The sequence below is a fragment of the Myotis lucifugus genome, unplaced genomic scaffold, assembly GCF_000147115.1.
Source record: "Myotis lucifugus unplaced genomic scaffold, Myoluc2.0 scaffold_143, whole genome shotgun sequence".
NCBI lineage: Eukaryota > Metazoa > Chordata > Mammalia > Chiroptera > Vespertilionidae > Myotis > Myotis lucifugus.
This window is the reverse complement of record NW_005871191.1, coordinates 1,738,711-1,810,799: the sequence shown is the minus strand read 5'-3', so window position 1 is coordinate 1,810,799 and position 72,089 is coordinate 1,738,711. Positions and strand designations below refer to the sequence as shown.

The 72,089-nt window shown below is 38.5% G+C and overlaps 2 protein-coding genes and 1 long non-coding RNA gene across 3 annotated transcripts in view; 2 read left to right on the top strand and 1 right to left on the bottom strand.

The window, feature by feature from the left end:
* The window catches only part of ANO5 (anoctamin 5), a 68,653-nt gene extending 63,527 nt beyond the window's left edge, over nt 1–5,126 (top strand). Inside the window, 2 exon segments of the mRNA XM_023758900.1 lie at nt 2,737–2,842; nt 4,771–5,126. Coding sequence (XP_023614668.1) covers nt 2,737–2,842; nt 4,771–4,992 — 328 coding nt within the window. The 3' untranslated portion in view covers nt 4,993–5,126.
* Nucleotides 5,127–26,867: 21,741 nt separating this feature from the next.
* On the bottom strand, nt 26,868–28,682 carry LOC111827215. The gene is made up of 3 exons (XR_002830711.1): nt 28,660–28,682; nt 27,889–27,952; nt 26,868–26,960 (listed from the first exon to the last, which is right to left on the bottom strand). It is a non-coding gene; the product is annotated as an uncharacterized LOC111827215 (long non-coding RNA).
* Nucleotides 27,416–57,593, top strand: SLC17A6 (solute carrier family 17 member 6). The gene is made up of 12 exons (XM_006094781.3): nt 27,416–27,659; nt 30,238–30,490; nt 32,051–32,169; nt 41,672–41,786; nt 43,192–43,279; nt 43,799–43,885; nt 46,966–47,108; nt 51,470–51,619; nt 54,963–55,095; nt 55,486–55,596; nt 56,074–56,201; nt 56,903–57,593. Exons 1-12 carry the CDS (start codon nt 27,574–27,576, stop codon nt 57,236–57,238), a joined length of 1,749 nt encoding a protein of 582 aa, XP_006094843.1. The 5' UTR covers nt 27,416–27,573; the 3' UTR covers nt 57,239–57,593.
* The last annotated feature ends 14,496 nt before the right edge of the window (nt 57,594–72,089 follow it).

Here is a 72,089-nt window from a genome sequence, read left to right as displayed (position 1 = left end):
TACTTAGGTATGTTGTGCTATTCAGACGTTGTTCTGCACGAATTAAAGGGCCCAAATCATGCCAGGAAAACATACCCCAAACCATAACACTGCCCCCACCAGCTTGAAGGGTTGTACACATGCATGTGGGGTGCATGCTTTCATGCTGTTTCCACCAAATTCTCACTCTGCCATCTGCGTGATGCAACTGGAAACGTGATTCATTGGACCACATGACTTTTTTCCAATGCTCGACTGTCCAATCCTTGTGTTTCTGTGCGAATTGGAGGAGTTTTATCTTGATAACTGCAGACAGCAAAGGTGTTCAAACAGTCCTTCAGCTTCCATATCCCATATGATGCAGTGTATGGCTAATTTACCTACGAACGTCAGGTGGTCATAATAATCTGGCCACTCATAATAATATATATCCCACATTCAAAGGCTGTTAAATTGCATTGTTTACCCATATATTGAGGGGAAAAAATCACTTCTGCCCTGACCGGTTTGGCTCAGTGGATAGAGCGTTGGCTTGCGGACTGAAAGGTTCCAGGTTCGATTCCAGTCAAGGGCATGCACCTTGGTTGCGGGCACATCCCCAGTAGGAGGTGTGCAGGAGGCAGCTGATCGATGTTTCTCTCTCATCGATGTTTCTATGTTTCTAACTATCTCTCTCCCTTCCTCTCTGTAAAAAATCAATAAAATATATATTTTTTTAAAAAGAAAAAAATCACTTCTACTGTCGTGGTAAGCAACCTGCTTCCCTATTTATAATGGTCTGGCCCTGTAGCAACTTCAGCATGAAATTATAGCTAATTTGCTGCAAACGTCAGGTGGTCATAATAATCTGGCCACTCAGTGTGTGTGTGTGTGTGTGTGTGTGTATGTATGTATATATATGTGTGTGTGTGTATATATATATAATTATGTTATAGGTGAATCTAATCTACTTGACCTTAATTATATGTCCTCAAAATAAGATAAACTAAAAAAGAAGTAGAAATATGATTGCTTCACCATCCATCCTATGTAAAGGGTTCTTTTTTATGCAGTGAATGAAATTGGATTTGTAAACCTACTCTTTCTACACTTATCCTGTGTAGTATCTTTTTACTCTAGAATTAAAAGATTTATATATAATATGTTTATAATATATTGTATTATATTAATATTATATTATACATTATACCGTACCATACCATACCATACCATACTAGGGGCCCAGTGCACAAATTCATGCACCTTGAAAGGAACTGTGGGCTGTGAGGCTGAGGTGGGCACAGGGGTGGGTCTCAGCCCATCCTCTGCACCCCCGCCCAGCCCTTCCCGCCACAGTCCTCAGTCCCCTGTCTGCTGGCAGCTCTGCTCCCGCCACCGCTGCTCCCATGTGCTGATGGTGCCAGCCCTGCTCACACCCGCTGATGGTGCAGAGCAATTGGGACTGGCACCAGCAGTGGGTGCAAGCGGGGCCAGCACCATCAGTGTGTGGGGCTGCTGCCCCAATCGCCCCTCAGGAGCAGGGGGAGGAGGAAAAGTCCTGATGGGCGATTGGGGCTGGCAGCCACAGCTCACACCCGCTGACAGTGCCGAGTGATTGGGGCTGGAGCTGGGCACCAGCAGCAGGCGCAAGCAGCTGGTGTGAGTGCCTGGCAGGACTGCAGCACATGGAGCAAAGAATTTTCAGTAACCACCAGAGGCTCGCCCCAATGACAGCAACCGCCACCCTGCCTTGGTCTGGCGCCCCCACTCACCTGCTCCACCATCCCACCACGGCCGATGCCCACCATGTTGCACACTCTTCTGCCTACTGCCAATGCCTGCCATGTTCCACACGCACCTCCTGGTGCACGTCATAGCAACCAGTTGTTTGATTGTTCGGTTGTTCCGCCGTTCAGTCTATTTGCATATTAGGGTTTTATATATATTATATTATACTATACTATACTATACTATACTATACTATACTATACTATACTATATTATATTATATTATACTATATTATACTATACTATAATATATTGATAGAATAAACATTAAGGCCCCTTAATTCTTAAGCCAATTACTTCATTTTGGTTTCCAGCAAAGAAACAGCAAAATATTGCATCACAGGTAGACAGAAGCATTGTTATGTTTCATATTTGCATCTAGAGGAATCATAGCATTGCCTTTAAAAGCATGGACACTTGTGTTGTATTTCATGATGTCATCACTGGACTAAAACCTTGAAGCACATCAATCTCTAGTAACTTTGTAGAAAACAATGAGCTCACAAAGTTGAGCACAAAGAACACTCCAGAAGGATAGTAAAGAATAAAACCCAAACAACACAATGCAGTGTCAGATAAGCCAAAAGAAAATAGAGTTCCAAGAAAATAGAAATCGTTAATAATGTCAAGTTTTATTCTTGAAAGATACAATAAGATGAGGATTAAAATGTTCCTTGAGTATATTGACAGGAGACAATTGGTTTCTCTGGGGTGATGGTTAGAACTACCTGTGTTAAGGGGTAGGAAGGGAGGTAATGGAGATGGCAATATCTGTCTTTGAAGGACAGGAGAGAAGTTTCACTTATATCTCCTGCTACATCTATACTATATGTGAGCAACATTTATGACTTTTATCTGTACAAGAAAGATAAATGTTTCAGGGTAGCAGTTATCTTACTGTGACTTGACTTTTGAGGTCAATTAAAAGAGTCTCTTAAGAAGTCTCTCTATTTGAATCTGTAGCTAATTTTTTGTATATATATTTTTCAGGTATAGAGATCACAGATATCCCCCTAATCACGCAGAGAAATACTCTCATAATATGCAATTCTGGCACGTCCTTGCTGCCAAAATGACCTTCATCATAGTCATGGAGGTAAGCCCTTCTTAGCATTCATTCCAGTTAGTCTTTCTGCTCCCTTTAGCCATATATGTCTAAAGATATCTGCTTAGAAAAGAATTAGCATTATCTAAATAAATTGTTTTGATATATTTGTTGTCATAGAAAGCAATGTAGGGATATTTTCAGTATAATGAGTGCCTGTCATTCACTTACTAACTATCAAGGTGGCAGAAAAGAAAAAATATGGCTACATCCCTTGAGGGACAGGAAAAAGGCAGAGGACCCACTGATTTTACTGAATACCTTTACATATTGGTTGCAGTGGCTATAATAATAACCTTGTAAGTTAGACTTTATTATTATTTGCCCTTGTAAAATGACTCTAAGACTTATCAAAATAAGATATTTGGTTGAAAGATAATCAGCTAATATTAAACCTGGGTTTTGATGCCAGATATCTCACTCCCAAGCCTCTGCTCTATCCACTATATTATGTTTCTCCCTTGTGGAATTTCCAGTATAATTTTAGATATAAGACATGCAGTAAAAAAGAACAAATACAGAGGTGGTATTTGACTAAGACACAAATTGAGAGCTACAAATCGTAAGACATGAAAGCCAATAAGGGAGAGACAAGTCAATGTAAGGCACTTTTTTTACTCTACAGTGAATCTCAATAATGGAAAAGTCTAATGCAAGCACACACAAAGTCAAATCAGTTTTTCTTTTTATATATGTAAGTAATTTTTAAAAATCAAATAATTTTGCACAATAAAGAAAAGAGAGCAGTCTTATGTAGCATTCCTCCACATGTTACCCCTCCCCCTTTCTCTCTTTCTCTATCTTTTCTTTATCACTCTTTCATTCCTACATTTTTCATCACCTTTCAGTCTGGTAAATTGCATTAGGAATCTTTTGATATTTTTGTTTTTGTTTATTCATTATTCTTACTAATTTTTGCAATTATCACAGGCTCTGACTCATTGTCTTTTTGGGATTTCTCTTTACCTTCTCTTGTATTAATTACTATATTTTCTGCAATCTATGTTTCTCCCTTTTTTGGATTGATAGCTTATTTTAATGAAGTACATCTTTCAGTAATTTGCTGAGGAAAATTATGGGCCATCAATTTTTGAAAACTTGCATATTAAAAATATATTTTCTTTCATTATCGATGATTAATTGGTATGAAATTCAAGATTGAAAGTCATTTTTCCCTAAAAAATGCTTAACTATCTTTATTTAGGTATCCTGAATTTTTCTTAAAGACATTGCTCTATTTTCTGTTAGTTTTTCCCTGGGTTGGAGCCAGTGTTGTTATGAAATGCAAATGCAAAACCATTCTGATTCCCTAGTCTTTATAAATTTTTTTGTTTTTTGTTTTTTTGTGTGTTTTTTTTTTGTTGTTGTTAATCCTCAAGTCGAGGATATTTTTCCATTGATTTTTTTTAGAGAGAGTGGAAGGGAGAGGGAGAGACAGAGAGAAACATTGATGTGAGAGAGACACATCGATTGGTTGCCTCCTGCCCACACCCCTATCAGGGCCAGGGAACCATTGCAAGTTTAAGTGCAAGCTTTCTCTACTCTGGAGTCTGTTATTACTATTCCCTCCCTTCTTTTTGTCTTTGTTGGTTATATCTTTTAAATTTTATTTTCAAGTATTTTAGGTTCTTAGGAGGGAGCATAGAAAAAAGAGTATATTCAATGACATGTTCAACCTCAATTTCTGTATTACATATTTTAGAATGTATTTATTTGTTTACTATTGGTCTTTGTAGGAAAGTTCCAGACAGGGGTCATATCTTCTTTATTTTCCTGGTACTTCCTACATTGAGCACAGTTTATTGAATGAATGAAATTATTTGTAAGAGCTTCCTGCTGAACATTTGACAATTCTAACAGTGTTGTTTTTTTGTTTGTTTGTTTGTTTGTTTTTGTTTTGTTTTTAATGTTTTCTCTAGCATGTTGTGTTTTTAGTTAAATTTTTGTTGGCTTGGATGATCCCTGATGTTCCAAAAGATGTTCTGGAGAAAATTAAGCGAGAAAGGCTAATGACAGTCAAGATTCTCCATGACTTTGAGCTTAAGAAATTAAAAGAGAACTTGACACTTGATTCTAGTGAATATGACAAGGAATTCATGATTCAGGAAAACAAAGTATAGCTGGCTAAATCAACAATCTAGTCAACAAAATGAGTAAGCAGCTGGTAGCCTGACTGGCTTCACATTTTCCCTAGATTAGGGCCAGAGGCCAGAAGCCATGTGTCAATTTTATCCCTTCTCCTTTTTTAACTCAAATTTTTGTACACTTTTATAGAGGCCAACTTTGTGAGGTCAGAAGAATACCTTCTCTGCTCCATTGGCTGGGCCCTCCCTAGATATTGTTTTCTGGGATTCTATAAATGATTGTTAAAAGTGCATGTGGAATCAGAATATGGAAAATCATGGAATGTTGCAGTTTATAATCCAACACTGGACTAGGGCTGTCCGGTCACCTTCCAGTGCATCTGCACATTTTCATGGTCTTCTACTGGGTTGTTTCATATCACTTTCCCATCAAGAAAAATGTTGGGACAAAGAGAAAAGAAGTGAAGGGGCTTAAAAAGCCATATTTAACCTGCCATTTTAGACTATGCAAATGAAAAACCAAACTCAGATGACATAAGAAGACCCACATATTAAGTATATTGGGTAAATATCATGACCAGAGTATGTTTCTGAAGTTGTCCTGAATAAGTGAAACTTTCATAAGAATCCCAGGTGGTCCTTCAGGTAAATGCAAAATTGCTTTTTCAAGAGACTGAACATTTGGGTTTCAACAAAAGACTAACAATTCAGTTGTTTAAAGATAACGTTTTGGTAAAAATAGTTTGAAGACTGGATTGTTTTATCTGGAAAAGAGTATGAAGAAGTTATTAGATTGTTTCAGGTCTTTGACTGAATGAAAGATATTTTAAAGCAGTAATGTCCTTTCTTTGTAGTTAAGAAATTCAAGACAATGTATATTGATTAATTTATTGACCTTAATATAAAAATGTTGAATTATTTTTAAAAAATTATTTGTCTTCTACAATGCCTTTTTTCATCATGAAGCTTGTTTGAGCATTAGCTATTTGTATGTTAGGCACAAGTTGTTTATGAAATTTGATTTTTTTGTTTAAAGTAATCTCAAATCTTTTAATGCATTTACAATCTTTTATATTGATTCATCCCTTTATACAGTGTTCAGTGCCTTGCCCCTATGCCTTTGACACACAGTGGTATTGTTGGCTATTGATTTGATGTGATTTGACATCAATCACAGAGTTTAACACCAAAAATGGATCAACAAAATAAGAATGAGGTGGTAATTTGATAGGTAAATTTTTTTAAAAAATTGAATTATTACTCTCATACTTAGGTCTGTGGCACATATACACTCATTCTTATTTCCCTTAAAAATAAATGCCATATATATATATATATATATATATATATATATATATATATGGCATATATATTTTTTAACCTTATAAGTTGAGAGATACCAGTCAACTTGAATCTCTAGTTTTAAATTACACTTAAGTTCCAAAGGAATAGTGTTTTTTAATTGCACACAAAAGAAGAAACGTTATTGCAAAAAATTTCTAAGTGGTGTTTCATTATTTGATGCTAATATATTTTGTGGAATTGTCAGTATTAAGTATATGTCAGGTAGTATTAACCAATGATCAATATTAAGTATTTAGATCTGAGGATTATGAATTTTATAAAACTATGAGACAGTTATCCCAATATTGGCAGTAATAATTTGTCACCCACTAGGTAGATTTTTATGAATATTTTTGTGTAATTTGAAATTATCTCATTGTTGAAGCATGATTTCACATGTGGAGGAGATATATTTCTTGTGTGAGAAATCCAGTCAGTGTTACTATGAAGTAAGCCACAGATGCAGTATGTTTGACCTGTTAAATAAAACTGCATTACTACGGTGTTGTACATTGTGCACAGCTCATATTGTTCCTTCCTAGGTGTTAATAAAAATTAAAATATGGAAACTGGTTTCTTATGTTTTAATTTTTGTAGCCTAACAATATTTATAGAGCTGGATTGTAAGAAAATAAAGACATATTTATCTCATAAGGTTGTCTGTACATTGCCATCCTAAACCAACTCAAGTGTTAGATTCCTAGGCTGTATGGAAGACAAGAGAAGAAATAGTAAATTTTAGCCTTTATGATTGGTTGGTATTTTTCTTTTAAAATATCTATAATAATAAAAGCTTAATATGCTAATTAGACCAGATGTCCCTCCGAACGACCTTCTGGAGGAAGCCAGGGCTGTGAGGGAAGCCCAGGTCCCAGGTGCCAGAGGGAAGCCGGTGCCGGCAGCCAAGGGAAGGAAGGCCTACTCTTGCACGAATTTTGTGCATCAGGCCTCTAGTTGATAAATACTTTGTTTCATGTTTCAGTCTTCTACAAAGAGTTTCTCCTAGTTTTACAGATTTTAAAATGAAATGTAAGTATATCCATCACTTTCATAAAAGTTCTCTAGTCCAAGTCCAAAGCCAAATCCATTCAGATAGATTTGTCTTATCTAATTAAACCTACTGGTTATTATGGGAGGGATGAATTAATAGCACATGGCTGTCAAATGTAAGTTGATTTTGATCAGCATGGCCAATGTGTTTATCATCCAATCAAACCCACAGTTACTTTTTTAGAAATGTTACAGGAAACATTTGAGATTTTATTTGAAATAATTTTAAATGCAAATGCTGAAAAATACATAACTCTTTTCAAATGTCATCTCTAATCCTTGCCTTCATCGGGTTTTCTTTGAACATAAGAAGCAGAATCCACTTCAAAACATTTATTTTAGAGTAATCCATCAAGAATGGAGTATCTTAATTAAATGGAATACTCTCTTATTTTTGCTGTATCTCATGACTCCTCCTGGATTTAATATTCTTCTTTTATCTAAGCCATTAAGCAAGTTATCAAGGAGAAGAAGGAAAGAAGATGATAAAGAGGAGAGGGACCTAGGAAGAAGAAGATAAAGGAGTTCTCTCCTTATGAAACTGCATGTTTCCATGGGGAGAGAGTTGTTTGTGTAAGGTATCATGGTCCAGCTGTTGGGGGGGGGGGGCGCTAAAAGGAAGGTCTCTTTCCTTAGCCATCTAATGAGGATGAGAGAAAAACCAAAGAAATTTCAAGTTGGAAACTATTATGTGTCAAAAGTAAAACTGATTTACTGTAATTATTCTGTTACTGTTTTCTAAACAACTTATTACTCTTTTCCTTTATGTGTAACAATTAAAGTATGCCATTTATTCCAGCATTATGTAAAAATTCATGATAATATATATATATATATATATATATATTTATTTAAAAAAAAGCCTCTTTCAATGGGTGGGAGAAACCTGCCTTTCTCACCCCAAAATATTTGACTAGGTATGTCTTTTCTGTGAGTGAATATATGCCATGCAGTTGACAAAAAAAAAAAAAATAGTTCTGTTTTTTTTTTCTTCCAATTTGTACGTGTGTGCATACCTGTGGGAAGAAGTGGGTATGCAGGTATGCAGGGAAAGTTGCTATTAAGTAACAAATCCTAAGAGATTCATATTCACTCAGTGAATAAAGTAATTCTTATTTTTAAACTACATTTTGACATGAACTCAATTTGTTCTTATAGAAAAACTAGAGGCCCGGTGCAGGAAATTCATGCAGGGGGGTGGGGGGAAGGGGGCCCCTCAGTCTGGCCTGCACCCTCTCCAATCTGGGACCCCTCGGGGAATGTCCGACTGCGGGTTTGTGCCCGCACTTTTAACAGATGACAGCTCCATTGTTGTTTCTTTCTTTTCATGCTTAAACCCATTGGAATTAGTAGGTATTCAAAGTGTGTATACATTTTGGGGGGAAACCCTGTATATCTCTAGTCAGTGGTGAAAGGAACCAATAGCAGATTTGGAACCCCCAGACAGGGAACCTCGCTCACTCCCCGCATGTATCCCCACTCCACTTTCCACCTTCGTGGGCAGCAGGAGAATCAATGTTTTCTCTCATTAACTCGGAAAAGCACGTCCTGTCACCCTCTGCCCGGCAAGAGTGCGCTAGGCCCCAAGCGAGCGAGGCTCAGGGCAGCCTTCGCTCATGGGTGCCGGCACCCAAAGTGCACCTTCCTCCTCTGCAGTCACCCCGACTATCCCACCATTTCACTGAGAGGACGGAACTTCTCGCCTCCTCTGGGTTCCTGATCTTGAACACTGACCGAAGGCACCTCAGCGAGGGCTGCCCGCGCCCACCAGGTGTGTCTGTCTGCACCTGCTCCTGCCTCAGCACCTGCATTAGCCCCACGGAGGTGATCTCTTCACTGCACTGGCCTCTGCAGGAACAGGGCATCACCACTTGGCCCTCATTGTCATCTCACAGGCGCCCACCCTTAGCACCCAGAACACCCAGACACTATCCAAAGGACGTGAGCATGCCGGAGGGGACGTGCTGGAGTTGATGGAAGTGCGGCGGAGGAGCAGGGGGAACTTGCACATGCCTTTGTCCAGGACTTTTGCAGACACGCAAGGGTGACAGCGCGCTGAGGGATGTTCTCATGCCAGGGGGCAAGAAGAGGATGTGCGCACCGGAGGCCTGTGGCTTCGCAGATCTGCAAACCCCCATGGCGTGGCCAGGAGGATGTCAATCTGGCTCACCACAGTGACTGTCCCTGTGATCATGCACCTTCTGGGCCAGGAGGTGGGACTGGCACAGCCACTTCTCGGCACTGATGGCCTGCAGGCGCTACTTCAGCTCAGCCAGCAGGCTCCGCTTGGCATGCTCACGGCTGCCACCGCCGCCATGTGGGGAGTACAGGCCGCCCTCTGCCGGCCTGCCTCCCCTGTCCAGAGGCTCTCTGCGTGTGCTGCCCACAGGCCTGGAGTGGCTTGGGCGGGGTGGGACGCCGGCATGTGCTGCTCACCTGCCCAAAGTGACCAGGGCAGGCTGGGCCATGTCTGCACACGCTGCCCACTGGCTCAGAGCAGCCAGGACAAGGTGGGACGCCTGCCACCAGCCACTTGGCGCCTGTGTACGTGTGCACTGACCACAGGCCCGCCATCTTTGTCTGGTTAATTTGCATACTAACTCCTAATTGGCTGGTGAGCATACCAGAGGGATGGTCAATTTGCATGTTTCTCTTTTATTATATAGGATATTGATATAATTTTTCTGAATTGGAATGTTTTAAGAGGGTTTTAAGTCATTAGAAACATTAAAATGCATTACATGCAACATGTTTAATTCACAGAATTATGTTTGTTACATTTAGAATTGCAAATTCTTGAAATAGAGGTTGGAAGGCACAAAAAAATGGAGATGGTAGTAGTTTTGTTTTGCCTCTTTATTTTTTCTGTTTTGTGGGGTGATATATAGGTGTATAGAAAGGTCCAAGGACATAAATAGCAAGTTAATATATTTTCTGAATTTTCTTCCATTCCTGTCTTTCCCCAGAAGAAATCCATAATAACCTTCAATGGACTTCTCTGGGCTACTTGTGAGAAATGCATATTCCTTGGTCCTACCCTAGGTCTTTAAAAGCAGAAGAAACCTCTGGGAGAGGAGCCTTAAAACAGTCTTCAGGGTTACAGAATATCTGAAGAATGTTATGCTGACATAGTGTTATAGTTTGCTAGTAACTTTTAAAAAACAAAGTTTTTATTGATTTTTTAGAGAGAGAAGTAAGAGTGAGAGAAAGATAGAAATATCAATGAGAGAAAAATCATTGATGGCCTGGCTCCTGCACGCCCCACACCAGGGATTGAGCCTGCAACCTGGCATGTGCCCTGGCTGGGAATTGAACTCTTGGTACACAGGCTGTTGCTCAACCACTGAGTCACACCAGCTGGGAAACTAGTATTTATTTATTTATTTATTTATTTATTTATTTATTTAAAATATATATTTTTTATTTCAGAGCAGAAGGGAGAGAGAGATAGAAACATCAGTGATGAGAAAGAATCATTGATCGATTGCCTCTTGCATGCCCCACAATGGGGATGGAGTCTGCAACCTGAGCCCGTGCCCTGACTGGGAATCGAACCATGACTTCCTGGTTCATAGGTCAAAACTCAACCATTGAGCCATGACAGGTGGGCTAGTATCTTTTTTAAAAATTGAATTTATTATGATGATATTGGTTCACAAAACCATATTCTTTAATACATAGGGTAAGTGTGTGAGCCATTTGTCATAAAAATATACCTTTAGAACCTTAAAAAAATGTGCAGGGTTACCTTTTGTGGGGTATAAGACTGATGAGAATTTCATAAAAATACCAAATTCTCTAGCCTCAAGCATTTTTTAATAACATCAAACATTCATTTACCACTCCAACCATTAGGGAAGTATGCCAAGTCATTTAGACTCAGGATTTTCAAATTTGTAGAAGTCCTCTAATCCTGTGCAGAAGTCATTGAAATATTACACCTTAAGAGCCCTGGACCTGTAGTCTCTACTTAATTTTTTTTAAAAAAGAGGGAGAATAAGATAAAATGTACTTGCTTTCAACAATATATTCAAGAAAAGAAAAAGTGAATACCAACCAGAAATTAAGGTGAATACATCACATTCTAAGTATCTGAAAGAACAAATAGATTCCTAGACAGGATTTAATCAGGACAGCAAAGCTACTATGAAAATTGTAGAATAAAGAATTTGTTATATAAAAGAGATCTTTTGACATTGTGGGCGGAACTGGGAAGTGATGGCAGGAAGGGAGACTTGGGGGGTCAGAGAAAAGACACCCCTCAGTTCCCCTGAAACTCTGCCATACGTGGACAAGTTGCAGCAGGCGTGGACACTCAAGTGCTGACGTGAGTCTGAGAAGGAAGCTATTGAAGAAGTCTATGGAAAGCTGCTGCTTCTATAGAGCTACTCCTGTGAGTTTGCAGCCACACTTCACTTCCTGGCTTGGAGCCACTGCGGGTCCAGAAGACCTGGACATGGACTGGAAAAGAGTGAGAATGAGCTAGAGTCCACTAGATGGTTCCTTTTCTGTGTGTCCTTCACCATATCTGGTCCCAAAGACCTTCAGAGAGAAATAGCTGCTGCTTCACTTCTGTCTTCCTCTTGCAAATCTAACCTGACACCATATTATAAAGACTACTGGTAAGTGCATCTCCAGTTAACCAGGTTGACACCATGCAAACTGCCATCTAGACAAGCCAACAAAGCTGTTGACTAGTGGTCATCTGAACAATGTGATTTAAAAATAGACTTAATTTGCCCGGCCAGCATGGCTCAGTGGTTGAGCATCAATCTATGAACCAGGAGGTCACAAGTTCAATTCCTAGTCAGCGGGCATGCCAGGGGCAGCCAAACAGCAATGTAAATAGAAAAAAAAAGAAAGGAAAATCAATTTTAGGAAGAGAAATTTATGGAAAGCATTAGAAAACATTATTTTTAATAGAACATGTTAGACTCATACCCTTTTTAATCAGAAACAAGAAATTAATCTTCCAGAAATAATACCTGAGCTTTATTCAGACCATTGAAACCCTAAAAACCACTAAAAGATTAGCTAAAATATTTTCTAAAAATTATTGAAAGTATCAGAAAATTATAAGGTACAAGGAGACTTGTGGCCAGATAGGGCCAATATCTAGGAAAGGAAAGAAAAACAGAGAGAGTATCCTGTTAAAACAGCCAATAAACATTTGAAAATGTATTCATAATCAGTAATCAGAGAAATATAAATTAAAAACACGAGATACCTTTGCCCACTCTCTAGAAACTTGTAGAAACTGTGCTTCTCATAAAGTAGCAATATGGTGATGACAATGCCACAAAATTGATGCTTCAAACACAAAGTCTGCTTTCTCTTTCACGTGTCTTACTTTAAGACGCTTGGTTCAGGAGAAAATTACATGACTGTATCCAATACACCTTTATGCATCTACATTTGTCAAATGAATGGAACATAATTATTTCTTGTGTGCTTACCATTAAACACATCTTCCGTATATTATCCTGTATTTGATGTATTATTATCCCATTGAACTAATGAGAAAATTTAGTCACAGAAGTATACTAACCTACCTAGGTATTGCTAATAAATGCCAGAAAGAGGATTGTTGCTTTTTATTTTTATGAAAATGCATTTTTCAACCCAAAAATCAAAATATTAGCAATGATAGTGACATATCATGCCACTTATCATGCCATTCACTCCAATATCTGCATTATTTTAGTATCTTTACTAAACAATGGATTCACCATGTTTTCATTGTTGACTTAACATATCATACAAATACTTGGAAATAAATCTACAGTTGACTCATGAACAACACAGGTTTGAACTGTGTAGTTCTGCTTATACATAGATTTTTTTTTCAATAAATGTGCAGTTGGTACTTAGTATTCCTGGATCAGAAAGAAGATTTAGTTTCAGGGCTAAGTAGACTGGTTCTTAATTACTATGCTATATTTTCCACTACATGCCCACCTTCATGTATTTGCACAGGAGGAATTTCTGGGGGAAAAATGTAGTAATAGTGGTCCAACATTATCTTCTGGTAGAGCAGGTCATTTTTGGATGACATCTCCTATCCCTGGAAGCTTTCTTTGTCCCCAGGCTGAGACCCTTTGAGTCTTTTATTGCTACTCTATTTGTCACAAAATTTTCTAAAAATACTTCCAACCCCACTCCTGTACTCTGGCAAAACCTGGCCTTTCTTAGAAACTTCAAAGTGCTAGGATATGGGGATCTGAGGGGAGAAATATACAATTGATTATGTGCTGGGCACTATGCTAAATCATGCATTTTACATATTATGTACTATTTCTTTTATTTGTCAAGACAATTTTATAAAATAGGGATTTCTATCTTTATATCATATGTAAAGAAACTGAGGCTCAGAGAGATAAAGTAATTTCTCAAGTCTGTAACAATGGGGCCAATGTTTTTTTATTTGTTCGTTTGTTTTTAAACCTACTCAAAAGTGAGATGAACTAGCTATCTGCCTTTAAAAAATAGTGTATGTAGTTGGAGATTTCATTTGCAACACAAAGGATTTGTGAAGGCTGCCCTGGAATATTTGTGATATAAGTTGACATACTGGGGCAGAAATAATTAATTGTTTATTCTCATAAACAAGAGGCAGGATGCCAGTAAAAGCCAGTAAATGAGAAGCAAGGATACTAACAGGGGCTGTGGTAAGGATGTCGTCAGTTTCCAGATACTAAGAGAGACAACTCCCGTGTGTCAGCAGCAAGTGGCTTTGGTGCATCTCTGATGGATCATGGATCCTGAGAGAGCAGGGCTGGAGGTGTGGGAATGAGATGCCTGCATCATCTATGTCCTTGCAGCAGGAAGATTCCAGGGAGAAGGGGAAAGTGGGCTGGAAGCACCATGCTTGCTCACAGTTTTGTATCTTGGCAAAGTGTTCTTCCTGGGATTACAGAGGTCGCCTTGCTTCTTATGGAATCACCAACCTATTGAAGGGGGAAAATTACAAGGGTTAGCTGAAAGAGTGTTTAGCCCTAACCGGTTTGGCTCAGTGGATAGAGCGTTGGCCTGCGGACTGAAGGGTCCCAGGTTCAATTCTGATTAAGGGCATGTACCTTGGTTGTGGGCACATCCCCAGTAGGAGGTGTGCGGGAGGCAGCTGATCGATGTTTCTCTCTCATCGATGTTTCTAACTCTCTATCTCTCTCCCTTCCCCTCTGTAAAAAAATCAATAAAATATTTTTTTAAAAAAAGAAAGAAAGAGTGTTTAAATAAGATGACAAATGGGGTTTCACATAAAAACAAGTCAGGCAATGTGTGTTCTTAATCACTTGGTTTTCATATTGGACCTTCAATTTCCATTAATCTTTTCTTTCTTATATCCTTCATTATTATTTTTTCCTCTTCTAATCATCTGATCAGAGCAACCCAATGAAATTTCTCACCATTGATAACTGTCTCATTCCTTGTTTGCAAGAGACATAAAATGTTCTAACGTATCTCTTCTAGGACAAATCTGCAGAGTCAGGACATAAAGTTTTGAAGGAATAAAAAAGATGTGACATAATTCCTTAGTGGTACAGAAATCTGTGCTGCAGCAGAAATTATCCACCAGCTTTTACATAGCAATTATTAACCATTTAAAACTATTTTATATCTATAGTTTATCAATACTATATTCAAATATGACAATGTCCTTACTCATATTTTATTAAAATTTTAAACAAATAGTATGATATAGAAGAACAAAAATCATATTAGAAAACAGTTCAAAACACAGATGAATAAGCCTAAATGGGATAAAAAGGACAGGACATCCAAGTCGAGTTAGGGTTTACCATCCTTAGACACTGTTAATCTACATTATTGGCAGAGAAATATGAAGTCGCATACGATTTAGTGAGAAAAAAGCAGGTTACATAAATAGCATGATTAACTTAAACCCATATCAGTTAAGATGGCTACTTAACCAAGGTATAATGGCCTAAAACTAGACACAAGATGTCTTAGAGATAGGCAGTTCCAGGAATTTCTCGTTGTTTTAATTATACCAGCAATAACACCAGCTCATTCTTTCCTTCCACTCTGCCATGCTTCACTGTTGGCTTTTACCCTCATGTTCATCATGTCATGTATGAGATGGCTTCTATATCTCTAATTGTCATGGTGGTATTTGAAGCAGGAAGAGGGTGTATCAGTCAGGAACCTTAGCTGAAGATAATAAATTCACTCATGCTAGTTTAAGCTTAAAAGTAACTTACAGTGGACTCAACAGCTTGTGAAGCTATTGGAAGGATGGGTGGAAAGACCCCCACCCAGTTTAGCCTCTAGGAGAAAATTTCAAAATCTGACTGCAAAACACACCAAAAACTTCTGCCAGTGCCACTGCTTAGCACGAAATTCCAGAAACTTGGTTTATTGAAACTTGAATTTCCTACAAAACCTGCATTGACAATGTGTCCCTAGCCCATTTGATGGCCCATAGTCCAGGTCTGCCTGGTTCTGAGCAGGTTCCTGAGGACATGAGACCTTTAGTGGCAAACTGTGAAAGCCCTGGGCAAGTCACCACTAGGAAACAGCCACCATTGCCACCATGATACCAAAAACCAGGTACCTCAACCATCAACCATCTATCACTAATAAAAGAGAAAGATGCAAATTGACCATACCTTTGCGACACCCACCAGCCAATCAGGAGTGAACATGCAAATTAACCCAACAAAGATGGTGGGTTAATTTGCATACACAGGCGTTGAGTGTCCGGGGGCAGGGCAGGATGCAGGTGTTCCGCACCGCCCCAGCCGCTCCGGGCCTCTGGGCAGCATGGGAAGGTAGAAAGGCGGCTCCAGCCAGAGTAAAGGCGGTGCCGGCAGCCAGGGGAAGGAAGGCCCATTCTTGCACGAATCTTCGTATATTGGGCCTCTAGTATATATATATATAAAGCCAGCAACTGGAACACTGCAATGACTGGAACAACTGGAACGACCAGTTGCTATGACAACACCCACTGTGGCACCAGGCCTCTAGTCTACAATAACAAATGGAAACTACACAGACCCTGTTTTCCATCAGTGCTCCCTCTCAGGTGGTCTCTATGAGGGTGGCAGGGAGTTTGGGCTCGAATTGCATGCCCAGTTACAAGATCCTTGCTCCTGCATTAGGCAATTCAAAAGATAATGAGCAGTCATGAACACAGTACTCAAATGTCTACTTCAAAGGGTGAGGGGCAGTGGCAGTTTGCCACCAATGTCAGTGGAGGAGTCCACTGGCCATATCTGCCACAAGGACTCACATATATCTATATCGTTTTCTATGTTGACACCAAGTTGTGTCTGCAGCAGTCATTGTCTTGCTGTTGTCTGGTGGTTTTTATGTGGATTTTTTTTCTGTTCAAGATAAGGTCTGCAGATCATCAGCACAGAACTGACTGAGATTTACACACACACACACACACACACACACACACACACACCACTGATATTTTACATTTAGAATCCCTGACTCACTCTGGAAATATAAGTCACAGTCCCTGGGAGTTGAGGCCTGAGGGGAATCTATCAGCACCTCCCTCCCCCAAAACCTGTGTGATTCATGACTCACTTTAAAAAGGAAGTGACATTTCCACCAGAGTTTTAGACTGGGTCAGTCTGATGGCAAATCTGTGCCACTGAATTGTCACTATGCTGTAAAGACCATGCAGAAATAAAGATCGCATGCTCTTCAATGGACCTAGTTGGTCCAGAACACCCTTTATTCTTAGGATGGTGAATAATTTTCAATTTCAAAGCTGCCTTTTTATGTTCATGCAACATAATTTTTTCCCTAGACTGTAGAGAAGCACTTAAGAAGCTGCAAGGTCCTGAGGAGTCTCCAGCCCTCCTCACACTGAGGTGCTGTTGCCCAAAGCCACGCTTCACCAATAGGAATCAGACTTGCATAACCTGCTCTCTTCACTGCCCTCCCAGAAGCCTTTCTCCATCTCCAAGAGGCCCCCTAAGGCTAGAAACAAATTGAATTCTCTGAACCTTCTATTTACAAAATTCTGGTCCTAAATGGGATTGTAAAGGTTGATTTTTTATCATAGAAATGTACACTTGAAACCTATATGATCTTATTAACTTTCTGGCCCTTTAAATACAGTTCCTCATGTTGTGACCCAACCATAAAATTATTTTCGTTGCTACTTTATAACTATAATGTTGCTATTGCTATGAATCGTAATGTAAATATCTGATGTGCAGGATGGTCTTAGGCGACCCCTGTGAAAGGGTCGTTCGACCGCCAAAGGGGTCACGACCCACAGGTTGAGAACCACTGCTATTAACCAATGGCACCTCAATAATTGTAATTAAAATGGTCATGGGGATGTAAAATATAGCATAGGGAATACAGTCAATAATATTGTAACTACTGGGAATGGTGGCAGGTGGGTAGTAGAATTATTGGGGTGAACACTTCGTTAGGTATATAAATATCTAATCACTATGTTGTACACCTGAAACTAATATAATAACATATGCTAACCCTAACTGAAAAGGAAAGAAAAATATTTTATAAAAAGGTTGTAATAGAGGAAATTATTTGGGGGCAGGGGTGTGAGGCAGTGCTTTGGTTGGGCTGTCTAGCTCCTTTGGTTAGAGAAAATCTCTGATGAGCACAAGGCCACTGGTACCTACTGAACTGCAACACTATTCTGGGGCCCAGATTGCATTCCTAGATTTGGCGGATAACCTGGTTCATTCATTCACTTACCAACTAGAAGCCAGAGACTGAAAAAATATATTATTACTAATTAACAATTGTTAAACACTTGAATATGCTGGGCAATGTGCGCTATGTGTTTTACATAAAGGATCTCATTTAATCCTCACAACATTTGCTTGAGATAATTAATGTTATTTTAGCCACCTCATATGAGAAAACTGAGACTTGAGCAGATTAAGACATTTACCCGAGAAGGATTCAATCCCAGGCAACCTGAATCCTTATCATACTAATGAGAATTCCTGTCCCTGTGGAGTGTGTAGCTCCAGGGGGAGCCAGATACTAAATGACAATTCCCTAAAATGCATTCACTTATTATTTGATGGCAATAATTAATCACTATACGATTGTGACAAGGGCTGAAACGAAGGATTGAGGACTTTTAGATTTTCCTGAGGATGTCAGAGAATGCCTCCCTGAGGAAGTGATACCTAAACTGAGATGCAAATGTTGAGGAGCTAGGTAAAAAGTGGGAGGATCCTGAGCTTTCCAGGCAGAGAGACCTGCCTATAAAAAGAAAAGAAGAAGCCAACATTGATTGATTGATTGATTGATTGATTAAAACAATTGGCTATACTAAGACCTTTATAAAGATTGTCTCTTTTAACCCACACAGAAGCCCTTTAAGGTAAATGTTATTATAATCCCCATATCACTTATGCAGAAACTGAAATTGGGTATAATTAATAATGTAACAAAAGCCAGACATTCAATAAGAGTGGGGCAGGGCCTGGACCTATGCAGTCTAGCTGTAAAATTTATATTCTTCATTAAATTTTTTTATAAGCAAGAAGGAGCCTTATACATACTTGTAGTGGGTTGAGTAGTGTCTCCCCCAAATTCCTGTGAACCTAGAATTTCAGAATGTGACCTTATATGGGTCATGAGGTGAAATTTGGGCCTTGAGATAAAATCATTTCAGATTTAGAGTAGACTCCAAATCCTGGAACTGCTGGTCTTACAAGAAGAGAGGACAGAGAGACACAGAGAAGAAAGCAATGTGAAGACAAAGGCAGAGATCTGAGTGACACATCTGTAAACTAAGGAGCTACAGGGATTGCCCCCAACCACTAGAACCTAGGAGAAAAGTATGGGGTGATGTCTCCCTCCCAGATGATACCAATCCTGCTGACTTCTTGAGCTTGGACACCTAGCTTCCTAAACTGTAAAAGAATAAATTTCCATTATTTTAATGTGGTAATTTGTTATGGCAGCCCTAGGAAATTAATACAATTCCCTTTGCCACAATGGGGGGGGGCTGGAAATAAAGATTAGAGGATTGATTTATTCATCCCTGTTCACGGTTTACAATGTTGTCAGATATTATGGCAAGAATTATGGAATATGCATGTAATGCACATATGGACTCCATTTGCAAAGACCAAACAGTAGGAAGTGACAAATGTTATATAAGAGGTTTAGATAAATAATAATAACCCCCACTATAATGGTTTCTCTCATCTATTATGTAATTATGTGCCAGATACTGTGAAAGGTGGATTGCATGCATTATTTAATTGATTCTGTTAAAGGTAGCTATACCTTATTCCAACTAACAGATAAGAAACTAAGGCAGCCCTGCTGTATGGCTCGGTGGTTGAGTGTTGACCTATGAACCAGAAGGTCATGGTTCCATTCCCAGTCAGGGCACACACCTGGGTTGCGGGCTCGGTCCCCAGTGTGGAGCATACAAGAGGCAGCCAATCCATCCATGATTCTCTCTCATCACTGATGTTTCTATCTCTCTCTCCCTCTCCCTTCCTCTCTGAAATCAATAAAAATATTTTTTAAGAAATAAACTAAGGCGCCATTAATTGCAATTACATTATCTGAGGTACATTTCTTCCAATAACAGGGCTGGATCTCAATTTCTAGTGAGTGAATAAAAGAAAGAACTTCCTTAAAGAGAATGCATGTGACCTGGGTCTTGATTAATGAGTAATGTGGACACTGATGAGTGGAGGGAAAGGGAAGTGGTATTATCAGAAGAGTGAAGGTGAGCATAGGGCAGAAGAGCAGGGGATGGAGCTTTGGTGAGTAACACCATGCTCTGATTCATCAGAGTGTATAGAACACTAAACAGAAAAAGTAGGCAATTGACTTGGAATGGTAGTTTTAGAACAGTTGTTCACCAATGAGGGTGTCAGGAGAATCTGGGAAAATTCTTTATAATATTAAGTATTATAAGAAAATATTTTGGAGGCTTGAGGCTCATGATTTCAATCTTTCAAATATAATGTTCTATGATTACTCTTATATGACCCTACCCTCTTTCAAGTGTTTCTAAATTTGTAGTCTAAAACTTGACTCTCTTTATCCATTTTCATTTCATTCGTTCATTTATCTATCCAAGTATATTTAAGGTGACATATCAACATTTCTTCAGTTGCAAGTAATTGAAAATTCCAGCTCAAATTGGCTTAAATATTAATTAAAAGGGATTCATTGACTCAAAAGTTTGGATAGTCCAGTTACTGAGCAGGTTTCAGGTGTGATTTGATAAATCTCTGACTTTGTTTCTTCACAATAAATCACTGAAGGGATTGGCACTGAATACCCAGTCTCAGTGAATGACCACAGCCTGTCCATTTTACACATTAAGAACTACCCACTATGGTTCTTACCACAGTGTAATAGTCCCACAAGCACAAAAAATTATGCAAGTTGTGGCACAAGTTTTAAACACAAATTTATCTGCCATTTTATTTGTTATGTTAGTAAAGAAGTTACACAGTTAATATGAAACATGCTTACCTGTTTAATTTTCAACAATTTAAATCAACCTACATGCTTACCTGTTTAATTTTCAACAATTTAAATCAACCTACTTTAGGTCAGCCTTTTCAAGGCAAAGAAACCTTTTCTTTTTATGACCACTAGAGAGCAGCAGTGAGTAAATATTTATAATCACTGTATTTCATTATATTTTTGTTGTTATTGTTTTTACTTCTTCAAAATTATTATTAAAGTATATGTATAGCAGAAAAATTTTGGGTACTTTAATTATCCTGTCCTATTACCCAACTATGTATTCAGATCTTTACTTTGGAAAATATCACTCTAAATATTCTAGAAGTGATATCCCCCCACCTTCTGTCTCTGACAGTTTAAATAACTTGGAAAATAGTGTGAAGAAGTTAAACAGAAAATCCCTCGGTGCTTGCAGCCAAGTGGGAGATTTCAATAATATTAGTTGCTTTTCTTCAAGGAAGACAGTATTCCACAACCTGGCATGACAAGCATACGGTACCCAAGGAAGGGAATCAGTAACCCAAGATGATGAAAGTAAACTAGGATTTTATAAAACCTAGGAAGAGAGAGACATTTTAATCAGACATGAGTTCATCAGAACTCCCCCCCCCAAATATTATATCTTATTTGTCATTTAATCTATTTCTTTATCTGTAAAATACCTTTAGCCATGGTGATCTCTTCCTTTGGTCTTCTTCATATTGAAGTATATAGTATTCCTTTTATTCTCTTCACAAGTTGCACCTCTTTTCTATTTGTAATTTCCCCCAACATTCTCTTATACAATCAAACCTTTTATTTTAGGAAAATATTTTTGAGACCTTAAAGACACTAATGCTTTCAAAGTCCTTCTCTGATTTTATTGTATTACTCTATGTATATAGTGTGAGATGCAAAAATAAAAACAAAAGACTTTTCTAACAATAAAAAAACAGTATTTGGTCTCCGTTCATTTAAAAGGTGGATTTTCCCAAGGCTCGATGGCGTGCTGTGAATAGGGTTTTTATTTCCTTGAATACAGAAATAAAGAACTGGAATTAAATGTATAAATCTTTCTAACGATAAATTATACAGCATAAGATACACACAGATACAACACATTACATATGTAATTATAAACATACATTTTTGGTAGTTAAATATATTTTTAAGATTACAATGTACATTTATTTAAAACTTTCTGCTTCCAGATTTTTAACCAGACAGATCACAGAGAAATCAGAAGTTATTTTATACTAGGTCACTAAATATAGCAGCGCAGAGTACTAGGCATTATGTGCACAGATGTGTGTAAGACAAACAATTATTGTTCTATCTCTGGCCCCGAAGGAATTTTATAATGATAATTTCTTGGAAATATCTCTGAGACTAACACTGAAAAGTAAAGTCAAATAAAGCTGATCTAAAAACTGTCTCCTTAAAAAATCCCTGATAAGAAAAAAATTAACAGATGAATCCTAGAGCTTATTTGTATAGCCTCAACATGAAAGACGTGTAGGATTGGCAGCATGCACATCTATTTAGAAATTCAAAGTTAAATAAAACCATATTGTAAAACTTTCAAAGCAGTTTTCTCTTTAGGAGTGTGCACTTTCTACATTTATTATAAAAAGCTATAAAACTCTGCTGAATTAATTGGTTTACTATAAAATACCACAAAGGACCAAACCTATAATAGGTGCAAATATCTCTTGAGTGAATATTTGTTGAAATAATAAATGGAAAATGTAACCTCAGAATTAGACACCTTAAAATATTTTTGAAATAAATTTTCCTTAAAAATACCTCAGCAATATTTATAAATAGCATTAAATATGATGCCTTATACTAGTATATGTATATGTGTATATACATACACACACCCAGTGAAAACTTATCAAACATATTACAATTTTGAAATAATCATATAATTATCACAATTTATTCTACTGTGATTAGAAACCTTAACCCATTTTCCACATTATTACTATGCCATTTGTAAATCTTCTTAATGGAGTGAAGTTTCATATAATAACTCTTTGGTTAACAGGGATTTTCATAAAAAAAGAAGTTATTTCTAAAAGACATTTAGTACTTGGTCAGGCAATAGCAAATATATTGCTCACAAAGATATTTTATATTTTAGATATATTGCATATTTTAATTATTCAAGTCTCATAAAGAAGGAGGAGGGGATTATAAAAAAATAAAAAAGGGGATGAGGGGGAGAAGGATGAGGAGAAGAAAGAAAATAGTAGTTTTAATTACATAATTAAGTACTACAATTGCGCCTATAATAATAATGTAGCCTTCCACCAGAGGGCAACATTTACAAGATATTTAAATCATCTCTCCAAAGTATTTCTTCACACAAGGACATAAATGAAAGCCCATCACAGTGCTATTAGGTAATATCTTATGTGAATTTTAAAGAATACTAGGAAGCAATTATTTAAACAATTGCATATAAAACTTTACATCTACTCATAGTACAACAAACAATAAATTTACTCTTCTTTAAATATATAAGAAGATTGAACTTTGAGAAAGGAGCACATTTCTCTATATTATTGGCAATTTTCTCTGTTCATTATTAACCATTTAGAAAATGGTTATAACCATATACAATAATAAAATCTTGGGGTAAAAGGAACAAAGAAAACATGGTATTACATCAATGAAGAAATTAATGAAAAAGTCATAGAATTTTACAAGTGGAAGCGATGCTAGAGATCACTTACTACCAGCATGAATTTGTACGAATTACGAAACTGAAGTTTATTAAAGTTCAGTGATTGATTCAAAGTCACGGGGATGATAATCAGCAAAGTCAGGACCCAAATCCAGGTCAGCTGGTTTCACATTTCATACTTTCCAGTGCTGATATTCAAAGTGCGATCCATGGGCAAGCGGCCCTGGAAACTTATTAGAATAGCTGAATCTTGGGCTCCACTGTGGATCTGATGAATCAGAATCTGTATTTTAACAAGACCTTAAATGGTGGGAAACTACTCTTAACACATGCTGCTTCTTCATCACTGGTTTCATGACTTCAGGCAATTCATTAAAATTCATATTCTTCCTCAATAAAATTAGAATAAAACTAGTTTATTTTGAAGAATAATTACAAGGAATAAATGAAATCACATAAGTGAAAGTCACTTGTAAATATTAATATGCTACACTTATTAGTTGTAGTCAGTGAAACTTCTCCTTTTATTTTTAAGAGTGCTTGGGAAAAGCCTTAGCTGGTTTGGCTCAGTGGATAGAGCGTCAGCCTGCAGACTGAAGGGTCATGGGTTTGATTCCGGTCAAGGGCACATATTTTGGTTTCAGGCTTGATCACCGGCCCTGGCCCAGGCACCTGCAGGAAGCAATCAATCAATGTGTCACTCTCATATTTCTGTTTCTCTCTGTCTCTCCCCCTCCCTTCCACTCTTTCTAAAATCAATGGAAAAATATCCTTGAGTGAGGATTAACAAAAACAAAAAAAGAGCGCTTGGGAAGAGGGGATAATTCTCCTATAGGAAGAGGTGTCTACTAATTCAAATGAAAGCACTGTTAACATTGAATGGAAGATATTAGGGATAAGGGAGAGTGTCCAGCAAAGGAAAGGCTTTTTCAATATCACTATATCAATACCATATGTATAACCACTAATATTTCCTTTCATAAAGATACATCTGATGAACTTAATATCACAAAAGTACATGTTCAGTGTTTGGATTTTGGAACCACAGTTGAAGAAAATTTGTTGAGTTGGTAAGCAATGTCTGAATATATGTCTCTTATATCGGGAGTAGCTATTAATTTCAGAATCGCCTAAATGGCATTCTTTGGTCTCAGGTGGCCTAGTAACAATTCTTGTAATTTTCCGCATACAGCATTTTCCATTTGTTTGTGACTTTGCTCAAAATGTCCCCTCTGGTGGGGATGCTTTCCAAATACCACCACCTATCCCCCACTCAGGTCCACAAGGCTGTCATCACCTTCCTAGGGCTAAGTTTCTCTTAAGACAGATAAGGAAACATCACCCCCTAAAATCTTTTCTGTGTGCTTTCACGCCACGGTTGGGTTTCTTGTCCAATTTTATCCATGCCTATTTGTAATTTGTCTCTTTCCCATCTAGCTTGTGAAATCTTTCAGGGGACATTCTCAGACTCTAGTGCAATGCTAGGCACTAAATGAATAGTTTCAGAATGAATACATCAATATCAGCAGTAATTCTTATTCAAGCACCCACCCAGTTATTGAGAGAATGGAGGAAAGATCCAGATGACATTTATTTCAATAAAGGTGCATGTAATTATTTTACTCTAGAAACAATGCTTTCATGCTGGATTTGTATTGTTTGGTGCCCTGTGAGCTATATATAGTGCAGACTTAGCAGTTGGGTGGTTTAGACCTCTAGACATTTTCAGTGCACTTAGGAGAATAATTTTTTATCACCATCTAAACTCCACATATATTTAACCTCTATTTTTTGCATAACTTTCCAGAATTTCAAAATCATGGGTGTCCCTAAATGATTTTAGGGATACATGTAATGAATTTGATCACTAATGATTTGGAAAACAGGCAATTTGAAAAGCACCTAGATGAGTCATGTCCTGACTAGCTTGAATCTTTTGTTTGGAAGGAGGTAGTTTAATGTTGGGTTAGGTTTTTTTCCCTCCTCATTCTTAATCACCTTTTGGGATAGATACTATTTTCAGGCTTTCCATAGCTTTAGAAATATGATTTCTTATTTTATAGAAGATATATATTTAATACATATTTATGTGATAACTATCAGATTTAATAATGGAAAATAGTTTTAGCTATTTTTTACATTGTTTTTCAGCTATCCATTCTGTGTATTAATATCCGTTGTATTATTTGGGCTGTTCAGGGAACATTCTTTCATGATTCTGTATTTAGATTCATACTTCTGAGATTTGGTCCCAGGATCCCTAAGAAAAATCTACTCCCCCTGTTGGTTTAAATAAAATCCAAATATTTCAACCTTGAGAATGTGGTTTAAGGACAAACTGTTTTGTAATCGTTTGCCTGAATTGCATCTAAGAGGATTGTGATTCATGTCAAATGCATTAATAATTAACATCAAGTTAGCATAGTTTTCTTGCTTTACTTAATGAAATAGATTCATTGATGTTCTACCTATATATGTGAAAACAAGTCTTATATGAATTTCTATAATTCTGCTTTAGGAGAAAATGAGACAAAAATCATATTTTAAAGGAATATGTGTAATTTAAAATAAATCTTGAAAATATCATTAGTAATTATTTATTGACAAGCACAATGTATGACCATAAATTTCATCAGTATATTGATATCTCAGTAGTGTGCTGTGAATTAAGTGAAGAATCATAAAATTCCAAGGAATATATATTAAACTACCTGTCTTTTATTTAACCAAGGTCATTGAGGTTGCAGGTATTCTTTTCTTTCTCTTTCTTTCTCTCCTTTACCTTTCTCTCTCCCTTCCACTTCTCCCCCTTCCTTCCTTCCTTCCTTCCTTCCTTCCTTCCTTCCTTCCTTCCTTCCTTCCTTCTTTCCTTCCTTCCTTCCTTCCTGCCTTCCTTCCTTCCTATCGGGGGTTAAAACAAAAAGAAGGAGCAATATAATTATGCATTTTCTGTACATATATGTTAAACCAAGGGACCCCAGGTGCCCCCAGAATACCACAAACTTAAGTAAAATATATTGTTATCTTCCTTCTTTACAACAAACAGATTTGGTGTCAGCGTGCTGAGCAAAATGTAGGAGATTAGAAAAGTCACTTGTCAATTTTTTATAAAGTCTTCCTCCCTTGCAGCGCCAAATGCACCATTCTTCCTGCAAACTAGGGCGATGATGACATCTTCCCACTTGGTCTCCATAGCATCCGTGTCTGAAGATCCCCAGAAGGCTTCTTGTTCAGGGCGACCCGCCCAGCTCCCCTAGAAAGTTGGCAATCTGGTCAGCCAAAAGAAGCGTCCCCATTTCCTGGAACTCTGTCCGTGGTGCTGAAACATTCTGCCCAGCCGCGCCCCCGAAGGCGCTGCAACGGCGGCGCTGTCAGCTGGGCTGAAAAAAATCTTCCCTGAAGCTGCCCAAATCAGAAGAACTGTGTGTCTCTTATTGACTCACGTCCTCAAAGAGCAGCGAGCTTTCTCCATCTTAATTCGCCTCTACCGCAGAGCAGATTGCGCCGGTGTGGTGGGAGGAGATCACAGGCAAGGAGACAAAACGAATAGCAGCATTGCTCACCTGAGACCTAAGATGCTCCCATGAGTTTTGCAAGTGCTCTGCTCCTCATAGCAAATACACATATTTTTACAAAGTGCTTTTATTTTGCCTTTGTCCTTACACAAGGGTTCTGGGGTAGTTCCACCCTTCCGTTTAAAAAGCCAGAAGATTGGACAGCAATAAGGCTTCAGCACCAGGAATTTAAATTCTTTTTCAGTGGACTGACTTCCAGGACAAGAACTCATCAGCGCCCGCCCAAATACCATGCGCCCTTTGCCACCGGAACCTCCCCTTCCAATGAGACTTTCTGATTGTGTCTACCAACTCTCCTATTAGGAAACCCGTGGGTTGCATGCAGCTATTCTGTTGTATTCTGTTCTCACTCTCCCTCTCCTTGCTCACTCGCACTCTTGCTGGAGGCACATCAATACCATTCCGCTGAGAAGAAAAAAACCCACAACTACCTTAAGGGGTTAAGACAATATGCGCAATTCTCGCCTTCTATAGCGATCACTATTTAAACCTGGCAAGAGCCCTGCACCAGTCTTTGCAAGAATGGAATCCGTAAAACAAAGGGTTTTGACCCCAGGAAAAGAGGGGCTAAAGAATCTTGCTGGAAAATCCCTCGGCCAGATCTACAGGTAAGAGAAAGCAAACTCATATTTGCCTGGGGCTCGGCATGCAAAAAATCTGCAGGGCTATTTCCGCAAACCCCGTTGCTTAGAGAGATTGTAATATGATCTTTTTTTCTTGCTCATTGCTGGAGCGGGGCTGCTCTGGAAACCTGCTTGTTTATTCAGGAATGTTGCACTAAATGAACCTGTCTGCTTTGTGTATGTGTGTGTGTGTGTGTGATTTTTGTTTCCGTACCTGCAGATTCTCATCCTTTCCTGCCCAGGATTTATCCTCTTTACAATTGAAAAATGACCAGTACCTGTTCAAAAAAAACCCAACCCTTTCTTTTGGTGCTTATAGTGACACCAAGTTAAAAAAATTTTATGCAGACAAATGAATAAAAAATACAACGCTTTAAAAATGAATCAAGAAATTCCAAAGAGTAATGGCAAAAAAGAAATTTAGATCGTAGCTTTAAAACCACTTGAGTAGCGAATTCCCCAGTGGAATCATCCTTCTTTAAAGAAGGAAGAAGAATCAAAACATATCAATAATTGATAGCGAAAGCAGTTCTTCTCTCTGAACCCAGAACAATGTACGTGTTTATTATTTGACCTCTCATAGAAGTCTATTTCTTGTATGGGAAAGGTCACATTACTTATAAGAAAAACCATAACAATAACCAGTTAAATGACTTTGAAAGTACTGGAAATTTTTTTAAAATAATTTCATCCTCCCTATAGTCATTGCACCAATTATGCTGTCAATTCCACCACTTTATACCCTTTCAAGATGTTGAATGACTACACCCTTTCTTAATATGAGCCAAATCAAGAAGAGAGGGCAGGAATGAAAGGATAAACGAGTTCAAGAGAGCGCTAATGTTCACATTTGGGAAACGGAAGCCTTTGGAAATGTATAGGAAATGTAAAGAAATTGACCAATGTGCCTCCCCACTTTGCAAATCTCTTTGGTTCTGGTGGGCTTCATGCAGGCTCGGTCATGCACCTATGCGGCAGTGCATACCGCAAGGGCCCTGCAGTCCCGCAGCGGCCTGGGAATGAGCTGTTCTTCTCCAGCCCAACTGCCATCAGGTGGGGAGTTCAGGTGCAGAGCTGGACTTTGCATTATGGGTATAGAAAGCCAATGTGAAAGAAATAAATAAAATCTCATTAGTTCCCCTTTTCTCTCCCAGTATATGTTGCCCTATGTTCTACAATTGGGATTGGACTTTAGGAATAAACAGAGCCAACAATATGTTTGTGATCTATTCCCAGGTGTTACTTACAAAATTTGGAAATATGACTTTTTTTCCCTACTAGCCTCAAATTGCTTGACAGCCATCTCCCAAGCCATGCATTCTTGAAATTGATATTAAAATTTCATTTGCTTTACCCGTGTGTATGACAACAATTGTGTCTGGATATATCATTTAAAGGGCACGCATAAAAGGCAATTATATGGTAGATTGGAAATACCTGCCCATTTTAAACGGGGAGGTTCTTTGTTTAAATATTGAGAGTATTCACCTCAAGGGTGCATGGCGATGTTACCGTTCACATGTTTTTTTTAAAAAACAGACATTTCACAGTTAAATGGTGGACTAGAACAACACTATCGGCTTTTAGCAAAAGCTTTCTGTCACTCAGCTTTTCCCTACCCCCTTCCCCCAAGGACAAAACCCTAAAAGGAATCAGACCGGTGGAATCTGGTGAGATGCTACGCTAATTTAAAAAAAAAAAAAGAAACACAAAACAAAAACTAAACGTGAGACCTTCTACCTGGGTATGGAACATCCTCCCAGAGCTGATTTGGGGGCGCGTTTGTATACCTGGGAGTCGCATTTCAAACCTTTGGAAATGGGGCCGGTGACATTTTTTTCGGTGTTTGTAACCGAGATAGTAATGACGCAAGATTGTGAAGAATTAATTATTCATGTTCTGGCAGTAGGAGGCTTAGGTGTCGGCCATATGTTGCGGAGGCCTTTGTTTCCAACTCCAGTAACAAGGAAAAAAAATGTGTAACCGGAGAGAAAACATTGGATTGGCACCTGGGGCTGGGGGAAGGGGCCCGAGAGTGCGCGGCTCATTCACAGACCACCGCCGCGTGGGCCCCGCACGGGAGAGGCCTTGGTCCCCGGAGGCCCCGGGCTCCTTTGTGGGCGGGAACGCGGGGTCCCCATCCGGGAAAGCTTTAACTCCTCTGGGAAGGAAGGGGTAGGACGGGTGCGGGGCCTCGGCTGGGCAGCTGGATAAAAAAAGTCCCGGGGAAAGCACTGGCCGCGGCTCGGAGGCGCCCACACAGTTGCTCAGAAGGCACTCAGAAGCCGCCTTTGGGGTAATCCTCGTAAACTGCAGACCCCGCAAAAAAGTTAGGCCCAAGCGGCCTGTGCCTGTGAATCCAGGTGCTGCGGGGGTGGCTCCGGGGGGGAGGGGACCGGCAGAGGCTGGAGAGGCCGAAGCACGCTCATCCCGGAGGGACGGGGAGTGGGTCAGCGCCGCTCCCCTCAGCCCTGCCGGGCCCTGGGAATTGGGGACAGGAGGGCGCCTGGGGTGCCTAACCCGAGGCGTCCTTGCCTCCCCGCCCCCCTGCTCTGCCGCACAGGGTGCTGGAGAAGAAGCAGGAGACCGGGGAGACCATTGAGCTGACGGAGGATGGGAAGCCCCTGGAGGTGCCTGAGAAGAAGGCGCCGCTGTGCGACTGCACGTGCTTCGGCCTGCCGCGCCGCTACATCATCGCCATCATGAGTGGCCTGGGCTTCTGCATCTCCTTCGGCATCCGCTGCAACCTGGGCGTGGCCATCGTGGACATGGTCAACAACAGCACCATCCACCGAGGGGGCAAGGTCATCAAGGAGGTGGGCGACAGCCGGCCGCGCGGCTGCGCTAAGCCACAGCCCCTGTTAGAGCCCGGTTACGCCTCTCCCCTCCCCCAACACACACACACACACACACACACACACACACACACACACGAATGGGGAAGGCCTGGGTGCCCCCTCGGCCCTTCTAAGGCCGCCCTTCCAGGATGGACCCTCTGGGATCATCATCACCTGCCATTTTTGCTCCCGAAGCAAGTGGCGTCTGCCCTCTGGGCCTTCCTTTTCTCACCCGCAAAATGGAAACCCGCGTGTAGCTCACTAGGCTTTTTTTTTAAAAAAAAAATTATATTTGTTTATTTATTTATGTTAGCTCACTAGCTTTTTGAGAAGCTTAACGTCATGCAAGAAGTTGGGGCTTAGTCATGTCCGCAGACTGTGAATCGAAGTATTTTTTTTTACTCGAAGGAATGGAGCAGCATATTAGTTATAATTTCTCGCTGAATTCCTCCAAACATTTTTAATAATGAAGATGAAACAAAACCGAAAAGCAAATCAAATCCGCGTGGCTGGCGGGGAGAGGAGAGGGGATGCCACCCAGGGCACCTTGGGGTCTCTGGAATCCAATCCTCTGCTCGTACAGTGTGTGTGAGTGACCCCTAGGAAGAGAAGGGTCAATGTCAAGGTCGCAGGAACCAGTGGGTCTGTATTTCCAGTTTAGGGATTTGAGCGGCGACCATAAACCAGGCGAGGGTTGGGAGGATTCATTTGGCACTCGCTTTGGAGGGGAAGCGGTGAGCGCTGACCGGCCCTGGGGATTCCGGGAGACCCTGCAAAGTGCGCTTGGCTTCAGAATGTTATTCCAAGGGAGAAAGGGGGCCCCAGTTGCTCAGGCGATGGCAGAGCTAGGCCCTGACCCTCAGGCACACCCCTCTGGGCTCTCCTGACCTACCCCCGAGCAACAGCTCCCTCTCCACTGACTCCCCAAATCCCCAGGGCGACTCTTAGTCCTTCCTGCCGGGGCCTATCCCCCTTTTGCTGGGACAATCCTCCTTCCTAACTCCTCCAACCGGCCTCCGCACCTTCCACCCCACTTTCCTTCCCCAGAATTTCCTGGATTGGATTCCGTTCTCCAAGCCATTCCACTACAGTCCGCACTGGCTAGCGTCTAATCAATGCGCCCAGGCAGGGTCTCTATCCCCAGCGGGCTAACGGAATCTCTTCCTGGGAAGTCCCATTTCCCAAACAGGAGCCCTAAGCATTCCCCACCCGTCCAGGAGTTTCCACCCACCTGACATGGTTCCCAGAGCAAAGCTAGGGGGTCTAGCTTTTCTATTAATCACAATACGTTTCAAATGAGCACGGGTTTTCCGTTAAAAAGAGACATTTCCTCTCTATAAGAAGGCATTGGTTCTGTTTTGTTAAGAAACGAAATCAAGTCACCCACACGCCCCGAATGCAGAGAGTGCCCGGGAACGGGGGCTCTTCGGCTGACGAACCACTGAAAGTGACCCTCAGCCCAGGCGCGGACTCTACCCTTTCCCTCCACCCCAGTTTTGTAAATTAAATTTTATTTAATTTTTTTTCCTACTCCCATAGAAAGCCAAATTCAACTGGGACCCGGAAACCGTGGGGATGATCCACGGTTCCTTCTTTTGGGGCTACATCATCACCCAGATTCCTGGCGGCTACATCGCGTCTCGGCTGGCGGCCAACAGGTAACCCGCCCAGCGGGACCCGGCTGGGGTCGTGGTGGTGGTACCCAGAGAAGGGCAGCGGAGACTGGGGGTTGGGAACTCCTGGGCCAGGTCTCCTAATTCCCTGGCACCCTCCTCTCGGAGCAGGAATTGCTGGGGCCTCCTTCCAGAAGAAGGCGCCCTAAAGGATTTGGGGTCTCCGGGGAGGGCGCACGTTGTCGCTTCCTCTGCGCCCTGTCTGAATCCGCCCTTCGCAAAATAGTCGACGGCAGTGCCTTAAGGCCTGGAGGGAGCTGAGGCCTGGCGGCGAGCAGACGGAGCTGGGACAGTGAGGCCAGATGCACACAGGGGTGGGGGCGTCACGCGCCGGGCTCTGCCCCGCTCGTCCCCCCGCTGCCCCGGCTCCTTTCGGCGCTGACCTCCCGGCAGGGCGGTGGCAAGCCGGGTCGGAGCGCCCGCCCAGATGGGGCTTTAGGTCTGAAGGATTTGTTTCTATGGAGGCAGGCGGGATTTCAGGCTCCGGGGAGGCGGGGAAGGGGAAGATTCCACCTGTTAATGAGCTCCGCTGAGCAGGGGCGGGGTGGAGGCGGCGCCACCTGCGGCCTGCGGCCTCCAGCGGTGCTGCTGCTGCGGGGTGGCTGCGAGCCCAGGCCTTAGTGTCAGCCCCCGGGACTGCCCCAAGCGCCATCTGGAACAGCCTCCCAAATCCGGGGCATAGGAACGGGTGGGGTGGGGGTATCAAAGAACACAGCCACCCGAGGGTGAGAGACGGCTTCACTTCCTTCACGGTGTGAATGATGACAAATAAAACGAAGGGCTCTTTACATCTGAATTGTTGAACTGATAAAGAATACTCGCCCTTCCAGGTAATGCTGCACAGAGACTTTGGGTCTTCCATCAGACCCTGTACCTATGACTTCTCCCCTTCTTCCCCCCCAAAAGGTGACAAGAAATCTAGAATCCGGCACCTCTCTAGTCTGATCTCCTTTGCTTTTGTAAACTGGCCCGTCTTCATCTTCAGTGAAATATCCCTCTTCATCTCTCAGTGAAACAGTCCAGTACCTTTTTTTACCTACAGTCCCATTCCCAGCCCTGCCTTCCTTCCCAAGATTTCCCAGTCCTTTCCAAGGCCTAGGAAGGAATTCTTGGAAATTTATTTTAGGCTTAATGATTCTAGGGTGAATATTTTGGGACAATCCTTCAAAATGTTAAGAGGACAATGCAATCAATTAAGAATAGTGCCCTTTGAATATTGTTTTTACTCTGAGATTATGGATGGCTAGCACTTAGACCCAACAAGAGACAAATATTCTTTATTTTTTTAAGGAATCAGTTTAAAATGAAAAGCATGAACTGTGTAGAGGACTCAATTTTTAAATGGGATAAATCAAAGAAAAATTATATTAGAAAAAGCTAAGGAAATATTCCCTTAAATATTACTGGTAATGAACTTGTTACATTTTTGGCTTGCATGTCCCTCATATGTTGTGTTTTGAATCTTTCTTTTTGTCCTATAAAATATTTTCTAAAACAAACTAAACTTCCTCAGAAAGATACTCCAAATACATACATGAAATATTTTCACTTCAGGGGATAAATATACAAAAAATTCACCAAAACCCAAAAATGATACAGGGAACTCCATGTAATGTGCAATGAAAATATAATGGCTGTGCCTGTAAGTGTTTTCAGAGTCAAAGCCTCCAGCTTGCCAAATGTTACAATGTTAACATTTTCCTGCCAAGAAAACAGCACCAGGGATGTCCCAGCTTTCCTGGTTGTAAGACTGGGAGGTCAATAAACAGGTTTTTCTGTTAGTTTTTGTCATTGTTGTTGCTTTTTTTTTTTTGCAAGCTATTTGCTATCATTTGTGTCATGTTTAGCAAAGAATTGACTAATGCTCACTCAGGTTCTCATTTATTTGGTACATTTTCCACAAAGGAAAATTTTTCTGAATTTTAAAATTTTTATATGGATCTGTATACACCTTACCTTTAAATGGGTATTCAAGGGAGAGGAACTTAATATTTTCACATGCAATGTTTTGTGTTCTACCAGATTGAGAAAACTAAGTTAAAGTTCATTGTAAAATATTATGAACCGATGGAAAATCATTGACTAGCTCTTTGTTATATCTTAGGATTTTGAGATCTTTGCTACATTTAAAAAATATATAACAAAACATTACAAATATAGTTGAAACGTCCTGTGAAAACAGGTTTTAAAAATATGTAACATTCCATTTTCTAATTATAAAAGCATGACATACTAAACAAAAATATATAAAAAAGAAATGATAATACAATTGTAAATAATTGAATCACCCAGAGTCACCTATTAACATTTTGGTGACTGCCTAATTAGTCTTGTACCTGCTACATGGAATTTAATCTTAGAAGGGTTTGGTTTTGTTTTAACACAAAATCTGAGAGATTTTTAGAATTGGGTTGAAAAGTGTATGTTTTCTATTATAATCACTTTCAAACACAGTAAAAACAACACAGCAAGACCAGTTTTCCACCTACAAGTATTGAGGCCCATTCAAATAAGATTCTCCCTAGAGATCATTTAATAATAGAATAAAATTCCCCTTGGGTGGGATACTGGGCACAGACTCCTTTCCCTCCAGGTATGAAAGAAGCTTGCTTTGGAAAATTTTTGCCATCACTGTGATGGGTGGAAATAGAATAGAGGAACTGAGGTGTGTGGAGACAGCACCTCAAGAGAGAAGGGCTCCTGGTTACACTTCCAGGCAGTTCTCAATGAAAAACAAACAGCAATGGTTTGGTGCCTCTATTTTAAGGATGAAACAAAAGGACAGAATACAGGTTATTGGTTCTTTTTTTCTGGTCAAATTCTAAGCATTCTTGCTTTCCAGCTCATGGAGAGGAGGAAATGAGGGAGTCCCCGGAAGAGAAAATTCAATTCCCAAGAGAAAACTCAAAAATGCATCATTTTTTTCCTTTGTCTTTCCTTAAAGGGCTATTGCACATCTTGGTCAGGAGAATTTAGTCACCTCCATGGAGGGCCTTAGGGTGGGGCATCAAAGAAAGACTTCTCACAAGATCTGTATTGTTTTCAGATGAGAACATATTTAACATAGTGATTGAAAGGTGTTGGGGACCATTAACTTCGCCTTTAAACAATGCAGCGTGGAGCTTCCAGTGATCTAGATATTTACAAAGGGAAATGGCTAAGGACTGCTTGTACCTTGCAGTGAGAGAATGAGAAGGAACCTTGCTGGGCAAATACTTAATGTGAGAAACAACAGGATTTTGCAGTGGGCATAACCAAAGAAGGTCAGAATTACCAAAGGAAGTTTGGCCAACATGACATTTCTAATGGATGATATTATATACACACAGACTATTCTTGCCTCTTTATTCAAGGTGGCAATATTACTTAAACCCTATTTAAAAATTGCCCCTAATATGCTCCTGTCCTCCTGATTTCCTAACCCTGCTTTAATGTTTTAGATAGCACTCATTGCCACCTGCCATTCCAATATTTTACTTATTTTTCTCTTTAATATCTGCCTTTCTCCAATAAAATGTAAGTAAGCTCCATGACAAAGCAAGTGTTTTTGTTCATGTTCTTTTTACTGCTCTATACCTAACATCTCAGAGAGTGCCTGGCCCATGATAGATCCTTGTTAACAAATAAAATGAACATCACAACAAAATGTTTGTGGCTTAAAAAGAAAAGGATCATGTTGTAGTGGTTAGGATATAGGTTCTAAAGCAAACTGTGTAAGTTCAGATTCCTAAATATGCTATTTAATAACTGAGTGGCATTACACATTATGTAACCTCTTTGAGCCTCAGTTCCTATTTCTGTAAAAGGGGACTAACCAAAATACCTACCTGACATGGTTATCATGACAGCTAAATAAGAGAACATGTGTGAGATTCTTAGAAGGGTCTGGCACTCAATAATTGTTTGCTCTTGTCATTCATTATTAATAAAATCTTAAATCCAGATAAGACATTAAAAGAAAAAAGCTCTTATGAACATTTAGCATTGCTTGTGTTTAAATTTGCCTTAAGTATTAGTAATGCAAAGGATTATTTTTAGTGTGATAAAATGCCTCTTTTCAGGTCAGATTTCTGCCTTTAAAGTTGTTTTCCTTTACACACTATTCATATTACTGTTCACCGGAAATATCATGTCTCATAAAGAGCTGTCCTAAAAAATATCTCCAGCCCAGAGTATTGAGTGTTAGTTCTCCAGTGCATGCGATGTCTGAATTCTAGCCGGGCATTGTAAATGCACTAAGAAATCCACAAGCTGGAGGTTAAACTCTGTTGAAAGCTACTATTTCTTTTTCCCTTGCCCCATTCTTTATTTAAAGAAGATTCAGTTCCTAGTACAACATTTTGTCTTTCAGGGTATCTCTTGGGCTTCTAACTTGACTTTTGCTAAAGAAAAATAATTCTGTATTTGAAGAGACTGGGGGTTGCATATGTCTGTCCCATAGAGTTCACTCCCTGAACCAGAAAGAGCCCATATGAGAGCTGGACAGGACTCATCACATCCAATCCTCTCATTTTACAGACCAGGAAAGGAAATAGAGAATCAGGGAGGAGGTGACTGGCCCAAGGTCACAGAGAGATTGAGACTAAAACTCAGATGTCCCATAGTACATGACCACAGCCACAGCTACTTTGAAATTGAACATCTCTGCCTGATGGTATGGGCTTCATCTCCAAGTTCACTTTCAGCAGCAGACTGAGCTATCTGTTCTCTGAATCAGTGCCTACAATATATCATGCCCCAAATCCTGGACAGAAATCCGTGAATTAGAGAGAGAAGCTTTTAGTAGGCCCACGGGATCCTTAGATTTTTTGTGGCAGGAGAAACATACTGTATTTGTGTGTGTGTGTGTGTGTGTGTGTGTGTGTGTGTGTGTGTACTGGCTCCCAAACTATTTGGCCACAACATGAGTGATTCTGTTCTTCGCTCTACAAAAGGCAATATCCAACAATATCCAAACTTGATAATGACTTAAACAAAGAGTATAATTATCTGGAGAGTAAAACATGATATTTAGAACTTTTCCTCCCTACTCAGCCCCTGTGGCAATTTGGGCTCCTGGAAGATTGTAGGGGTTCCAGTATGACTGGGGGAGTGGGGGAGTTTAGACCTTTTGTCAAAGAAGAAGGGTTCTTCCTTGGGATTTCAAATGGCCCAATTTAATTCATACTACTAATATAAACGAGGGAAGAACTTAGGCTTACACATGCACAGATTCAAATGGATAGATTTTAAAACTGCTTATTAATGTGCATTTGCATCTATAAAAAGAAAATTTGATATGTTTTAAGTAAATATTCTCGCTAATCTAATTATGAAAAATCCCCCGGTGAGAATGATTTTCAGAAAGAGAGAAACAAAGATATTTTAAACACAACACCTTCATATTTTAAGCCCAGAAAGAAACCATTTTGCTGGAGCTATTCTTTTTCCTTCAGAGAAATAAAACAATAAAAGTGTGTTTTATTTATTGGAACAAGCATTTATTGGAAATCTTAAGTCTTATCGCCAAACACACATGCACATACAAATACACCCTATCTTCTTATCTATATATCTATCTATCTATCATCTATCTATCTATCTATCTCTATCATCTATATATATCTATTATGTCTCATCTTTTTCCTCTGTACTTTTAATTATGTTCTACAACATTGAAGTAAATTGCAAGCTAGGGTTCCTTAACCTTTCCAGTGAGAAACATTTGCAAATTCCTTTTGTGTGAGACAATAATTCAGATCATAAACATAAAGCCTGCTGCAAGGGACCACTATCCTGCTATAATGGAAAAACGGTTTGTAGTCATTCAGTCTCTTAGGGCCAGAGGTGACTATTTCTATCTCACTCATCTAGCTGCCTATCAAACATCTAGCTGCCTTCCCATTGTGGGCCCTATAGGTTAGGTGTCTAGGGCAATGCAGAAGAGGCCTTCCTTTTTCCGACAAAAGAAATACCCTTTCCACAAGATGAATAGATGCATGGAGAGGGAGAGGGGTCCCTAAGGACTTGCAGGTGGTTTGCTGACATGAGCTTCTCTCAGCTTCTCTGGCCTTTCATTTTTCCCTCCTCTCACCCCTTACCAGCTCTACCTTCCCCTGTGGCCACATCCTACAATGGCAGCCCCTGGAGGGGAGGGAGGAGAGAGGTGGGCAGCTGGTAGAATGATTTCCCCTCTGCCATATGCCACTGTTGGGGCTGTCCAATTTCTCTGTCATGAGTGATGAAGTCATTTTTACAACTTAATGATGTACCAAGGGAGCCCGAGGGCTGGTGTGCTCGTGTAGTCCTTATTTAATATGGGAGTGGGGGCATCGGATGTGACAAAGGGAGGTGGCTGAGCACGGATTTGATTAGACTAAATAGATTAAACAGCCTGAATCACTCTATTCCTGCAGACGCTCGAGGAGAGGATTAGTGCCACACCTGGGGTGCGGAACACTAGTTCCCTGTTAGTGACAAGCCACTGCCCAAATGGAGATTGATTGATTGATTCCGGGAAAATGGATATAATCCATAGAAGTGACAAGTCACCAGTGCTTCTGTCACCTCTTCCGGGAAAATCCTTGTGGGGTGGGCTTGATATGTGAGGGGTTTGTGGCTATGGCTCATCAAAAAAGGGTATGACTGCGAATCCCACAGCTAATTCACTTTGGAACACACTGAAGGTTTATCATCAGGCAGGATGTGGCACAGGTTTTCAACAACAGCTTTTCCTTTTCCCAAGATTTCTATATCAGCCATACTATGTGGGTCTCAATTTTGGTAATCTCTTTATTAATATAGAGCCTACACACACACACACACACACACACACACACACACACACACACACACACACACATTGCTTTCTTCTCCTTTGTCTTTCGATGTGAAATGATATTTTCTTTTTTTGTGGGGGGAGGGGCGGGGGGAGGGAGACATCTACATTTTTAATGAGCACTCAGCGAATTCTAATGCATCTGGCTTATAGATGACAGTTTGAAAGAATTCTTTGAAAGGGCTGAATCGAGTGGATGCATAACTCATACAAACACTTTCAAGAATCCTGTAGCATTATGTAGCTTTGGTTCTCTTTATCCTTAAAGCCCTACGCAGTCAGTTTCACTGTTATCAATGATAATGAGCCAAGTGGGATGGATGTTCAGAAAGACAGCACAGGTTTGCCAGCACCCAGACAGCTTACTCACGTGGCCAGAACTCCTGTGCCATTCGTCCTTTCCACCTTCATTTTTTCTGCTGCACAGGTACCACATTCAAACTCCTAGAAAAGTGGGAAGATATGTTTGCGTCACTGGCCTTTGGGAACACGCACCATTTAACACCAGGTCCAGCAAACAGGCCCCAAAGACTCCCTCCTACTTCCTCTCAGCCCTAAAGGATCCAAGGTGTTCTGGGGATGGCACACAAGAACATTTAGATTGTAGACTTAAGAGAGGTGAAAATTCTTTTAATTCAAAAAGAATAAGGATTAAAATACTTTAAAAGCAATTCTTATAATAATTTTAGATTCTTTTTTTAATATATTTTATTGATTTTTTACAGAGAGGAAGGGAGAGAGATAGAGAGTTAGAAACATCGATGAGAGAGAAACATCGATCAGCTGCCTCCTGCACATCTCCTACTGGGGAGGTGCCCGCAACCCAGGTACATGCCCTTGACCGGAATCAAACCTGGGACCTTTCAGTCCACAGGCGGACACACTATCCACTGAGCCAAACCGGTTTCGGTGTAATTTTAGATTCTTATTTTACAAGACAGGTTCTGGGATTTTTGCATTTGTTTTCTGAAAAAAAAAAAATCCATATTTAGCAGAAGTTTAATATTACTGGGTGTGTGGCATTTTCATGGGAAGAGTTATTTCTAGGAATAGAAAGTTTCTATTTGGTGTCAAACAGGAAATGAATTACGTTTTGGCACAAACACAAAGATATCAACTCAGCGGACAGAACGGAGGGAAAATGGAACAGGACATTCACCTCCTGAGTCACCTTTTACCTCGATGGAGAGAAACCTCTGAGGACAGGGGCTATTTGGCTGCATCAAGTAAACAAAAGTATTTGGCTCGGTCTAGGTCTTTGATTCATGGAAAAGGAGCTTACCTTCTTCAACCCTTCCTAAAGTCATTCACATTTCAGTAGCAGGTGAAGCTCGGTCTAGGTCTTTGATTCATGGAAAAGGAGCTTACCTTCTTCAACCCTTCCTAAAGTCATTCACATTTCAGTAGCAGGTGAAGCACGATCAAGGCTCCTTACAGAAGCTCAAGCCTTTCACAGTCACATTTCAACGTGCCCCTGGAAGAATCTGAGATTCTCTGAGGCAACCAATTTTGACTGAGTAAAGGCTCAATGTGCGCCTTAAGAAAACTTGCATAGAACACACAGCTAAGCTCATTAGAGATAATATGTCACAAACCTTCCAGGCAAGAGGATATTTCTAAAATCACTCAGTTGGGGGATGTTTTTCTTGCTTTAGTATGAACATTAAAAAATGTATTAAGTGATGAAATGGACTTTTTATTTGTAGATGGATAAAAGGCCGAGCATCATATTTTCAGCAATTTTTTCTTGAATTGTAATGTATATGTATGCATCTAGAGATGCTACTCAAACATCATCTCCCCACCTACCCACATGCAAAAACAAAACAAAACAAAAAAAAACAAACAAAACTGAGACATATATATTAATAGTTATTTCGATTATAAAAACATGTGCTGCCCTAGCCAGTTTGGCTCAGTGGATAGAGCATCGGTCTGAGGACTGAAGGGTCCTGGGTTCACTTCTGGTCAAGGGCACATGCCCAGGTTGCAGGCTCAATTTCCAGTAGGGGGCGTGCAGGAGGGAGCCGATCAATGATTCTCTCTCATCATTGATGTTTCTCTCTCTCTCTCCCTCTCCCTTCCGCTTTGAAATCAATAAAAATATTATAAAAAGCAAAAAACAAAAACGTGCTGTGGGATCTGACCATGTGATTTCTTGGGGCATTTACAATATGATATCATTCATAAAATTTTATGACTATACTGATTTAAGGATGTTAACAATAGTTGTATAATGTAAGGCACAGCTCCATTTAGGCATGTATTATCTTTTCAATAGCTCTTCAGTGAGTATCTGCTATATGCCTGGCACATAGCATTGGGGATATAACAGTGTATCTGAAAACACACTCTACCCCTTAAGCAGCTTCCATTGTAGATGGAGATACAGACCAAAAACATAATCACTGATTCATTAAGTATTTGCAGTTTGTAAGTACATCTACAAAGACAATAAATACAAGTAAGTATAACCAGTTTTATTAGATTCTTCTTTTATTTCTTGTATTTCTAGCATTTCAAGTTAGTCCACAAATCTGTTTGCAATGGCTCGAGCCAATCAAGTCCAGAACGTATTTTATTCTTTGAGAGAAAAAAACATTCTACTTTAAAAGTGCTTGTGATTAAATTAACCAGAGAAATTTAGATCTATTAACTTTTGTTTTTCAGGGTTTTTGGAGCTGCCATACTTCTCACCTCTACTCTGAATATGCTAATCCCATCAGCAGCCAGAGTGCATTATGGATGTGTCATCTTTGTTAGGATATTGCAGGGACTTGTTGAGGTATGAAACTGCAGGATGACAGCATGCTAAGGTTGCCATGTTATTAAGAACCAGCAATCTTTGTCTTCATCTACAAATAAATATGTCTTATTTGGTTGTGTCTACATCATGTAAAATATTGGAAAAGTTAGGCAATCCGATATTTTGTCTTTAAATGATGTGACTGCTACCTCCCCTTCTCTAGAATTGAGTGGTATTAAAGAAATGTTTAGTGACTATTTCACTTTTTAAAAAACAGGCATTTTTTAAATGTGCTGTAATAAAAATTTTTGAGTGTATTCTTTGCTGGCCACAACACTGAATTTTGGGAATTTTATACCAAGTCTCTCTATTGGTTTTGAAACATTATTTGAGTTTTCACTGATGCATTTTATTGAAACGGGCATGTAACTCTAGTGACTGACTTTTGCTCCATCAGCTTACTGCCTTCGAAAGAATTGCATTTAAAAACTTGAGGTTGGCCTTCCTGTTGCCCCTTCTCTTTCTATGGAGTATGGTGGGAATAGATAAGTCAGATAAGTATAAAGGCATTGAAAACAATCTCCTCTCTCCAAAAACAAGGAAAAATTAATAGGATTGAAATAACAGAAAAAGGAGAATTATAGTAATTCCAGGACCCTCGTTGGATACCAAATTTCATGGATGACAAGTCCTTTAAATTGGTGTAGTCTTTGGGTATAACATGTGCACAGCCTCCTTTGTACTTTATACCATCTCTAAATTAATTATAGTATCTAATACAATGTTAATACTATATAAATAGTTGTTATACTCTATTGTTAAGGGAATAATAACAAGAAAAACAAGTGTATACATTTTTGGTACAGACACAACCATGGTAGGCCCAACTATATAGTACATGTCAGCAACACATGCAGCATTTTTTCCCCTAAAAATTTCAAGCTGAGATTGGTTGCATCTGCAGATGTAGAATTTGTGGCTGCAGAGGGCTGACTATGCTTTAAGAGTCTTAAGTTCTAGATACTACTTTCAGGAAGTGTGAACTTCAAGGATCTAAGCTTTAACTTCCTTTGTATGGATTCCTTATATTAAGAATCACTGAGTTTAATGCCTCACAGAAAGGTCTTCCAAATTTCCCAAACTGTTCAGAATTACATATGAACTGAATAGTGTAAGATCTCTCATTTTGCCTTGATCAGAAGAAAATTGAGGTAGAAATCAGACTTGAAGGGTGGGAAATTTGAACAGGTCGCTAAAAAGAGGCCAGGCCTTACCTGGTCTGGGCTGAAAGTTCTAAGACGGAATTTCAGGGAATCAGCAAAGTCTCATGAATAGCAACTTTCCCTTGTGTCCATTCTAAGAAAACTGCATCAGAGAAGGAAATGTGCCTATTTTCCAATGACCCTGGATCCTAAATGGTGATATATATCTTCCTCCATCACAGGGTGTCACCTACCCAGCATGTCATGGAATATGGAGCAAATGGGCCCCTCCTCTAGAGAGAAGTAGATTGGCAACCACCTCCTTTTGTGGTAAATACTATGCGCCAATGTAGTTATGGTGGGTGAAAGTTTAGGAACGACTTGAATAAGATTTTTAAATTAGTAAAGGTCACCTGAAAAACCAATTGGGGAGTGCATGTGTGTGTACATGAGGAAAGGTTTGGGGCCACCATTTCAATTTCCTTAATTCTTATTGGTCTCCTTACATCTGTACTTCTTCTTGTGCTTTGTTGTTGTTGTTTTTTTAGTTCATTCATATCATCTAGGTTTTCAAATTTGTTTATGAATTATTTTTATTATAGTCTTTTAAATTTAATTTTTATTGTAGTCTTATTATTTTTAAATATTTGCTGTGTCTTGGGCAAGTTATATCTGCTTGTGTAGTCTTGTATTCATGGCTAAATATGTAGGCATATATGAGTGTGAGTGTGCACGTACTGAAGTGTATAAGTGGGAATTTGTGTGAGTGAATCAAGGAACATGAAATAAAGTTAAGAACTTTTATTGATTTAATTTATTTATTTTTTCCCATTCTCCCTCCTCCTTTAGGTTCCTATGCTGGAGCTGTGATTGCAATGCCTTTAGCTGGCATTCTTGTACAGTATACTGGCTGGTCTTCAGTATTCTATGTCTATGGTATGTTACATTTCTATACACTAGAGTTCAAAGAACTCTGAATAAGCTAGAACAATGAGATAGGTCACTAAATGTAACTTCTGTGTTTACTTACTTATTTTTTTCCCCATTAAGAGTTTTTTCCTTATATTCTGGGAAGATCAAGGAAAATGTTCTACCTCTATGATTTTTTCTACATTGTTATTCATTGTTTTAAAAAAAGCAACCCCATTGCTGATGGAAACTTTGTGATGTATGATGTATATTGCTCTTGATTATGAATAATAAAATTAAGTTAGCTCTTGAGTCAAAGCTGAATAAGAGGAAAGAGCTAGGAAGCCCCCACTTCTCTTTCTTACTACTATTTCCTTGGTCATTTCCCTGATCTTGCCTCCTCAAGACTGAATAGGGTTAGAGAGCTGGATGGCTATAGTAATGCTAACGTAACTATTCAATTTTGTGAAGAAATATTAGCAGTCCCTTGCGGCAGTAGCACATTTGAGTCCTCATTTCTTTTGAATTAAAGGAGATTAAGCCCCCACATGGAAATAAAAAATACAAGAAACCCTAAATTCAAACTCCCTTTCTGTTTACTTTCTAACTAGAAGCTGAAAACTTACCAATGAAAGTCCCCCAAAGGCAGTGGTTCTCAACCTTCCCAATGCCGCGACCCTTTAATACAGTTCCTCATGTTGTGGTGACCCCCAATTTCATTGTTACAAATTGAACATAATTAAAGCATAGTGATTAACCACAAAACAATATGTAATTATATATGTGTTTTCCAATGGTCTTAGGCGACCCCTGTGAAAGGGTCGTTCGACCCCCAAAGGGGTCGCGACCCACAGGTTGAGAACCGCTGCCCCAAGGTCTCTGAGAGACACTTTTATAATAATGAGGACAGGAAAAACATAAGAGAGCTGGATTCCAACTGATATTGTCACTGATTAATACCACCTCTGAGCATGAGCATGAGAACCTGAAAGATTGATGAAGCCATGTGGTTGAGCAGAATAGTTATCTGGCTGTTTCCAAATTTGTTGAGATCCATTTCCATTTTGAAATGTTCTCATCAGAGCAAACGCTTATGTTTGTAGAGTGTTATTAAATATACTTTATAGGAGGGGCTCTTCGTCTGGCTCAAAAGCCCTGGATGGCTTTTGCATTTACGAATGCTCTAAATTATAAGCCATGCCTGCATTTGTACATTGTTTTTCCTGGAGAGGTCACTTTATCAGATTTTAATCTATATCTTTCATTCGATTTTTAAGAGTTCATAATTCAAAGAAGTTTCAAGCATTTATTTCGAGGGTATAGAGTACAAGTTGGGAAGGCCATCCATTAAATCCTCTGATGTGTTTGATTGAAAACATGGTGTGGCTTTAAAGTAAGGAGACTAATTTCCACAAAGCATGTATGAAAATCAGCCACATTATTTCAAGTTATAACTTATTTTATGTTTATCCTTGAATGGTTCAAAGTTTAAATATTAGGTAATCTGAAAATATCCTACCATGGTACCTGCTCAGTTGCTGTGTGTAACAAAATTTGGGTCTTTGAGTCATACATTTAATATTGATATTTTAAAACTCAGTAAGATAAGACTTGTGTAGTGACTAAGGTTTAAAAAGATAATGCATACAGGGTGGGGGCAAAAGTAGATTTACAGTTGTTCTTATGGAAAATAATACACTCATTAATAAATAATAATACCAGGATAAACTATGTTTCAGGTACTTACAACTGTAAACCTTCTTTTGCTCCATCCTGTAAAAAGCAATTAGCTGCATATCAGGCACTTCAGATGCATTCAGAGATGAGTAATGATAATTATTTCTAAATCACAAGAGCTCCCATTTATTGAATTCTTATTTTCAGCCCTCCACTGTGCTAGTTGCTTTATGCATTATCTGCCTTAACTTTACTTTGCCACAATCTCATAAAAAATGAATTATTATCTCATTTTACAGTGGTGGTTTAGAGAGATTCAGTTCCTGATCAGATTATGTAGCTAATGAATGACACAGCCAGGATTTGAATCTGGGAGGGCCATATTCCATAACCAGTACACTATATCGGATTTTCACTGTCATGTTTAGTAATTGAAAGAAGCTTGCCACATCAGAAACTATGGTATTATTAAGGGACACTGAGAGACTGAGCAAGCAAAAAAAAAAAAAAGGTATATGGGGATCAGGGATTGTTGCCCAAGGGAGAAAGAACAGTCTGAGGCAAGAATGAAATGGCCAGCTGCTGGGAAGCAAGAATAAATCACTTGAAATTCTTTGTATTATTAATGTGTCCAGATTTATATCACAAAATAAGGGCATGTTTAATGGTGAGAGAGGTAAATAAAGAAGGGGATGAAGAGAACTTGCAAACAGTTTATTGTACTGAAATTTATAACTTTCATCTGCCCCCCAAAAATGATCAATAGGCAATAGCATGTTCCGAAAATAATATGGTATGAATACACATTTCCCACATAAAGTGGGAAATGTTCCTATATTAATTACAGAAGCCCATTTTTAAATGTACAATAGCCACTCAAGACTGAAATAATTTTCTATATTTTACTTAATAGTCTGTTTACTAAATCTGGAAATGCTATCAGAAGAGGTAAAGGAGCATTTCTTTTCTCTGCAAATGCAGACCACTCTTCTATATTCAAGACAGGCCGATAACAAAAGGATTAACCTCATAGAATTCTTTGAGGACAGGGATTTTGTCTTGTTCCTCATATTTCTCTCCCTTAAAAGAGTGCCTGGAAAAGTAACTTCTCAATAAATATTTGTTGGATGGGTGAATGTGTTCCAGACCACACCATTCTATAATTATTTGTTGTGAGTTTCTTGCATATCAGCATTATTTAAAGAGACAGAGGTAAATCCAGGACCACCCTTCAGGAAGATTGAAATCTGGTGGCAAACGATAAGAAGAGATGACTAAAGTCAGTTGTAGAAACAGAAACTTGAATTCACGTTCTATAGAATATGATTGTCATGAGATTTTTTTGTAGTGTTATTTCAGCAAATGACTTTTAAATGGAAGTATTTATAGTGGTTTTCTTTGACTTGCTCCTTTTGAACTCTTGCTTGCAGGAAGTTTTGGGATGGTCTGGTACATGTTTTGGCTTTTGGTGTCTTATGAGAGTCCTGCAAAGCATCCTACTATTACAGATGAAGAACGTAGGTACATAGAAGAAAGCATTGGAGAGAGTGCAAATCTTTTAGGTGCAATGGAAGTAAGAATTTTATTATGGTGTATATTTCTATTCCTATTCTCCATCTCATCTCCCTTCAACCAACCAATTCAACAAGACTAATATAATATCAATCATGAGTGTTTTCTTTACTTCATTCATATTCCCTGATATACTTGGGAATTATTGCTATATTTTTTTTCTTTATCTTTGTTAAGTATTTTCAAATTTGCCCTGTGTTATAGCTATGATTATAAACCTAAGTGAGTTTTTAAAAACAGTTCAATATGGTCCATAATTTAAACAAATTCAACCAATAGTTAATTTTAGATTGTAGGAAATGCCAAACCACCTAATACAGTCATGGAAAAGGCGATTTTTTTGTTTGTCAAATAGTCTGAATGTTGGTTTCATACATATGTATTTATATTACATGTGGTTTAGTAAATAAAGCATTAGAATGCTGATAACAGAGAGCTGATGTGAAAATATTATTAACATAATGTTTTTATTGATATAATCCATTTTCAGAATCATTGTTATGGAGATCATTATATAGATAATGTTTTAAAGCCCTTTTCCTGATTATGATTTGGCTTCTTGGACAGGATCTGCCTATAGAGAGTGAAATGAAGTTATATGTCAATAATGCAACTATTTTAGTACATGTCACATTAACAAATCATAAATAGTAAGTAGCAGATAGCCATATGATACTACGATGAATCTAGTAAACGAAAAGTCATGTATTTAGACAGGTTTAGTAATTCAGCATTTAATCAGTAACCTAACTTCCTTATGCTGAGTGGGAAGGTAACATTCACTGGCTGAGGAACCAATGCCCTTTATACATTATGTTTCTCCTCCCCACATTTGAATTGTATATTATTCCAGCTCTGCTTCGCTACTTCATTTGTTAGAGAAGGCCTGTCTTTGACATATCATTCTAGTAAAAGGTCAGTTGCCCATTGTTACTAAGGACATGTATCTTGACTTTTAATGAATAAGAAAAATTCCATGTTGGATATTATTCAGAAGTTAAACTTCAGTACTTAAAAATAATCCTTACATTATAGTTGTTCCATGAGCTGAGTAGACTGATATTTAAAACTTTCCCCTTCCTGTTTCCTTCTGTAAATGGGTTGATAATTTCTTTCTAGAGGTGGCTACTCAAAAGATAGGAGGAAATGTGGGGGTGAGGTGGGTGTTGGCAGTGTGCTCTGGTGCCCACCAGCCACAGTTGCTGTGAGCAGAAGCTAAAAGTAGGTTGGTTCAAGGTGAGTTCAGAATTTAGCTTCAATTTCTGCCCAAAACAACCTGATCAGCCTGTATCTTCCTTAGTTAAATGTGCTTCTTTTATTTACCAGTTCTTGAAATACTGTGTGTCTAGATCAGGCATAAATTTTCTGAAATAACCCCCAAAAGAACAGCCAGATGGATAAAAGAACATAATCTCAAAATTCCCATTTTCTATATCTTACTGCTTTTCTAAACATAATATTTTATGACTTATTGATATTTTATACTTTAGCTTCAAGGTAAATTATTCAAAATATATCAGTGGTGATAGAACTTACATTTTATTTTGAACTTTTTTATTGTGAACAAATTTAATATGCAAGAACAGTCATATACCCACTGCATAGATGCAAGTTGTTAACATCTTGTTTTACTTATTTCACTTTTTTTGCTGAATAATTTCAAAGTAAATGAGATATCATAAACCTTTATTCGTGAATATCTCACATGTATCTCTAGAAAATAAGAATATTCTCCTTCAGAATCTAAGTACTAGTATCATATCTAACACAATTAGAAATAATTTCCTAACATTATTTAATACCTAGATATTTAAATTTCTAATATCCGGTGCAAATTCGAATACATAGTCTATATTCATATGTCTTTTATAGCTATTTGTTTTGAGTATGGCTCCAATTAAAGATCACACACATTGCAGCGGACTATAATGTTTCTTAAATCTCTCTTAAAAATAATTAAATACAACATACATACAGAAAAAAATGCACAAAAGCATAAGCAAATAGCTTGCTAAATTTTAATAAACTAAATACACCTGTGTTGCAGTAGAATGTTATCAGAATACCATAAACCCTCCAACAGCCCCCAAACACTTTTTAAGGTATGAAATTAGATACTTTTCTCTTATGTTTGATGAAGTGTTTTGCAACCTGAAAAATAAAGTCCTTCAGGGTCCTGATGTAAATAAAAGAAATAACAGTCGAGCAAGAAAAAGTTATTTACTTCTAATAATATTCTAAACTTATTTCTTATACAAATATCTATAATGCTAACATTCATTATCAGTGAATAAGTATATTCATCTGGCACCATTTTTCCAGAACATATTGAATTGAAGGAGAAAAAACAACAACAACCCTGCACTTTTTGAAACCATCTATAATACTGACACTTAACATTTTTATCCAAAGCCATAGAACTCATTATATATTATTAGGATGGGCTTTTGTGTTGTTTTGATTCTTTTTTATATTATATATTATATTTGTAATCACCACAGTATAGCATTCTACTATATTACTTTTAAAGTGACCTTTAAAAGGATTCATTAGAATCACAATCAATAATAGCAATGATGGGATTCTACATCCAGAAATAATTACTAAATCTGTGTAAAAAGCATGTTTGCCTCCTCTTTTTTAATTTTAAATGTTTATTAAATGTATTGGGGTGATGTAAAATTATAGAGGTTTCAAGTGTACAATTCTATATTGCATTGCTTACCACCCAAAGTCAAATCTCCTTTTGTCATCATACACTCCACTCCCTCTCCCCCTCCTCACCCTCCTTTCCTCATAGACACAGACAATAGTAACCACCATCCTATTGTCTGTGTCCAAGAGTTTTTGTTTGTCTTGTTTGGTGCTTTCAGTTTTATATTCCACTGATGAGTGCCTCCTCTTTTCCTCTTTTGGTCAGGTCAAGGATCCCAAGCTAGAAATAAACAAAATTATTTTAGTCTATTGATTCTTCACCAAACAGTATTTTGGTGTTCAAAGTAAAGTAATTGAAAAGTGTTTGGAAATATGAGAGACATTTTAAGGTGTAAAAATTAGTCTTGGGAAGGATACTTGTACATTTGGGCAAACACAGAATCTTTAAGTATATTGGATGCAATTTTTAATGGGTATTATAAGCAAAGCCAATCATATTTAGGTTGTTAATTTTGAATGTCTTGTATGTCATAAATAACTACAGTCATGTGCAGTTAATGACTGAATACATTTTGAGAAAAGTGGTATTAGGTGATTTAGTTGTTGTGCGAACATCATAGAGTGCACTTATACAAACCTAGATGGCATAGCCTACTACTGTAATTGTATGTGCTGTATTTTTCTTTTTAATCCTTACCCAAAGAGATTTTTATTGACTTTTGAGAGAGAGAGAGAGAGAGAGAGAGAGAGAGAGAGAGAGAGAATGTGAAAGAGAAAAATCACATGTGCCCTGACAGATCAAACATGCAATCTGGGTATGTGTGCTGACTGGGAATTGAACCTGTAACCTTTTGGTGTACAGGATGATGCTCCAACCAACTGAGCCACACAGCCAGGGATGTGCTATACTTCTATATGACTATCAGTGCAGTAGGCTTGTTTATACCAGCATCTCTGTAAACATGAGAGTAATGTGTTGGGCTACGGTGTCATTAGGCGATAGGAATTTTTTTAGCTCTATTATAATCTTATAAGACCACATAGTATATGTGGTAAACCATTGCCAAAATGTTAAACAATGCATGACTGTAGTTATGATGTGCGCATGGTATGCTGGGTTAAAGCCAAATATTTTAACCAAATGTACATCATGTAACTTTTATAGAGCCTTGCACTCCAGTGTCACAGAATTTATACTGATATCCATTGACTAGCAAGAGTGTTTATAGATAAGTAGTGGTATCATTGTCTTTAGATAGGGTCTAGATTATTGCACTCAATTTTTCTTATTTTTATAAGTACACTGAATTTTCAATATTCTAGACAAAATATTTTGGATACCAACAAGGTCACTGGTTTGGATACCAACAAGGTTACAGTGAGTTTTAGCTGAGGCACGATCTTATCACTACAAAAAAGAAAGAAATCTTAAAAACTGAGATCTGTGCTTCTGGAATTAGTTTTATATAAATATGGAATCTTGTGTATCCCCAACACTGAAACAATTTAATCAAAATAAGAGGCTAATACATTTTTTCTCTTCTAATGATTATTCATATAACTAAGGTTAACTGGACTGTTGCAATTAATGACTCACTACTTCTTGTCTACCATCCTACTCATGCCCCAACATACATATCATAAAAATGCAAAGCCCATTCGAATATATTTTAAATGGTCAGAATGGCTCTCTTTTTGGGATTTCAGAAATTCAAGACTCCATGGAGGAAATTTTTTACATCTATGCCAGTCTATGCAATAATTGTCGCAAATTTCTGTAGAAGCTGGACTTTCTATTTATTGCTTATTAGTCAGCCAGCATATTTTGAGGAAGTCTTTGGATTTGAAATCAGCAAGGTATGTGAAAATTATCTCTATGTAACTAGTGCATACTTTTTGTACTTATGTGAATATTAAGTTTCTTTACCAAGATTTTATCTTCTAAATTTCATGAGTTATTTGTATATTCGGTCAATAAGTAACTTCTGGAAAACAAAGACTAAGCAAGATGTTTATCTACTGCCTTCAAATATCTGCTAGAATCTGCTCTTTTTTTGCAGGGAACACAGACAAAAGAGACCTACTCTCTGCCCACGTGGAGCTTACATCTCAGTTGGGGTGGGCAGCGGTGTTGCCATCTCTCTGCAATTAAACATAACTTTTTAATTCTCACCAGAGGACAAGCTTAGAGAGAGGTGTGGAGGGAGAGAATGGGGAGGGAGGGAGGGAGAGAGAGAGAGAGAGAGAGAGAGAGAGAGAGAGAGAGAGAGAGAAACATGAGAGCAAAACATCCATCTGCTGCCTCCTGCACAGAGCCCACGGTGGGCTGGGGGTGGGGGGGTTGCGCGGGGTTGAGCCTGAAACCCAGGCACTTGCCCTGACTGGGAATTGAACCACAACTTTAAAGTGCACAGGATGGCTCCCTACCAACTGAGCCACACTGGCCAGCCAGGGCAAACATAACTTCTTTTAAATATCATATCAGAGACTATGTAACAGTGAATGTAAAAGTACTTCATTAAGGTGGAATTGCTATTACCAATCTAACTCTTCTTCAATGCTCTCAGAAATTTGTCTGGCTAAAAGATTTGAGGATAACAAAAAATATTTGAAAACATGCTTACATGGTGCTTCTCCAATTTATTCATTTGTTGAACATGATATGTGAAATTTTGTGTTAGATTCAGAAATAAAAATATGTTTTCTGTCCTCAAGAATTTATAGATTGGTGGTGTAGACCAAAAAAAAAAAAGAGGAAGCTACCAATTACAGCACAGTATGCTAAATGCTATTGTATTTAGGCATATATTCATAGCTATGATAATATAATCATTTTGAGGTTTTCTATAAGGATGAAATGAAGATAATACTACTACTTTATATAAGGGTTTGAAATCTCCAAGGTCCTTTCATATTCATGAACAACCTTGTGTGATTGAAAAGAGTGTAACTATCACCATTTCTCTTGAACTGATGTAGAACCAGAAGCTAGGGCTGGCATTTAAATTGCCTGAAGCCAAGCTGGTGATAAATGACAGAATCAACTTTAAGCCCAGATCCTTTGACTTGTTTCAATTCCCTCTACTGTGCCATTCAAATTCAGGTAAACCACATATTAACTTAAGCATTTAGCAAGTATTCGTTGAATGCCAAAAAGTCAAATTCAGGTAAACCACATATTAACTTAAGCATTTAGCAAGTGTTCGTTGAATGCCATCTCTGCGCCAAGCCCTTTGCTGAGTCCTGAATACACTTGTCTGTGCTGGCAATGGACTTGCCATTTCTCTTCATGTCATTACCTCAGTCCAGCTGGGCTCACTATTCATATGATGCCTCTACTTGAAAGATTATCTGAGGCCTGGAACTGAAGGCAGCCTGAGTTAGGAGTAGCTATTCTAAGAGCCCTTTTGTCATCCCTGTTTCTAAGGAAACTGTTTCCTCCATTATTGAGAAGAATAATGCTGCTTTAGACAAGGCTCTTCTCCCTGTAGCTGATCAAACGCAGCAGAGTAGCCTTTGGGAGCTCTGAGAGGTGTTACACTTCTCAACAAAGGCTGCTGGAGGTGTGAGTCCATTTTCATAATCTAGGCCAACTATGACACTGAGAGGCTATTAATAAAGTCAGGTCTCCTGGGGGAGAGTGAAGGAACCAACTGATGTTAATGAAACTGCATGGTCATTCTGGCCCTGGAGCTCCAATTAATTGAAAATGCGTGAGTGAAAGCAATGGTATTTTACAACAACTAAATATAATAACCAGATGGGTTGATTGATTCACTTATTATATTTTAAAATTATGGATAACTTCTACACAAACAGATTGACTTGATGATTTTGATTATACCGGTAACAACAACAAAAAAAGGCTCTTGACTTCCCTAAAAAACATGTAAAGGAGGTAATGGAGGAAATAGATCATGGGCTTTGGATCTAGGCTGACATGGTTCAGGAACTAAACTCTACGATAAACTATAATAATGATAATATAAAACACTTCTATCCAAAGTGAAAGAGAGAATTAAGTAGCTTGGACATTTAACCTATTTTATTGTTATTCACCATCTTAATTAATTGTCCAAACAACCCAAGTCTTTGGTCATGGCGCCACATTATACACCTTGGAAAATAACAAACAATCTTTGTCTCAAACTTTCAGTAGTCTAATTTGAAAGACATAGTTACATCAAATAATAAACTTATCCAGCACTTGTCAGGAACTGTGCTTCAAAGTACTAGTATGCATAGTAAAAAACCTCCTTATATGTTTATATTTAAAATTTACTAAGTCCACATATGTGGTAATACAGTACATAATTAAAATGCACTTTACTTATACTTCCTGCCTCCATAATTTCTAGAGAATAGTGCCTTGCACATAATTATTGGTAAGAAACTCTGTGTTGAATTGATGCAGGCGAGTTAGATTTTTAGATTGCATAGAAACTACAGGATGTCCCAAAAAATGCATACACACTTTAATAGCTGATAGCTCAATTTTGAAAATGAAATGTATTTTAAAAAACACTGCCTTTGTAATTATTCAAAGTGTGTGTATATATTTTTGGCACACCCTATATAATTTATTGTATGACAATGTGACCAAATATTGATATTTGACATAAAAAATGCCTAAAATTTAATAATTGATCTATATTTTCTGGGCTCTTAATTTATAGAACATAAATATAAAACTCATAATACATATATTTTTTAATACTATAAACATTGTTAGACTTATTATTAATTAAAAATGAATTTAAACTACAGCCTCTTCAAGGTTTTGTCGGATGTACTATATTTTTCCTTCTGACTCTATATCCTTGTCTCTCTTCTACTCCCCACTTTTTGCTAATGATACATTTTTACAAATATATTTAAGAATATAAAATGGGCACATAAATGTGAACCACTCTGTAATATGATTCAAGGTAGCTTATTCATAAACTCAAAATTTACTGACTCATAGCACAGAAGAAAAGTTTTCTCTGGAACACAAAAAGGGATCCAAATAAAATCACTTGGCTTTTCTCATTTATTCTGTGAAAGTTACTACTTATTCTAGGAATGAGTAAGTGGTCATTTGGAGACAGAATTCTTCCTGCCTTTGCCCATGAAGAGTTTTATGATGATGTTCAAGAAAATCAAGACCATTACATTGCCCACATTACTTATGATCACGTATATTTCTCCCCTCTTACAGGTTGGCATGCTGTCTGCTGTGCCACACTTAGTAATGACAATTATTGTACCTATTGGAGGGCAGATTGCAGACTTTCTAAGAAGCAGGCAAATTCTTTCAACTACTACAGTAAGAAAGATCATGAATTGTGGTGGTAAGTACCTACATCCATGATGTTAAAAACATACTTTTAGTTCATGAAGTTCTAATCTGCATAAGAAACTTTTTCTATACATATCACATATGCCGTTACATTTGTGTCATTGTTCATTTATAAACATTTTTCTATCTTATTTTAGATTTTCATAACTCCTACTTTTAAATAACTGCATAACTAACTTGACCTTGCCACCACTGAAACTTAAGGTTGCTTTTGATGTTTTTATTCAGCACATGGAAAGTTTCAGGAATCTTTGCATATAAATTATTAGTGTTATTATTATTTTTAAGATAGACTGCCAGAAGTGGTTTGCTAGAGCATTTTTAGCTCATTGGAAAAATTTACACAAATTTCTGAAGTGTTTTCACGTATTTGTTTCTGAAGGTTTTGGCATGGAAGCAACCCTGCTCCTGGTCGTTGGCTATTCTCACACTAGAGGGGTAGCCATCTCATTCCTGGTACTTGCAGTGGGATTCAGCGGATTTGCCATATCTGGTAACATACATTTTTAAAATTTGTACTTGTGACATCTCATTTTGGCTGATCTATCCATCTATCTCCATATATTATACTTTCCTATTTAAATATTTTGAGTTAAGAACATTTACTCAGCATATTTCCACTAAAATTTATATTAAAAATAATAAAACATTTAGAAATCATTACTTAGACTTGTTACTACTCACTTTCTCCCTTCTTACTCTTTTATTTAATTCATTTATTTTTTGGTTATGAGAACATATCTCCTTCCTTCTGTGGAGTGAGCATCATATATTAAGCATAATATAAGAAAGTACACCTCATTTTATTCTCATTATATCCCTGAGCTAAATTAGCAAAAAGTAGTTATTTAGCACCTGCTGTGTACCTAGTATCTTTTAAGAAGGGTGGTGAGTATGAAAGAGAATATTTTTGTAGGCACTTCTAAGAGGCTTGGGACTCTCTGAATTAAAGATTCTACATGTATTTCAGGTTTCAATGTTAACCACCTGGATATTGCTCCAAGATATGCCAGCATCTTAATGGGCATTTCGAATGGTGTTGGCACATTGTCAGGAATGGTTTGCCCTATCATTGTGGGTGCAATGACAAAGAATAAGGTAAGATGGAACAAAAGAGATGATTAGTTGTAGAAGATTCTCTCGCATGGTTGGGGAAAGGGTTAATACATTCTCTTTGGCATTTCTTTTCTGGTCTACTCCCCACACTTCTGAGTAGGGGAGAGGATTGAGGCTCAGAAGAAAATATCCAAGAACTCTGAGTGAGCCCTCTTTCCCAACCAATAAGCAACATGCTCCTTAACACCTTGTCATATTTCTGATACTTCTGATGTAGTTAACAAATCAAACCTTCTGCTCCCAGCTTATTAAAATAGGCAAGAGAAATCTTCTGAGCTTTATTTACAAGACTCAATTCGGACCCTTCTGTAGTTATCAGGGGAAGAATATATTATCAGCTAGTTGTCCTTATGTGTAGAGCTTCAAAATTGTGGTTTACTAGAGGAAAATAAATAAAAGGAGTGAGAAAAGGATATTAAGTAAATCAATGATAAATATTTTTAAAATTAGCCGACCACAGATATATTTGGAATTATTTCAAAACATGAGATTTAAATTACTTTTAAAATAATGAAAGTTACAGTGTTATAGGAAGTTTCTGTCACAGGATTTGCTTCATATGATCAAGAAGAGGGGTTTCCCCTACAGCTAGCATTTTATGAAAAGCTCGCTGGTGGGACATTTAGAGAAGATGTCTCACCCATGGGGAGTTTGTTCTCACACGGCCACTTTTGTCCCTGCAGTCACGCGAGGAGTGGCAATATGTCTTCCTGATTGCTGCCCTCGTCCACTACGGTGGAGTTATATTTTATGGAATATTTGCCTCAGGAGAGAAGCAACCGTGGGCAGACCCTGAGGAAACCAGTGAAGAAAAATGTGGGTTTATCCATGAAGATGAACTCGATGAAGAAACAGGGGACATTACTCAAAATTATATCAATTATGGTACCACCAAGTCTTATGGTGCCACAACACAGGCCAATGGAGGTTGGCCCAATGGCTGGGAAAAGAAAGAGGAATTTGTACAAGAAGAAGGACAAGACACATACACCTATAAGGACCGAGATGAGTATTCATAACAAAACTAATCGCTGGTTTTATTTTTAGTGTCTGTGATTAACTTAATTGTGATTGCACAAAAATTTTTAAAATATGTGGTGTGAACATGTAAACATATCAACCAAGCAAGTCTTGCTGTAAAAATGAAATGAAAACAAACTCATGAAGTTACCATCAAGTGCAATCTGTAGAAGTTGTGAAATTCCATCTTTTCCATTCAGGTCATCTATTCTTGCATTTGTGCTTTCAAGGTTGACTGATCAAAAACTGTAGAAACAAGTAGTTACTCATTGGATTTATATGAGCTAAAACTTATCGCCATTTAATAAAGCACAGCTAAAACAGTTGGCACATGTCATCCTACAAAAGTTAGGAAGCCAAAGCTACTTGATCATGTCAAATGCACTTATATATTTGTTACACTGTATTGCAAGATCTCATGCAGAAGTCGTGTTAAAACAAAATAAAACACAAAAATATAATGCTGTCATATTGGCTGCAGCAGATGTTGACAACGTTTATTGGGTGTAAATCATGAACTTGGAATATCTCTCAATTAGAGAAGAGCATTGTGGGCTAGCAATGAGCAAGGCATACTAAATAATTGTAGTTATTACGTAATGTGGGCTATTTTGTTGGTTATCAAAAGGAATGTCTTGCAGTGGTTTATATGAAATGCTGGGCACAAACACATACCTGTGAAAGAGAACTTGTAAAGTGTGGGGTATGCTTCATGTTCTTCCATTTCTTTACCTGACAGTATAAAACACTTCACGTTTTAATAAATCAGACTTTCCATGTAGCATATCACATAACTTTTTTGCAAAAAAAATTAGAAAAAGACTTCAATGTATTTTTATTACAACTTTGTACAGGTTGTAACTTGAATTAGGAAAAAAAAGATGCACACACCATAAAGAATCTAATGAGAAATTTACTATGGAAATAGAGCCCTGAAAATGCAATATTAACAACAAAAGAAATAGAAAATGGTTTAGATATTCTTCTTCCTTAATAATTAAATGCTATATAAAACTTGTGCCACAGAGCTATATATAATATAAAAAGATAAATTTAATAGAGAGATTGTAAGTAGATAATTTTATTATTTAAAGTCCCATTTAAAATATATTTGTCTTACATAGGACAACAAATTATATTAAAATTATATCTATATATATCTGTATATCTTATACATATCCATACACAGAAACATAATAAACAATCTTCATACAAAAAATAGCATACACCTAATGTTGGGTTAGGGGATTGCAATTTCTACTTTCATAGAGTCATAGAATTTTAGATGGGGGCAGAGGCATTTTGCTTGTCACTTCTTAATATAACTCAACAGTAATTGCAACATTTGTGTACCAAGCAATAAGTGCAATGCATAAAATTTCCTGTCTGTATATTATCTTTATTTTGCTTGTGGTAGCTTTTTGGGTGGTTGGAATGATTCTTTTTTCTTTAAAAAAAAATAACATCAGACCTCTTTTTCATGTTCTGAAGTGATAATTATGCATTTCCAAATTCAACTCCAAATATTATTGGTGTATTTAACTGTCTATTCTGGATATTTGATCTGTTCATTGTATTGTGCTAGTGACTGGAGGCTCTGCTACTGCAAATATAAAACATAAAGTCTGTTTTAAAAATGCAAACCATATCTTTTGCTTTGTGTCTCAAAGTGGTATAATGTGGTCACAGCTTTTGTTGTATTGAATGAAAAGATATGGGCTATCATTTTGTTGCTGCAAAAAAAGTGTTAATAAAATGCTCTATTTATCCTTTTATAAAAAAGCAATACTTTAATTTGGGTTGATTTTATTTAGATTGTAGCTTTAATGTGAATTTAGCTTGTGTATGATCCAATGAAGCCAAATCCAGGCTCAAGAAGAACATCATTTTAGCCACTCGAGATTTAATGGAGAAACATGGCATTCTTTAAATTGTGTGGGATATGGTTCTGTAGAGAGAATTTTTGTTGTTGTTGTTTTGTTGTTGTTAATCCTTGCCCGAGGATATTTTTCCATTGATTTTTAGGGAGAGTGGAAGAGAGAGGGAAAGACAGAGAGAACCATCTATGTGAGAGAAACATATCAACTGGTTGCTTCCTGCACATGCCCCGACCAGAACCTGTCCCGGGGAGGAGCCTGCAACCAAGGTACATGCCCTTGACCAGAATTGAACCCAGGACCCTTCGGTCCGCAGGCCAATGCTCTATCCACTGAGCCAAACAGGCTAGGGCTCACTTTTTTCCCCACTGTGCTATTGAGTGACAGCTGCCACTTGCACAATCCCTGGACAAGGATGCAATAAAGAGTTTTCTTTCAGCACCAGTATTTTCACTTTTTAATCACTTTATTAATCTTCTGATTATAAAGGTAGTATGGGGTAAGAGGGGACCTTTGTTAGGTAGAGTATTAAAAATAAAAAAAATTTAAGATAATCAATAATCTTGCTATCCGGACATAATCAGTGTTAAAACCATATATACAGAATGTTTTCTATAAAAATCACATATACAGAAAACTCACATATATTTTGTAATCTGCAAATTTGAACTCATACTTGCTCTATTATTGCAATCTACTTTTTCCATTTGACATCTCAGCATGTGAATATTTCTATTTGAGTAACAGAGTTCTGTAGTCTAATATTACATACCATGAGCGATATTTAAGGTATTTATTTATCCAATACCTTACTTATGAATATTTCTTCTTTTCTCCTTTTCTTTCTGCATGGGGGGATGCAAAGTACGTTTAACATTTATAACCATGATGGATATTTAAGTTACTATCTATAGTTTACTATTCCTGTGTTTGTCTATAGAGAGTACTACCGGTTATAGGCTTTCCTGGGATTCATTTACTAATTCACTTCTTCACTCAATAGTACAGGTGTTTATTAAGTACTTATTCTGTGAAAGAAGTTCCTGGGCATATAGTGGTGAGAAAACAGATCCAGTCTCTACCATCGTGGACCTTAAAGCCAGTCTCCTCCCTGAGGTGTTTGCAGCACGTCCAGCTGCCCAGTCAGGCCACAGAGATGTGACCAAGAGACTCTTCTTGGACATGCAGCCCTTGCTAACCTTCCTGAGGAAGGATTTTCCTGAAGCCCCTAAACTCCCAAAGCGGGGCTGCTATCGAGGTGCTCCCTTGTCATTTTAAAAATAGTTTTAGGTGACAATGCTTTTCTCAGCCTCAGACATCCCCATGCTGCAGGGAAGCTAGGCCTTGAGGGGAGATCAGCATCAGCTTTCTCCAGTGCCTGAATCTGCAGGAGGGGAGATGGATGGGCTGAACTTATTAAGCACATTTTCCATCCAGTGCTTCAAATTGCTTTTGTTTCTGTTTCTCCCCTGGATTTCTAATAATCTATCCATTTTCCTCCCCCCCCCGCCCCCTTTATGCACATGCTGCCTCCATCGGCTTTAATAACAAATAGTGGTTGTTGATATTTCATTCTATTATAGTGATACAATGATCAGGGTGAGGGTTTTTTATTATTATTTTTCTCTCTATTCTCATGCAAGACCTCAAAATTGAATTGTCATTCAGCTACTATCAAAAATACTCTATGATGTAGGTTGATCTACACTATTCAGTTCCTTAAAATGCTCAAGCTTCTCTATGCTCTCCCCTCTTCATACACCCTCATTATAGCCAGGCACCTAAAAGCTGCATAATCTGGATATATTACCCTGTCCCTCATCCAAATTCAGCAGCTCTTGTTGAATGAACACCTCCTCGGCTTTCACCAAGAACAGGCAAAAGGAAGAGACCTCTGTACTTTTGTTAAATCACGTCTGAGGACCTGTTTTATTGCTCTGCTCAGTATGCAGAAGATGAAGATGCTTGCAGTTCTAGGAGCTGGAGGGATGCTGTCCTGATGCATTACAGCACTGTCAGTAATTAGGTATGAAAGGGCACGCGGCCACCGCATCTCCTTTGTCTCCATAAGAAGCTTTAGAGACGCACTTTTTGGCTCAATTGCAGTTTTTCTCTCCCTTCCTCAGTTTTATTTAGTTTCTGTTTTTTCATTGTTTGTTTAGTTGTTATTTACTTGACTTTATTTTAAAAGAGGCAGTGAATGAGGGATCCAATAATAATAATGATAGTAATTATTCATATGTGGTATATGAAACACCAGAAACTGTTCTCAGGGTTACTTTTTTAAAATATATTTTTATTGATTTCAGAGAGGAAGGGAAAGGGAGAGGGAGATAGAAACATCAATGATGAGAGAGAATCATGGATTGGCTGCCTCCTGTATGCCCCCTACTGGGGGTTGAGCTGCAACCCCAGCATGTGCCCTTACTGGAACCAAACCCGGGACCCTTCAGTCCACAGGTCGATGCTCTATTCATTGAGCCAGAACAGCTAGGGGCTGATCTCAGGATTATTTATATTTATATTTATATTTATATTTATATTTATATTTATAATAATTTAATCTTTAAAATATTTAAAAAACAAATCTTTGTGTTAGGTACTATTATTAACTCCATTGTATAAATGAAGGCACTGAAGCACTGGGAAGTTAAGTATCTATCCAACGTCACACAGCTAATGGAGTAAATTTCGAATGTGAAAACAAGCCCTCTGTCTCCAGACCTTGTACTTTTCATCACTGTTGCTAAGTAGCTGTGTGACTTTGGTAAGTTAATTTCTCTGAGGCTCAGTTTTTTCATCTATAATATGGCACTCTAATATCAAGCTGTTTTTGCAATGAAATAAAATAACATATCAAGTAGTTAGCTCAGCACCCTGCACATTAGTAAGAGTTCAACAAATCTGACTTCCCCTCCCCCCTTTTCCATAATGCTAAGTAAATATAAGGTATTAACTCAATTATAATTTCAATGTCAGATTCATCACAATGGGCCATTTTGGAAACTATCTTGAGATATTTATATTCTTATAAAAAATTACTCATGTTGTTTACCTAACTTATTTTTCCAATTGTATTTTATAGATTTTATGTGGCACAGAATAATAGGTACTAACTATAGGGTGCTCTATATACAATATAATACATAATTCTAAAAATGTGAGCATAAAGACATGAATTGGAAGGATACACACAAAAGTATTCATAGTGGTTGCATCTCGAGAGGAAAAAAGAATGAACTTGGGAAAAGCATTAAAGAAGTTTCAAAATTATTATTTTTAATTTTGAATATGAAGCAAATATGAGAAAATAATATTGGCTTATTCTTAGAATTCATATATGACTTTTTGTTATATTTTTATGGTACTTTTCTCTATTGTAAAATGGAAAAGCAAGCAAAAATCAGAGAAAATATTTTCCTCAGTGAACACAAGTCTTATTTCTCTCCAGTTTTTTTTTTTTTAATATTTGGGCTACCGCTGAAGATAATATCATGATCTTCAAGCATATTTGACAGTTTTCAGAAGCTATATAATTTAATGCAACCGCTTTGGGAGAATGTTTTTATTTCACAAAGTCAAGGTAAGGGTAGAATTTTTCACATTTATGAGCAGGGTTATGAATCCAAATGAAGTTCTTCTGCACAGAGCCAACAAAAGTCTGCATGAGAATAAATGTCACCGGTGAAAGCCGTCGTTCTGACAGATCTTGTCAGAGTCTACTGCACTGTTTCTCAAAGATTTTAAACAGGGGGTGTTAGGGACATGTCTCTGCCCATGAATGTAGTGTGGGAATTAGTATGTCATCATTAGTCTAAAGCAGTGGCTCTCAAACTTCCTAATGCCGTGACCCTTTAATACAGTTCCTCATGTTGTGGTGACCCTCAATTTCATTGTTACAAATTAAACATAATTAAAGCATAGTGATTAACAAAAACAATATGTAATTATATATGTGTTTTCCGATGGTCTTAGGCGACCCCGGGGTCTCGACCCACAGGTTGAGAACCGCTGGTCTAAAGGAACATTAACTCTTTCAATTCCAGTTGCAGTGGGATAGCAGAAAAAGTATAATTGTTTGGGTTCAAGCCCTAGATCTGCCACTGCCCTTTATATAATCTAAGGTGAGTCACGTTAGCTCTCTGGGCTTCAGCTTCCCACCTGGAAAATAAAGGAGTTGGTTAGCTTTGATCATTTCTAAAGATCCTCCCAGCTCTGAAGCTCTGATATTTTCTGACTTTGTTCTTGCTGACAAATAGCTGAGTTCCTCAAGTCAACTTGAAAAAGTATTATAGTTGTTCTCAGAATTCCACTAAATATAAGACTAAATGCTTACTTTCTGCCTACATTCCTATTGACTTGAATTAGGAATGGAGCTAACAGTACGGCCAAAATGGGAGGCTTCTCTCATCTTGGTGGTCTTCTTTCTGTGATGCTCCTTTCTTCCTGACTCATAGGGAACACCTTGCACATTCTTACAGAACTTGGGACTTGAGGATATCATGGGATCATTCATTAACCAAACACCCTGCAATGAGTTGAAATCCTTATGTGAAAGCATGAATCTAAGTTTTAATAACAGGTCACACTCAACTTTTACTATTTTAATGGGATATATTATAAAGTCTTGGCATTGAAAATGATGGAAATGCTTGCTTAAACCCACTCATTTTAGATGAGGAAGCTGTAGCTAGAAAAGTGAAGTGGCTGGTTAAAGTTTACCCAACGAGTTAGTAATGGAGGGGTAGCGTGAAATTACTTCTAGAGCAGCATTTCTCAACCTGTGGGTCGCGACCCCTTTGGGGGTCGAATGACCCTTTCACAGGGGTCGCCTAAGACCATTGGAAAACACATATATAATTACATATTGTTTTTTGTGATTAATCACTATGCTTTAATTATGTTCAATTTGTAACAATGAAATTGGGGGTCACCACAACATGAGGAACTGTATTAAAGGGTCGCAGCATTAGGAAGGTTGAGAACCACTGTTCTAGAGATTTACAACGGTGCTTTTGAGGTAATTGAGAACCACTCTTTCGTTAAGTTAGAGAGTTTCTCAAGCAATAAGTATTTATTGAGAATGTTCTATGTGGCAGGTACTAGGAATACAATGGGGGAAAAAGACTAAATTCTATGCTTTTATAGAACTCTAATATAGTGGGAGTGACAGTGAAGAAATGAACAGAAAAATCAATTACAGTTGTGATAGATGCTTTGAAAGAGAAGTATAGGTGCTTTGATAATTTCAAATGGGGAACTTGACCTAGTCTATGGATTGAGGAAAACTTCCTCTGGGATGTGACATATAATGTGAGATCTCAAAGGTGAGTGTGAGTTAGTCTGGCAGAGCATGACAGGAAGAAAGTTTCAGAAAGAGAAAATGGTATTTGCCAAGACCCCACGCTAGAAAGAACTTGGTAAGTACTTTAATATTAATGCTACTCAAACGTTAGTGGGTATACATATAGAAAAAGTGGGATTTATTAATTATGTGGAAATGCTAATCAGCTAAGCCTAAATCTAGCATACTAAGGCATCTTTCCAAGAGCTATAATATTTGCTCATCATTACTACATTCAACATCTATTAAACTGTGTGCAGGCCTATAACTGTACTGTGTAAATACAAAAATAAATTAGGCATGGTCTCTGCTCTTGAGAAACTTGTAGTTTCAAAAAATATGAATATAAATAAAAATAAGTATAGAAAGTCATCCAAGCAAAAAAAAAAAAAAGAAATTCTCTCATTCGGGCAGCAAAGTCTGCATATCAACATGTATTCAAGCTCATTCCTTTTGTAAATACACCATTTTATAGTTTTCAGAACACTTTTACATGTCATTTACCACAATTTTCAATTAGGCATTTATTTGTTTGCTTGTGACTTTAACCTTAAAATATTTTTTTCTTCAATTAATCCATAAATGCCATGGCCATATCTTTTTTCATAATGCATCCACAACTAAACACAAATTAGAAACTCAACAAATAATGAATGGAAGAATGCATGGCATATTTGCTATGCAAGCAAAATGATATTATCCTCCATATTAAATTATTTCTTCTTTTCAGAAGGGAAGTCAGAGAAAGATAGAGAGAAAGCATTGAACTAGACTTTGAAAGTGAAATAGATATTTGCCCACCTTATAAGTAGAGGAAAGACATAGAGGCAGAAGCTACATCATTAGCAGATCATGAAGGAGTAGCTATCATGGTGAGTTTGGAGGTGTGAACAGGTGGTGTGGTGAACTATCAAGTGTACTTAGGAGCATATATGAGCCTACATGGGACAATTAAGCTGACTGTGCAGTGCATTAAATGCCAGACCAAAGTGTTCAGATGCTATCGTATAATTAAAGGCATTTTAGTGGGGCCTGAGATTATTAGATTTATCTTGCAAAATGTTGCAAGGAGTGGGGAGAGAGTGGGAGCTGATTCTGTACACCAGTGCCATGGAAGAGTTGGGTGGGAGAGGGGTGGTTGCCCTGGGGACAATGATGTTTTCCAGATGTCAAGACAAGGGCCTGGCATATTCCTTCCTTCCATATCTACCTATTTCCAACTCAAACCCAAGAGCAGATGTGGATAATCAAAATATATTCACAAGGACATGATTCATGCTTTCTGCCCCTTGCATAATCATTCCAAGGTAGAGTGATCTATTTGTCTCTGGCTTCCAAAACTACTCAGAAAGAACTACAGGCAATATTTATGAGATAACATTTTTTTCTCTTCTTTTTCAAAATACTGTCTGAAATTCAAGGTTATACACAAGGAGAAGACAAAGTGTCTCAATCTTTTACTTTATTTTCTTTCTCATATCTAGGGACAGATTTATGCCAGAGGTATACCCAACCAAGTTAGTCTCTTTCCTCAAGGAAATCGATGCCCTCAACCCAGGGAACCATAGACTCTTAATGGTGGATTCAACTTAAGCTCTGACCATATCCCCATCATTTTTTGTGTGTTTTTTCATTGTATTTCTTTCTCCTTTCTGGACAGACATGGTTCTTTATGATGTGCCTGGAAACATAAATAAACCCTTGATGTATCACTAGAGGGTTGTCACTATCAAAATCGTGCTTCGTCAGTAATGGTGGACATTATAGTTGCCTGTATTAAGGGTTTATTTTTCAAAACATAGAAAGGGCTGGGTAATCCAAAACACCTCCCTCACTAGGGGTTGCCAAGTCCTCTGAGATGAGCATTGGATTTGGCTTTACTTTACACTTCTAACCACTTGGAGCTCAGTATCCTCATCTGCAAAACAGGCATAACAATGCATAGCTCTGTGAACTGTGGTAAACATCAAGGAAGATAACTTGATTTGCAAGCTTGGTAGATCTTTATAAGGTGCCAAACAAATGCAGAGATTTTTAGTTTACCATTTGGGTGAAGGTAGCAGCTCTTTGCAAGAGGCTCCCAGTAAAAGGAAAGTATTTAACTGGATGTAAACATATTAGACCATTAGTAACTATGATAAATTACAGGTTTGATAAATGCCTGCAGACATCCTCCCTTATTTGATCCTCACTCTAGTGCTGTGACATAGAATGGAGAAGGGTCCTTATTCCCATTTTTTCAAATAAAACAAAACAGAAAAAAGAGACTTAGTGATAGTCTTTGATCTGTCCAATTTGGGGCTAGAACCCAGAACTAGTGCTAATTTAGATATACCACAGTACTCATTCTTGGATAGGATAAACCCAAGGGAAATAAGTCCTAAGACAGGTGGTCACTGGACAGAGCTGCTCTTCAGGAACGGTGGGTTTCATAGGGGCACCCCTGGGTGGATGTGGGCAGGAGCAGCCACATGACTTCATGGAAGCCCTCTGTGGGGTGAGGAGAGAGGGAGCACTGAGAAGGAAGGGGATGTGACTAAAAGGCTGGTATGTCATTCTTTTCTCTGCTCACTGGCAGCAAGATACTTTTATTTCCATGCAGTCCTTATTTTTAGTGTCTTATTCTTTGTGCCTAAATTTGTGCTCCCAATGCCCAGCCAACATGGCTCAGTGGTTGAGCATCTACCTATGAACCAGGAGGTCATGGTTTGATTCTCTGTCACAGCACATGCCAGGGTTGTGGGCTCGATCCCCAGTGGAGGGCATGTAGGAGGCACCTGATCAATGAATCTCTTTCATCCTTGATGTTCCCTTCTCTCTCTCCCTCTCCTCTCCTCTCTGAAATCAATAAAAATATACTCTAAAAATTAAAAATTGTACTCCCCAGCAAACTCACCGAAGGTAGGAATCACGTCCTATTTATCTTCATACGTTCATACAGAACCCAAACTATACTTCTCACATAATAAATACAGAATCAAGTGGAGGGGAATTCAGAACACCTCTGTATGAGTTTCCTAGGACTATCATAATAAAGTATCATAAACTGGGTGGTGTAGAACAACAAAGTATATTGTCTCACAGTTCTGGAGATCAGAAGTCTGAAATCAAGGTGTGGACTAGGTCATACTCTTGCTGAAGGCACTCAGGAATGATCTGTTCCAGGCCTCTCTCCTAGGTTTGGGTAGCTCCTTGGTTTATGGAAGCATAACTCCAATCTCCACATGGCATTCTTCTCTCTGGTGTGCATGTCTGTCTCTTTACATTATATTCTTTTTATAAAGATACTAGTTATATTGGCTTAGGGACAAGTCGAGTATGACCTTATCTTAACTTTACATCAGCAATGACCCTATTTCCAAATAAGGTCACATTCTGAAGTATTTCGGGTTAGAACTTCTACATATAAATTGATGGGGGGCACACAATACAACTCATGACAACCTCCCTCTGGTCTTAACTGTTTAAGAGCTTGTGCGATTAGTGACTAGAAAGCAACTATTCAATGTCTCGATTTCTCCCCTTTACTGTGGGTATTAAGACTCTTGCAAATGGTTGTTCCACTTAACTTGCATTCTGGACAACAAGGAAGACATCACAGAAATGCTGTGCGGCCATCCTGCTGACAAGGAGTCAGTCTGACAAGACACGCTGTCGATCCCCTCAAGAATCAGATGGCAGAAGTCCTAGATCAAAGGGCAAGAAATAAAATGAGCACCAGAGACAAGGGCATAACACAAGTGTATTTGGATGTGTGCCTGGTATCCCAAATCATTCATGAGTCTGACTTCTTCCATGTGATGGTTTGTGTCTTAGTCTGTGCTTATCATCACTCAGAAAATTCAGTGAAGCGATTCCATATAATGACAACTCAGTCACTGCAGGAGGTAGAGCTATTCTTTAGAGTAGGTATTTATTTAAGAATCAACAATGGTATATATTTCAATGTGAGATCTTCAAAGTGTATGAAACTGGTAAGTTGCCCGAAAGTCAATAAAACAGAACCCCTCTAAGTCATTCTGCTTCTGAGTTCTAATGAGGTCACACAGCAGTTAAACCTAGTCTACTCCTGACTCAATGCTGAACTTTCATTTCGGGGGGCTTCCCTTGGGCTGTAACATCCATCTGAGTCACTGACTGGGCTTCTGTTGCATTTGGTGCAAAAGAACTGATCTACCCAATGTTAATCAAAGTTTTAGCTCAAACCCTTCCTGCTCTCACCATGCTGGCCTGACTGGGCATCGCTTACCCATTGCTCACCCTCTACATATGGGCTGCTCTTGGCCAATGAATTATTATGAGGCCAATGAAATTTGAAAGGGACACCTTTTGCTTTGGTTTCCTGGTGTCAGGGTACATTGCTTGGCATGCAGAAGTCTGGCTGGGTGTCAACCATAATGGCCTGTCCCTTTGTTCCAGTTGCCACTCTAGTCTTTCCTTTACTTATAGCACAGCTCAAGGCAAACTGAAGAGTTTACAAAGGTTCATCAGAGAAAGGACCCAGGATTATAGAAGAGTTTCATACAATTTTTCAACTGGAATTAGAAACTCAAAGGCTTATAAGGACCAAGCGTATATGCAAATGAAGGAGGAAGGCTAGTGGGGATATGCTGACAGGGAAAACCCACCACAACCAGCTGAAAAGGGGCAGCAGCTCCTTGGTTGCAGTTGACTGTAGCTATGTGGACATAATGTCACTATTTTTCAAGAGAGGTTAAAAATCCAGGTATTTCTGTGACATCTCACAACTGGTTTTTTTTGTGTGTGTTTTTTTGTCAGCAAATATAAGGGCAACTTAACAATGTGAGCTAAACAAAATATCTCCAGGCCAATTTGGCCCTGAGGCTCACACTTGACAACCTGTGGGCTGGCAATTTTAGGGGCTATATGGCTTGGGAATTCCTTAGGCATCTCTTACAGGATGTCCCACATTCATTTCAGGTCTGATTTCCTGGAAAGACCTAGGGATAACTTCCTGCCCTGCTCTTAGCCTTTTTTCCCATGGTAGAGGTCACCTTTCCCTTTAACCTTCAGCTATGCTCAAAAACAACTACCCACTTCAGACGCCAGACTTGAGAGTAAGAAGTTAGGAGAGAGAAAGCATTTTCCTCCTCATGCGAGTGTAAAGTCGGCCTTCCATTCAGTCAACAAATATTGATTGTGACCACACATCAACAGGTGCTTTTCCAAGTATATGTATGTATGTCATGGAGTTTATTACATGTCCAGGAGACAGATTTTTTAAAAATAAATAAGTAAAAAAGATAAAACTGAAGTTCATAGATGCAGACAACAGTATGGAGGTTACCAGAGGGAAGAGGGGTGGGGGGAGGTAGCAAAGGGTAAAGGGGGCCAACTATATGGTGACAGAAGATTATTTGACTTTGGGTGGTGGGCACACAATGCAATATAGAGATCATATACCCTAGTAACGTACACCTAAAACCTATATAATCTTATTAACCAATGCCACCCCTATACATTTAATTAAAAGTACATTTAAAAAATTAAAAACACCTTATATTTTTAATGAAAATTAATATAATGAAAAAAGTATTTAAAAAAGACAATTTCAGAATGGTATATGTTAGAGAAAAAATAAAAGAGGGTAATGAGATAGAGAAGATTAAGAAGAGAGGGTTGTTCTTCCTTAGATTGGGTTGTGAAGAATGCCTCTCTGAGAAGGAATCTTAAGTAGGGGGTGGTATTTGATCTTGGCCCTGGAAGTATGAAACAGCTGTTCATGAAACTATCTGGAAGAAGAGTACTTCAGGCAGAAGGGAGGGCAAGTGTCCATCTCCATCATGGGATGAGCTTGGCCAGTGCTTCTGGGGCTCAGTGGGAATGTGGAGCCTGGGATGAAACGCAGCTGGAGAAGCAGATGGGAATCAGGATGTGTATGCATGTTAGGGTAAGTGCCAAGGGAAACTCATCATAAGGTTTTCAGTGGGAAGTGATATGATCTGGTTTAAATTTCAGAATAAGATATGAGGCTCCCTTGTGGAGGATAAATTTTGGGGGAAGCATGAACAGAAGCAAGGTTACTGCAGTGTGCAGTTGGCAGATAATGGGGCTTGGACTTGAAGACAGTAACCATAGTAAAGATGAGAAGCTGTTAAAGTTTCAGAATATTCTGAAGGAAATGCTAATGGATTTCTCAATGAATATTGGATGATGAGGTGAGGGAGAAAGAGGAATCTTGATTAAACTTCTCATGATAATATTGGTGAAGAATTTTATACTCTACACCTGAACCTGAAGAGAAATCTAATTAGCTCCAAAAGCTGATATGGCCCTAGCTGGTTTGGCTCAGTGGATAGAGCATCAGCCTGCATACTGAAGGGTCCTGGGTTCTATTCTGGTCAAGGGCACATCCTTGGTTTGTGGGCTCAATCCCCAATGGGGTGCATGCAGGAAGCAGCCAATCAATGATTCTCTCTCATCATTGATGTTTCTATCTCTCCCTCTCTGAAATCAATAAAAATATATATTTTTAAAATCTGATATGCATTTTGGAAGAATGGGGAGCAGAAGGGATATCAGGAAACTGCCAACCATTCAGGTTTTTACGTCTAGGAGATTCAGAGAAACAAACAGATAATATAAAAAGTAGCCAAGAAATGTAAAACAAGAAAAATATCCTGACGGTAAGACTGCTGCTTCCCAGGCTCTGTGGCCTTGATACCCTGGTAAGATGCAGACCCCGCAGGCCAGACTGCCCAATAAATGACAGATAGGGCTTATGAGGAGGGCTCAGGTCCTTTTCAGGCAGGTCTTTTCCTAGATAGTAAGAAAGACATCTTTGGAGGGACTGTGCTTTGGACCTGCCCTTTCCAGTCCTACAAATATGGTCATTTATAGAAATTAGATTGCTTTCCTCCTTATATTCATCAACCCTGACTATCCCCCGCTGATCCAAAGGTCTCCCCGCTGGGTCTGCTATTTCTCTTTGCTTCAAATCCCTACTCCTTTCCCTTGCCATTTCTCCTCTGTTCCACTTACAATTTATCTTGGTCTGACCTTTTGATAAGCTTAAGAACCACAGCAATATGTGCTCTTTAAATACTAGAAAAGACTGTATATTTAAAGGAAAGGCTTGATGAAGACAGTTTAAAGTTCTGCCATTTTCCAAACCCACTTGATGTGAATGGCATTGTCTATAAAATCATGATCAAGAGAACTTTCACAATTAGTCCTTTGGGCCACAAGGCACTTTTGCTTTTCTTTGCAAAAACAATTGAAATAAAGGAGAGAAATCCAGGTCTCATTGACACAGAAAATATTTTCTTGCTAACAATTTCCACAAATTTTTTTATCAGGATGAACTGGTAATTGATATTAAAATCTATGTATTAAACATACATGTGCCAGTTATAAGGACCATGAGACAACCCAGAAGTGCACCATATCTCATGTTAAGCAGATATACATGTGCTCCTTTAACTAACTCAGCCACTTAAAAACTACAGAACTTGTGCAAAACACCTCTTTGGGGCCTCAAAAACTTCATCTATGAAGTAGGATGATAGTGGTTATAAAGATTAAATGTGAGAGACTGCATTAAGGATTTAGGGCAAAGACTGTTATATAGTTAAGTACTCAGTAAACAAAGGTTATCAGTAAAACAAA

What these genes read in the sequence shown, in the direction of transcription:
- SLC17A6 (XM_006094781.3), top strand. Translation starts at nt 27,574, where the DNA reads ATGGAATCCGTAAAACAAAGGGTTTTGACCCCAGGAAAAGAGGGGCTA. An exon ending in TCTCGGCTGGCGGCCAACAG is followed by an intron (nt 32,170 to 41,671) that starts GTAACCCGCCCA and finishes TTTGTTTTTCAG; the next exon opens with GGTTTTTGGAGCTGCCATAC. An exon ending in GTGCAATGACAAAGAATAAG is followed by an intron (nt 56,202 to 56,902) that starts GTAAGATGGAAC and finishes TTGTCCCTGCAG; the next exon opens with TCACGCGAGGAGTGGCAATA.